Here is a 72,089-nt window from a genome sequence, read left to right as displayed (position 1 = left end):
TATAGCATATGTATCAGGTTCTGCACAAAAAGTACATCAAGTGTAGCATGAGTACATAAACATCGTGTACCCAGTAAGTATCAAGTTTAATCTCGAAGACGTAGAGACGAGAGGTCGACTTTGACACTCACTAAGGGTCAATAATAATTGAAATAAAATATGCAATTATTTAAATCAACATGATTCATAGAGCTAACAATAATCTTATTTAACCAATAGAAATAATTAAATTCCTTCAAATGCAACAATTTCCAATCTATTAATTAAATTCACAAGCTGCAATTAAAATATCAAAATATCGTGTAATTATTATTATTAGGCATGATTTCTGCCGAGGTCGTACGGTCCGATCCAGAGTGTCGTCTACACTACCGAGGGACGTGCGGCGCGATCCATAGATGCATCTATATTACCAAGGCGTTCGGCCCGCTCCACAAGAAAGGAGGACATTTTCTTATGTATCTCCGGAATTAGAGTATATTTATTATAAGATTAATTCGAGAGGATGAGCAATTTCTTTTAATAATTAATTAATTTAAATAGAAAATTAAGTATATATGAGATTTTCATCTTTTACTAACTTTCCCTAAAATTTCACAATATAGTTCAAATATTTTAATTAAATAAAGGATATAATTTACGCACATAATTCATGCTTTGAGTCATAACTACCCAGACTTTAGCATATATAGTAGCTACGTACGGACTCTCATCACCTCGGGCATACGTAGCCCTTACAATTAGCAACAATTATTAATTTAAGCACCTATGGGGTAATTTTTTCCTCACAAGATTAGACAAGAGACTTACCTTAACTTGCTCCAATTTAATCCACTAGTAGGCCTTTTCCTCGATTATCCAACTCTGTATGGCTCGAATCTAGCCAAGTAATTCGATACAATCACTAAAAATTATAGAAATCAATTTCATAAGAAAATACTACATTTTTCAATAAAAATCCAAAATTAACTCAAAAATCGTCAGTGGGGCCCATATCTCGGAATTCGGCGAAAATTAAGAAATATGAACGCTCACTCAACCACGAGTCTACCTATACTAAAATTACTAAATTCCGATAACAATTAGGCCCTCAAATTCTCAAATCTATCCAAGAGGGTTTTTCAAACTTTTCCAACTTAATTCACCAATTAAATGATAAAAAAAGTGATGGATTCGGGTAATTTAACCAATATTGAGTTAAGAACACTTACCCTATTATTTTGTCTGAAAATTTGCCAAAAATTGCCTTAATCCGAACTAAAAATCGGTAAAAGTGAAAAATGGGATGAAGTCCCATTTTTAGAACTTAAACTCTCTACCCACTGATTTCTTCTACGCGATCGCGAACTTCCTCACGCAATCGCGTAGCACAAATTTTTACTACCCAAAAATAACCTTACGCGATCACAAATATTGCCACGCGATCGCGATGCACAAGATTCCAACTCTACGCGATCGCATCCCTCTTCACGCGATCGCATAGAGCAAACGCGTGGCACATCTTCCTCTCAAGTTTCCCCTACGTGATCGCAAACAATGCCACGCGATCGCAATGCACAGACTGGCCCAACCTACACGATCGCGGTTGACCTCACGCGATCATGAAGAACCAAATCAATACTGCCTCAACTAAGCCTACGCGATCACGTCCCAATCTTCGCGATCGCGAAGAAAGTTTGAAACACCAACAAACAACAGCTACCAGTAGTGCCAAAATGAAGGAAAATAATTCGAAACACGCCCGAGCCCCTCGGGACCTCAATCAAATATACCAACAATTCCTAATACATCATACGAACTTAGGCGAGTCTTCAAATCACACCCAACAATACTAAAATCACAATTCACATCCCAATTCAAGCCTAATGAAACTTAAGAATTTCTAACTTCTACATTCGGTACCGAAACCTATCAAATCAAGTCCGATTGGCCTCAAATTTTTCACACGAGTCATAAATGACATAACGGAGCTATAAAAAATTTAGAAAATAGATTCTGACCCCAATATTAAAAAGTCAACTCCCGGTCAAACTTCCAAAGTTAAATTCCCGTTTTAGCCATTTCAAACCTAATTTAACTACGGATTTTCAAATAAAATTTCGAACACGCTCCTAAGTCCAAAATCACCATACCGAGTTATTGGAACCGTTAAAACCCGATTCCGGGGTCGTTTTCTCAAAATGTTGATCAAAGTCAAACTTGGCCTTTTAATGCCAAACTAAGGAACCAATTGTTCCGATTTCAACCCGATTACTTATAAATTCTGAACCAATCATCCCCGCAAGTCATAAATTTATAAAATCACATACGAGGAGTTTTATTTAGGAGAACGGAGTTCTAAAAGTCAAAATAACCGGTTGGGTCATTACACAGAATGCCAATGTGATCTCTACAACCAACAACTAAAGCAGTTTAGATAACAAAAATGAATTGATAATTAATCTCCACTATAATTAGAATTGACATCTGCAGTCTAAACTCACAGAATTATGCAGCACCAAGGAGTTCATGTAAGAGATAGATGTCGGTCTTCTTCTTTTTCTCTGTATTATAGAGGCATCAACAGCTTGTAACGAATTAGAATTGGCAACCATTGTCTGATTTTTCATTAACCCTTTATCATTAAATGGTGTGGACGTCTTGGCTACATCAGATGACATTGAATTACCAGTATCTGAAATCACACTCTCCTCACCAATTGGAGGAGCTGCAGGTGACTTAATAAGCTGCAAAAGGTGAGCCGACTGATTCCTTATTTCCCCTTGTATCGAATATATACTTATGTTACCTAAGGAAGCTGAAAGTGAAGTATATATAGGTTGTCTTTAGCTTAACTCAGACAAAAATACCACCCCAGCCCAGCTATGGAGATTTAAGTTACTGAAGTCGTCGTCTAGGCGTTCCCTGTTGCTCCGATCTCCCCTACGCCTAGGACGTTGTCTGGGCCAAGAGCCATAGTTAGTTGCTGTTTCCATTTGGTTATTTCTTCCTCGTTGTTGATACCGGCAAGACCCAGCCAGATGATGTCTGCTGGTTGGTAGTGAGATGACTCTTAGTACCTGCATATCCAAAAGAGGAAATATTTGAAACTTATTTATCAAAATTATATTAATTTTGTATATTACCCGCCCTAAACAAAGATCACTTACGAATTATATACAATTTATTATTAGTACCTTAAACTAAAGAATTTAGTTATATCTTTTTTCAATTGTTTCTTCACTCCTCTTTCAATAAGGATATTAGCGTCTGGGACAGTACTGAGTCAGCATTTTTCGTTCCAAATTTATTACTGGGACGGGAAGGATCTTTGTATAAAGGTTTTTGGTGAGGTGGCTGATAATCTGTGGAGTTAATATCTAGGTTTGCAGTATAAAATCAAAATTGCATCAATTGTAATGTAGTCTCTCGACTTTGTTGCAGTCTCACTAATAATGTCGGGAATTGATCGACACCCCCCCAATACTCTCCATTCTGTTAATTAACCTTACGAACTTGAGTACATTAGTACGTCCTAGTATAGACCCTTTTGATGTGTTATCGGAGATGTTTTGATTGTGTCACGATCCAATTTTACTTATAAATCGTGATTGCGTCCAACACTACAGTTAGGAAAGCCAACTAATAAATTAAGCATACATTGATAAAATTTAAAACAAAGAAAATATAATAAAACCCAAACTCTACCAATGTGTATGCCAAGACATGGTATCGCAAGTGTATGAGCATCTAGTAGAGTATACAAAACCTCAAATATTATCTGAAATAAAAATAGACAGAGTGAAAAATACAAAGAGAAACACTAGTAGCTGCAGAACGGATCAGAGAAACAGCTCACCACTATGCCCCTGTATAACGTGGGTGTAGGCCGATAGATCCTCCACTAGTACTTGACTCAGTTCCTCCACAAAAAGTGCAGCAAGTGTAATATGAGTACGTAAACAACGTGTACCCAGTAAGTATCAAGCCTAATCTCGAAGTGGTAGAGACGAGATGACCGACTTTGACACTCACTATGGGTCAATAATAATAATTGAAATACAACCAGGATATTTAAATCAACACGATTTACAGAATTTAAAATAATTTATTTAATCAGCGGAAATAATCAAATTTCTTCAAATGCAACAATTCTCTATATATTAATTAAATTCCTTTAATTCAAATAATTTCTAATTTATCAATTAAATATCATTTACAGAAATAACAATTAATTCTTTAACAAGCAAGAATAATAATTAATTAAATTCTAAGGATTTTCCAATTTATCAATTAGTTTCGCAAGCTGAAATAAGCTATTAAAGTATCGTGTAATTATTATTATTATTAAGCACACTTTCTGCCGAGGACGTACGGCCCGATCCAGAGTATCGTGTACACTGCCGAGGGACGTGCGACGCGATCCATAGATACATCTATCTTGCCGAGGCATTCGGCCCGCTCCGCAAGAAAGGAGGACATTTTTATATACCTCCGGAAGGAGAGTATATTTATTATAAAATAAATTCGGGAGGAGAATAATTTCTTTTAATAATTAATTGATTTAAACAGAAAATCAAGCATATGAGATTTCCATCCTTTAATATCTCTATCTAACAATTCACAATATATTCATATATATTAATTTAATATTAATTTAATATTGATTTAAAAAGAAAATCAAGCATATGAGATTTCCATCCTTTAATATCTCTATCTAACAATTCACAATATATTCATATATATCAATTTAATATTAATAAATCATGAAATACAATTTACACAAGTAATTCATGCTTTGAGTCCTAAACTACGCGGACTTTAGCATTTATAGTAGCTACGCCTGGACTCTCGTAACCTCGTGCGTATGTAGCCCCTGCAATTTGCAATAATTATTCAATTTAATCCCTATGGGGTAATTTCTCCCTCACAAGATTAGACAAGAGACTTACCTCGTCTCAAAGTCCACTTTCCGATTATCGCGTCACGTAAAATTCTCGATTCAATGCCGAAAAATCCGAAACTATCCAAAAGTTATATAAAATAATTAATATATGTTCAATAATTCAAAATTCATCTGTTAAATAAATTTTCCTATTCAAAATGGTAAAATTCCTAAAATTCACCCCCGGCCCACATGTCCGAATTTCGGATGAAAACGTTACCCATAATCTCAAGAACACAAATATATAATTTCTACCCAATTCCATAACTATTTTCATGGTTAAAATCTCATTTTTATAAAAATCTAGATTTTTCACCTTAACCTTTGATTTCTAAGATTTACTAGTTATAATTTACTTATAATCTATGTATTTAACTCAAGGGGTGTACAGTTCTTCGCATCTGCGATGGCCGGGTAGATCCTCCCCTTCGCACCTGCAGCTGGTGGCTCGCACCTGCGGCTGACCATGCGCAGGTGCGATCATACCAGAAGCGGAAGCTTCAGCTCTTTTTCAAAATTCCAAAATTGATCCGAGCCTTGTCCGGTTAACACTCTGGGGCCCCGGAGCCCCGCCTGAACATACCAACAGGTTTGAAATCATAAAACGGACTCGCTCGAACTCACGAAACGTGTAAAACAACATCAAATCTAAGAATCATACCCCAAACCAAATTGAATCAAACATAAGAACTTCAAGTTCTTCAATTTACTTCCAATAAGCCGAAACGTACTTAAACTACCCGGAATGACATTGCATTTTGTGTGAAAGTCTTAAATCACTATACGGAACTATTCTCAAACTCGGAATTCCAAACGGACTTCAATTTCTGAAAAACCTACTCCAAACCAAATTTAAAGAACTTTAAACCTTCAAATAGTTGATTTTCACTATTAAGCGCCAAAACACTCACGGGTTATTTAAAACCCGATTCGAATATACGCCCAAGTCCAAAATTATCATACAAACCTATTGCAACCGTCAAATCCCGATTCCGAGGTCGTTTTCTCAAAATGCTGACCGAAGTTAAACTTAGCCTTTTAAGGCTAACTTAAGGAACCAAGTGTTCCGATTTCAACCCAAACGCTTCCAAATCCCGAACCAACCATCCCTGCAAGTCAATAATCATTAAAAGCACATACGGGAAATTATATTTTAGGGAACGGGGTTCTAAAACTTAAAATGAACGGTTGGGTCATTACATTCTCCACCTCTTAAACAAACGTTCATCCTCGAACGAGTTTAGAATAATACCTGGAGTGCTAAATAAGTGTGGATATTTGCTCCACATGTCCTCCTCGGCCTCCCAAGTCACTTCCTCGACTGGTTGGCCCCTCCACTGGACCTTTACTGCCGAAATCCTCTAGGACCTCAACTGGCGAACTTGTTTATCAACAATGGCAAATGGCTCTTCTTCATAACCCAAACTCTAATCTAGCTGAACTTTGCTGAAGTCCAACACATGTGATAGGTCAGCATGATACTTCCGGAGCATAGATACATGGAAAACCGGATGAACTTTCGATAGTCTGGGAGGCAATGCAAGCTCATAAGCAATCTCCCCAACTCGTCTCAACACCTCAAATGGGCCTATAAACCTTGGGCTCAACTTGCCCTTCTTCCTGAATCTCATAATCCCCTTCATCGACGAAACCTTTAATAGAACTTTTTCCCCTACCATAAAGGATAAATCACGCGCTTTCTGATCCGCGTAACTCTTCTGTCTGGACTATGCTGTATGAATTCTCTCCTGAATCAACTTCACCTTTTCCAAGGCATCCCTTACAAAATCAGTACCATATAATTTAGCCTCATCGATCTCAAACCATCCGATAGGTGAACGGCATCGACGACCATATAAAGCCTCAAATGGAGCCATCTCGATGCTGGATTGGTAACTGTTATTATAAGCAAACTCGGCCAAAGGCAGGAAACGATCCCACTGACCTCCAAAGTCAATCACACATGCCCTGAGCATATCCTCCAAAATCTGAACTGTCTGCTCTGACTGCCCGTCGGTCTGCGGATGAAAGGCTGTGCTGAGCTCTACACGGGTCCCTAATTCATTCTGTATTGCTCTCCAGAAATATGAAGTAAACTGAGGGCCTCTATCTGATATGATGGAAATTGGCACACCGTGCAACCGAACTATCTCCTGAATATAGATCTGGGCCAACCTCTCTGAAGTATACGTAGTCACAACAGGAATAAAATGTGCCGACTTGCTCAACCTATCAACAATCACCCAAACTGCATCATACCTCCTCAAGGTTCGCGGCAACCCAACTACAAAGTCCATAGTGATGCGTTTCCATTTCCATTCCAGTATAGTCATCTGCTGAAGTAGGCCACCTGGCCTCTGGTGCTCATATTTAACTTGCTGGCAATTTAGACACCTAGCTACATACTCAACTATGTCCTTTTTCATTCGCCGCCACCAATAATGCTGCCTCAAGTCACGATACATTTTTGTAGCACCTGGATGAATAGAATACCGAGAACTGTGTGCCTCCTCCAGGATCTTTTTCCTCAGTTCATCCACATTAGGAACACACAGATGATCCTGGAGTCGCAGAACACCATCTACACCAATAGTGACTTCCTTGGCACCACCTCGTAGTACCGTTTCTCGAAGAACCATTAAGTGTGGGTCATCATACTGGCTAGCCTTGATATGATCAAATAGTGAAGACTAAGCTACGACACATGCAAGAACTCGGCTGGGCTCTGAAATATCTAGTCGCACAAGTCTGTTGGCCAAGGACTGGATATCCAAAGCTAATGGCCTCTCTTCTGCTGAAATGAAAGCCAAACTACCCATAATCTCCGCCTTTCTACTCAAGGCATCTGCAATTACATTTTCTTTACCTGGATGATATAGGATAGTAATATCATAATCTTTTAGTAATTCTAGCCATCTGCGCTGCCTTAAATTTAAGTCCCTCTGCTTGAACAAATGCTGCAAACTGTGATGATCAGTGTAAACTTCACAAGACACCCCATAAAGATAATGCCTCCAAATCTTAAGGGCGTGAACAATCACAGCTAACTTCAAATCATATACCGTATAATTCTGCTCGTGGGGCTTCAACTGACGTGAAGCATATGCAATAACTCTCCCTTCCTGCATTAATACACAACCCAAACCAACGAATGACGCGTCGTATTACACTGTATACATCCCCGAACTGGAAGGTAACACTAACACTGGTGCTGTAGTCAATGCTGTCTTGAGTTTCTGAAATCTTGACTCACAATCATCGGACCATCGGAACTGAACACCCTTCTGGGTTAATTTGGTCAAAGGTGCTGCAATAGATGAAAAACCCTCCACGAACCGACGATAATAACCTGCTAAACCCAGGAAACTCCTGATCTCAGTCGTCGAAGTAGGACGATGCCAATTCTGAACTGCCTCAATCTTTTTGGGATCAGCTTTAACACCTTCGCCCGATACAATATGTACCAAAAATGCTATAGACTCTAGCCAAAACTCACATTTAGAGAACTTAGCATATAGCTTTTGTTCCCGCAATGTCTGAAGCACTACTCTCATATTCTGCTCATGCTCCTCTTTGTTGCGCGAGTATATCAAAATGTCATCAATGAAGACAATGACAAATGAATCAATATATGTCCTGAATACCCTATTCATCAGATCCATAAACACTGTCGGGCCATTAGTTAAACTGAAAGACATTACCAGAAATTCATAATGACCATATCCAGTACGGAAAGCAGTTTTCGGAACATCTGAATCTCGAATCTTCAACTGATGATACCCCAACCTCAAGTCGATCTTAGAGAATACCCTAGCACCCTGCAACTGGTCAAATAGGTCATCAAGACGCGGCAACGGGTACTTGTTCTTAATAATGACTTTGTTCAATTGGCGATAATCAATACATATCCGCATTGTTCCATCCTTCCTTTTCACAAATAATACCGGTGCACCCCAAGGCGATACACTCGGTCTGAAGAACCCTTTGGCTAGTAACTCCTCAAGCTACTCTTTCAATTATTTCAATTCTTTCGGAGCCATGCGATACGGTGGAATAGATATAGGCTGGGTATCTGGAGCCAAGTCAATACAAAAATCAATATCACGATCAAGTGGCATACCTGGAAGATCTGAAGGAAATACATCAGAGAACTCCCGAACTACTAGCACTGAATCAAAAGCCGGAGTCTCTGCAGTAGTATCTCGAACATAGGCTAGATAAGCCAAACAACCCTTCTCAACCATGTGTTGAGCCTTTATAAAAGAAATAACCCGATTAAATGAACTAACCGACGAGCCCTTCCACTCCAGCCTAGGAAAAGATGGAATAGCCAAGGTAACAGTTTTGGCATGACAATCTAGAATAACATGTTATGGAGATAACCAGTCCATGCCCAGAATAATTTCAAAATCGATCATCTCGAGCAATAAGAGATTTGCTCTAGTTTCATAACCACAGAATGTAATAATACAGAACATGTAGATTTGGTTCACAATAACAGAATCGCCTGCAGGAGTGGACACATAAACAAGAGTACTCAAGGACTCACAAGAAACACCCAGGAATAGAGCAAACAGAGACGACACATATGAATACGTGGATCCTGGATCAAATAATACTGAGGCATCTTTACCGCAAACAGAAATAATACCTATAATCACAGCATCTGAGGCTTCTACATCTGGTCTAGCCGAAAAAGCATAGAACCGAGCAGGAGCGCCAACTGGCTGGCCTCCGCCTGGCTGACCTCCACCTCTAGGATGACCCCTACCCACATATCCTCCATCTCTTGGTGGTCGGACTACTAGTGGAGCAACTGGTCCGGTAAGCATAGGCTGTTGACCTAGCTGTACTGGTCTACCCCGAAACCTAGGGCAAAACCTCCGCATGTGACTGAGATCCCCGCACTCGTAACAACTCTTCGGTGCGATAGGTTGGTGACTAAGTGTCTGGCCCTGGGGACCTGAATACCCACTGGGAGGACCCTGAATAGCTGGTGGGCGATAAGAACTCTCTGATATAGCACTGAGATAAGGTCGCACTGGAGCACCTCGAGGAGGTGGTGGTGTTGGATATGGGGTTCTGCTGGACTACCCCCTCACGAACTGACCTCTGCCCCCAGACGGTGCACCTCTGAACTCTCCAGAGTACCTGAACCTCTTATCTCTCATAATCTGCTTTCGGCTCCGCTGACGTACACCCTCAATTCTCCGAGCTATATCCACAACTCGCTCATAAGAAGTACCCATCTCAACCTCTCGAGCCATAGTGGCATGAATACTAGTATGTAAACCGGGTACAAACCTCTGCACTCTCTCTGCCTCAATAGGGAGTATCATAAGTGCATGGCGAGATCATTCAGAAAACCTCGCCTCATAATCAGTCACTAACATCTGACCCTGCTGGAGCTACTCAAACTGAAACCACAACTCTTCCCTCTAGGAGGATGGACTATACTTGTACAGGAAGATACGGGTGAACCTGTCCCAAGTCATGGGAGGAGAATCTGTTGGTCTGCCAAGAACATAAGACTGCCACCATCTACGGGCTCTGCCCTCTAGCTGAATAGTAGCAAAGTCTACCCCATGAGACTTCAATATCCTCATGTTGTACAGTCTATCCTTACATCGATCAATGAAATCCTGGGGATCCTCATGTCGCTCACCCCCGAAGACAGGAGGATGTAGTCTAGTCCATCTGTCTAGTAGTTTCTGAGGATTGGCGGCTAATGCTGGCCTGGGCTCAAGTGTAGCTGCTGCTACTGGCTGGGCTCCACCTACGGGTAGTGTACCCTGGGTCTGATATACAGTAGTTGCATGTCCATGATCCTGCGCGATAGGGGTCTGTGCTACCCCGCCCGCCTGAGATGTGGCTGGGTCTGCCAGAAATAAACCGACATGAGTCATATTGTCCATGAACCGCAGCATACGACCCATGACATCCTGAAATCCTGGTGTAGATGTGAAATCCACCGGAGCTGGCTCTGCCACAGACACCTCACCCTGCTCCTCAATAATGGGATTCTCTGCTGGACACACTGGTGGCATAACTGGAATAGTCCTGGGACGTCCTCGCCCTCTACCACAGGCTGGAGCCCTGCCTCGGCCTCTAGCAACTAAGGGAGTAGCTCTTCCCTGGTTTGGAACTTCATTCGAACGCGTTCTCACCATATATGAGAGAATAAGAGAAGGATATTTAGTACTACATTAATTGCATGATGGAATATGAAGAAAGGTAATTTCCTAACACCATATAGCCGATACGCAAGACTCTATTAGGCGTGCTCATAACTTGTGAGACCTACGTGAACCTAGTACTCTGATACCATGTTGTCACGATCCAATTTCACCTATAAGTCGTGATGGCACCCAACACTATAGCTAGGCAAGCCAACTAATAAATTATGCATACATTGATAAAATTTAAAACCAAGAAAATATAATAAAACCCAAACTTTACCAATATTTGTGCCAAGACCTGGTGTCGCAAGTATATGAGCATCTAATATATTATACAAAACCTCAAATATTATCTGAAATAAAAATACACAGAATGAAAAATACAAAGAGAGACACTAGTAGCTGCAGAACGGATCAGAGAAATAGCTCACCACTATGCCCCTGTATAACGTGGGTGTAAGACGATAGGTCCCCCACTAGTACTTGCCTCAGTTCCAGCACAAAAAGTGCAGCAAGTGTAGTATGAGTACGTAAACAATGTGTACCCAGTAAGTATCAAGCCTAATCTCGAAGTGGTAGAGACGAGATGACCGACTTTGACATTCACTATGGGTCAATAATAATAATTGAAATACAACTAGGATATTTAAATCAGCATGATTTACACAATTTAAAGAAAATATTTAATTAGCGAAAATAATCAAATTTCTTCAAATGCAACAATTCTCAATATATTAATTAAATTCCTTCAATTCAAATAATTTTCAATTTATCAATTAAATATCATTTATAGGAATAACAATTAATTCTTTAACAAGCAAGAATAATAATTCATTAAATTCCAAGGATTTTCCATTTTATCAATAAGCTTCGCAAGATGAAATAAGCTATTAAAGTATCATGTAATTCTTATTATTATTAAGCACGATTTCTGTCGAGGACGTACGGTCCGATCCAGATTGTCGTGTACACTGCCTAGGGACGTGTGGCGTGATCCATAGATGCATCTATCCTGCCGAGGCGTTCGGCCCTCTCCATAAGAAAGGAGGACATTTTTATGTACATCCGGAAGGAGAGTATATTTATTATAAGATAAATTCGGGAGGAGAACAATTTTTTTTAATAATTAATTGATTTAAACAGAAAATCAAGCATATGCGATTTTCATCCTTTAATATCTCTATCTAACAATTCACAGTATATTCATATATATCAATTTAATATTAATAAATCAGGGAATACAATTTACACAAGTAATTCATGCTTTGAGTCTTAAGCTACCCGGACTTTAACATTTATAGTAGCTACGCACGGACTCTCGTCACCTCGTGCGTACGTAGCCCCCGCAATTAAAAACAATTATTCAATTTAATCACTATGGGGTAATTTTCCCCTCACAAGATTAGACAAGAGACTTACCTCGTCTCAAAGTCCACTTTCCGACTAACGCGTCGCATTAAATTCTCGATTCAATGCCGAAAAATCCGAATCTATCCAAAAGTTATATAAAATAATTAATATATGTTCAATAATTTAAAATTCATCTATTAAATAAATTGCCCTATCTAAAATGGTAAAATTCCTAAAATTCACCCCGGGCCCATGTGCCCGGATTTCGAAAATTTTTAGATGAAAACGTTACCCATAATCTCAAGAACACAAATATATAATTTCTACCCAATTTCATAACTATTTTCGTGGTTAAAATCTCATTTTTATAAAAATCTAGGTTTTTCACCTTAACCTTTGATTTCTAAGATTTACTAGTTATAATTTACTTATAATCTATGTATTTAACTCAAGGGGTATAGAATTAACTTACCTCCAAATTGCTAGTTGAAATCTCCTCTCAGAAAGCTCTGAAATCGCCCAAACATGGAAGAGAAACGAATAAAAATGGATTGAGCTTCATCCGTTTTAAGGTTCTGCCCAGACAGATTTTTCACACCTGCGGAAGGTGTTCGCACCTACGGCTTTCGTACCTGCGGAAAACCCTCGCAGGTGTGAGATTTTTCCTCTTGGACTGGCTCCGCACCTGCACCCAAAGGACCACACCTGCGCGTCCGCTTCTGCGCCCAATTCTTCGCATCTGCGATGGCCGGGCATATCCTCCCCATCGCACCTGCGGATCATGGCTCGCACCTGCGGCTAACCATGCGCAGGTGCGATCATACCAGAAGCTGGAAGCTTCAGCTCTTCTTCAAAATTCCAAAATTGATCTGAGCCTTGTCCGGTTAACACTCGGGGGGCCCGGAGCCCCGCCCGAACATACCAACAGGTTTGAAATCATAAAACGGACTCGCTCGAACTCACAAAACGTGTAAAACAATATCAAATCTAAGAATCATACCCCAAACCAAATTGAATCAAACTTAAGAACTTCAAGTTCTTCAATTTACTCCCAATACGCCGAATCGTACTTAAACTACTCGGAATGACACGAAATTTTGCGTGCAAGTCTTATATCACTATATGGAACTATTCCCAAACTCGGAATTCCAAACGAACTTCAATTTCTCAAAAACCTACTCCAAACCAAATTTAAAGAACTTTAAACTTTCAAATAGTTAATTTTCACTATTAAGCGCCAAAACGCTCCCGGGTTATCCAAAACCCGATTCGAACATACACCCAAGTCCGAAATCATCATACGAACCTATTGGAACCGTCAAATTCCGATTCCGGGGTCGTTTTCTCCAAATGTTGACCGAAGTCAAACTTGGCCTTTTAAGTCTAAATTAAGGAACCAAGTGTTCCGATTTCAACCCAAACGCTTCCAAATCCCGAACCAACCATCCCCGAAAGTCAATAATCATTAAAGCACATACAGTAAATTTTATTTTAGGAAACGGGGTTCTAAAAGTTAAAATGATCGGTTGGGTCATTACAGATTGCAGCTATGAAGATTTTTTAATTCTTATCTTTAACTGTTGTATAAACAACTGTTGTATTATATGACCAAAATTTTAAGAGATGAAGTTGCTTTTATTTTCTTATAGACTTTACTTTTCACAAAGAGTTTCAAGTTCGTGCAGATTTGAAGTCTATAGTCAATTAACTTTGAGGGATGAAACATGTACATCATGAATCAGTGCACACGAGTCAATTGAAATATTCCTGCTACAATATTCATGTTTTTCAGTTTAAACAAACATGAATGAGTGTACTTGAGTAAATTTGGAATTCATTCTCTACTTTTCTTTCTTTAACAAATCGAATAAGAAAAAAAATAATATATGGTATAACAACATACAAATTAAAAAATAAATTTCGTACAAATTTAATACAAATTTGATATATCTACAAAAATATATAAACTAAAAATAAATTTTGTACAACTAATTTTATAGTATACAACTTATTTATAACTTATCTACAATTTTCATACATCATTTTTACCCAGTTAAATACAATTACAACATCATACAATTTAAATACAAATTTCATATAAATTTTATACAATATGTCTTCTGTATTTATTTTGTAAAAGATTTGTATATATTTTGTATGTGGTGTGTTCTTATTCCTATCCGATACAATTTTGATACATATCAACAATTTTATGTAAAAGGATAGTATTTATAACTTAAATACAAATTTCATACATTGATCCATACATTATATAACTATTTTTCAACTTTCATACAACATTCAAATAAATAAATATATATAACTACAACAGAATACAATTTAAATATAATTTATATACAATTATAATACAACGTTAATACAATTTCGTAAGTATATTGTATGTCATGTCTTCTTCTTCTTCTTCTTCTTCTTCTTCTTCTTCTTCTTCTTCGAGTTCTTCTTCTTCGAGTTTCAATTTAAAATTCAGTCAAAATCAAGTCTAGTTTTCACTAAACACCCTCAAAATTAAGATATAAATTCCAAACAATATATCTAATTATTTGCAACAATACCCAATCCAAACAAATAATGGGTTTTGAAAACCCAAATTCAAAATCAAAGCTTCAAAGTTCAAAGCTTTTTAATGGCTGTCAATGGTAGAGAGTCAAACACCTTCAAAATTTATTGATTGGCAATTTCAATTTGAACACTAATTGTGCAACATGAAAGGAAATTGCTAAGTTAAAACTCTATAGTAAAACAATTGAAATCCATTAATGAATTCCATTAAAACTATATACAACATGAAAGGATAAAAAGTAGAAAACAACAAAAGAAGAAAAATTGAGGAAAGAATAAAGGAGAGATAGATATAGAGAGAGAGAACATGGATGGAAATAACTGATTCCTTATTCAATTCCTAATATAAAAAGATACTCATTTAAAATTAATTTGTATATAATTGATAAATTATATATGACCATGTAATTAAGCTAAAACTTGATTAGGGAGGATAATAAAGTTTCATATGTAGTATACAGGAAGGTAAAAATCCCCTAATTAAAGTTATATCCAATGTTTCCATTTTTTAATCCGTAGCCAGTATTACAATATTGCCTGATTCTTCGAAGAGTTCGAAAGCTGTGATTGGGTTTTGATTATGTTGAAGTTTGGGGTATTATATACAGAAAAAAAAAAAATTACTTTGGATTTTTGCAATTTCGGTCTTGTATGTCTGAAGTTGTTCTGAAGTGGCTACATTTATACAATTTTGCGTACTTAGAACATGTCTTAAACAACTGTCTCAAAATTGGCTATCTGTGCACTTTCCGTCCTATGCCTTTAAGCCCGTTAGACGGGGAAAATGTCAAATTTATCAGGTCCAATATGACATTGACTAAAATTTGTCTTTTATTGATTTTTTTGGTCAAATCTTATTAGTATGTCTAAAAACATTCATGTTTTGCCCTTAATTTCTTAATAAATGATAGTTTGTCAAATGTTAAAGGAGCAAAAATGGATATTTTTTTCTCAAAAAACTTAGACATGATTTTTTATTCTATCATGCTGGAGCTATGTTAGTGATAAATGTATAGGCAAAAACTTATCCTAATTATATGTGGGTCAAGTCAATATTAAGAGAGCCTTCGAATACCGCCACATGTCATCAATGCGTTCTCAACAAAGGATGAATGCGAGGTCGAAGTGATCTGACGAAGGACGAAGACGAGGTCGAGCTGACTCAACAGAGGAACGAGGACGAGCACTCCCTTTAGAAGGACAGTAACGACTAGTTTTAGTGATAAGATTTTAATGATAATATTCCGGTGAATATTTTTTCGATTTGTACTATTAAGGTTTTTGTGGCCAATATGCCCTTATAAAGAGAAAAAATATGTAGCTATAGAGGGGGATTGGACACTCATTGTAAATAATAATATATTGGCATTCTCTAAAGATTCTTGCTTTATTACTTACATACAAAACACACCTTTTCTTCAAATCTTTGTCTAATTTTTCTCCCACGATCCAAGGAGAATCCGAATATTCAAAAGCTCATCAATCATTTATCATTGTTAGGAGGAATATCACATAATCTCACCCCTTTTCGGTTACCTCACTTGTGTTTATTTACACAAATGCCCTTATATATCATTTATTACTATTTAATGTTATTCCTTTTGTTCTTGGGCCATTGAATATTGTACATTATTACACATTTACTGCTATTTAAACGGAACTTGTGACATTTTGCCACGAAATCAGTTGAACAGTCTTTTGGATATTAATATAAGTTAAGATTAACTTTATTCTATTAGAAAAATCTAATTGTTTAAATCTAGATCTATATTCTGGGTCAAACAATAAGGTGATAATGGAACAATAGTTTCAAATTTTATTGAGACAAATGTAGACCTTTTCGACATTAGCTATAAAAAGACATTTCTGAATCAATAAAAATACACCCACAACAATGAAAATGCACAATTCCGAAAAGTGTGCTTCTTTCATACCAAATACATCCATAAAATCAACTTATGTTTCCCCAAATAAGATGCCAAACTAATTAAGAAATTAGGGACTGTTAAGCAACTGTGGCAAAGCTTCATTTTATTTTTTCAATTAAAGATATGATGATCCATAACCATATGCTTGTTTAAGGATAGATTTCAATTAGAGACCTCATGCCAAAATTGGCTGTTATTTTATAGTCACTAAAACCAGCATCTAGGAAAAGCTTTTCCCATTCCGTCTTAGTTCTCTCTTTGGCACCGTAACTAATCCTCATGATAACGTCCATGAAATGCTGTACTTGAACAAGCTGCTCATTAATATTATTGCTCGAATAATCCTCCATTACTATGTCTATGACCATCACTTTCCCTCCCTTCTCTTTACTTGGAATTGACTCTCTGCATTTCTTCAGTAACTTCACACAGTCTTCGTCACTCCAGTTGTGCAAAATAAACTGTTTTACCCATGCAGTTACAACTATATATAAGTAATTATACAACAACTAACAACAACAACAATATAATGAATTCTCACAAGTGCGGTTTAAGGAGGTAGGTTGTACGCAGCCTTACCCTTATTTTAGGAGAGCAGAAAAGCCGTTTCCGATAAACAATCAGCTAAAAAAATATAAGTAATTATAGTATATGAATATTTTCGATTAAATTTTAAAGTAACATCTCAAGGGAATACTGTTACTAATTATATTCACAACGATTTCACTTATAGGGGTAAAGTTACTCTTTATAAAAACTAAGTCACATAAAGAGTTTTTTTTTATTTTTTATATTAAAGTAATTGAACAGTATCCTCTATGACAATAAAGTAACTAAACTTTAATTAACAGGGTAATGTTTACTGTGACTTGACTATTATAGTTGAGTATAAGTTCAATTACTTTAATGTAAAAGAAATTATTTTGCGACTTCATGTATTATAGCGCGTAAAGGTCAATAAAATTAATGTTGAAAAAATGATTTTTTTAATTTAAAATTTGGACCATTTCTTGATTTGTGCATGCCATCCTTGCGCAATAGTCATGCTAATCTTATCTGTATCGTTCCAATTTTATCGGATATCCCGAAGGGACCTTAAAAATGACCAATGACATGAGGGAGATCAAACACAATGCAATTCAATCTTGGAAAAGCATTAGCTATAGCCATACCCAAAGTTCCAGTGCCACCTCCAACATCTACCAACGACGTTAAGCCCTCAAAAACATGCTTACACTGCTCAGAATTAATGAACAAATGGGAAATCAATTTAGAATCACTAGCCATTACATCATTAAAAATACTACCAAATTTTGGCTCGTCAGCGCAATAATCCCACATGGATTTCCCGTACGTTGTGTCAAAAGCAGTGGGAAGATCATCTTGTAACCAATGGCTCAAGGAAGAAAATGGCTTTAACGTAATAACAGGATTTTGGCTAAAAAGGAAATGTGACCTCTTGCGAAAAGGTTCATTTTCTATGAGGAGAGAGCCAGCAGTTGTGAAGGAATAGCTATCTACCTCTTTTTGGTAATTGAGAAGGCCAGAATGAACTAAAATTCGCATTAAAACGGGGAGAAAGGAAATTTTAGAAGGGTTCAGATTAGGTAGAGACGCAACAAGGTCAGAAATTGTCATAATCCCATGTTTGCGAAGAATATCAGGAATTCGTAGTTCAACTGCACATCTTATACAAGAAGGACGCACGAAACTCAAAATGTAGTCCCATGTTTGAGCTTCAGCTTGTAGGAGCTGCTCAAGATCAGCGCGAATGTTCTCGTTCTTTGCCATTGGAGGACCTTAGCTTGTAGCCTAATTTTGTCAATTATTTAAGCTGCAATACCAATTTATATAGAAGTTTAAGTAATATACACCGTCAGTCAATGTATAAAGAATTTGCTTTAATCTATCTACAGATATATGACTTTAATTTAATTGGGCACGTCCCAAGAACGGCTTTGCTTATGCAGTTTGGGAAATAATGCTGGCGGCGGTAGGAGTCTAAGATTAGGTTGATTTGCATTTACATGGCGCTTACCGACCTTACATTACTAATACAATACTCCGTGAGGTTTATTGCAGTGTATATTTATTTTTGTACAAATTACTGTAATTTAACTTGTTTTAAAAAATTACTTATCTTATTCTTTTAGAAAATCAAATTCACATATTATGAATATTTACTTTTAATTACCTTTAAAGTTGCCTTATGGTATAAATTCTTTTTTACACTACTACGTCTATTTGTTTTTTGTGATCAAAATGCAAATCGAGTTTCCGTAGTCAACTACGAAAAATTTATATTGCTTCAATTTGTCATAAATATTTGGTTGCTGCATATTTCTGATTCAGACAATGGGCTTATCCCATTTTAATTAGCAGTTAATTATTGCTATCAGCAAAATTTGCTAGGCAGGGGGCGCCAAACCCACTTTAATTTATAGCAAGACGCTTCCACCGATTTAAAAAAAGACATTTTTACATTGTAGTCACTAATAAAAATGTACTTGTATTAATATTACTATTTTTGGTTTATATCTGTTAAGTGGAAGCCATGGAAGCTTCGAGATGCAGAGATCGTGAGAAATCAGAGAAGAGAAGAGAGATCTCATTACAAGAAATCTTTGTCTTTTAGTGGCGACCAAAGTCTCACAAAAATAATTAATCATCAGTGGCAACTCTAATAGTGCTACTGTACAGTAGAGTTACATTTAGTGGCGAGTTAGTTGCCACAAAAATGATTAGCCATCCGTGGTAATTCTAATATTGCTACTGAAGAGTCACATTTAGTGGCACCTTAGTTGCCACAAAAATGATTAGCCATTAGTGACAACTCTAATATTGCTTCTGAAGAAAGATATTTAGTAGCAACTGAAACTTATATATTAATATTAATATATAAGTTTAAGATCATCCAATAGTATTTAATAAACACCAAAAGAATTTCCTAAACCAAATACTAAACACTTCCATTACTAAAAATTCAGTTACATATATACTAGGCAATACTTCATTGTCATTGTACGCATATACATATAACCAAAAAGCAAAATATTTAGTGTCTTACCTTCAAGCTCCTCCGCATATATACTACATAATACTTCATTGTCATTGTACGCATATACATATAATCAAAAAGCAAAATATTGAGGGCCTTAGCTTCAAGATCCTCCTTCATTGTCACCATTATTTAAGAACCTTGTCCCTATTATTAAAGAAAAAAGTACAAGATCACATTGTTAGAGCTTGAAGATAACATCAAGGTGAAAAAAGATACAAATAAGAACATTAGGTCGAAGAAGCGACTTAAGCTCGAGAGTTTCATAATAAACAAAAAATTCTTGCGCAAAACATTGATAATTTATTTCTAAGACAAAACCCAGGCTTCATTTTACTTCACCATAAACCAGATTTACAACAATATGACACCAAGACTGAGAGATTCCACAGAAATACCACCAATCCAATAACTAAACATTTGCACAAGGGTACTACATCGAACTGCAAAAGCTATATGTAACTACTTTGGTGTAGAAAGAAATACCAACAATAACTAAACATTTACAAAAGAGTACTACATAAGGATTACAGAGATCGTCTTTTTGCAAATATAACATTTTTTAGTATGATTAAAAACAACTAAGTACTTAAATAAATACCTCTTACTATAAAAAAGTCAATTTATCTTTTACTTATCCAAACAAAGTTACTATGTTCAGATCCAAAAGGGCTTATAAGACAAATATATTATCCAGATCTCCAATTTTTATTGCCGAGCTCATATCCTCTTTTAAAAGTCTAGAATCAAAATTGGACTTTGCTATATATATCTTCCAAGATACTGCTCCCGATTCCCATTTTCAGAAATAACAAGAACGATTACTCACCTACACATCCATACTTCCTCCCCACGAAAAAAAAAAAAAAAAGAGAAGCAAAACCAGCTTTGCAAATTTTGATTCCCTGATCAAAATCTCCAACTAACAATGACAATAAATATCTAAAATTCAGAAAATTTCAGCTACAAAACTTAGCTAAAATATGAACTTCAGATCGTCCATTTGATCCCAAAAAAAGGACACCTCCAGAGACTAATCCTGGCAAGAACATGAGAAGCTATAAAGAGCAGTGTATGGAATTTTCCCTTCTTATTAATTGTCGGCATCCAAACTTATGAAATTCAGTAGGCTTGACAGTAATATCATAAAATAGGTTATCATTCTAAACAAACCCAAATTTCTCATAAAAACATTCGAAACAAACCCATAATATAGGCTAGCATTCTTATAGTTGCACCGGAATATACACTTCTGCAGAATAATATCAGAAACAAACCAAAATTTCTCATAAAATAGACACTTCTGCCCAATAATATCATAAAATAGGCTAGAATTTTTATAGTTGTATTAGAATATAAACCAAGATCCCTCCCAGGTATTTTATCAAACACATTATGTACCTCATACAACAATAATAATAACAACCCAGTATAATCGCACTAGTGGAGTTTGGGGAGGGTAGTGTGTATGCAGACCTTACCCCTACCCTGGGGTAGAAAGACTATTTCCGATAGACCCTCGGCTCCCTCACTCCAAGAACTCCCCACCTTGCTCTTGGGGTGACTCGAACTCACAACCTCTTGGTTGGAAGTGGAAGGTGTTCACCACTAGAGCAACCCACTCTTGTCCAAATATTATGTACCTCATAAAAAAAAGTATTTTATCAAACACATTATGTGCCTCACAAAAGATATGAAGAGAAGAATTGCCAAGAAGGAAGAAAATTCAAGAAAAAAGAAGAAGAAGAAGAATAGTCAAGAAGGAAGGAAGAGTACAGAAATAATAAGAGTAGATCACCTGTTGCATTCCAGTCATGATAGCAGCAAGTTGTTCTTGAATCCTCTTGGCTACTTCTACATTGATCCGGTTGTCTACTTCCACATTCACGTGCTCAAGCTTCTCTTCTAACTTCCTTTGCAACTCTTGTTCCATGTTACTTTTTAATTCGACACCCATTTGTTCACGTTCTTCTTGCAACTTTCGACTCATCTCAGCTTGTATTTCTGCTTGCATTTCTTGACGCACAGTTACCATCGCAGAAGACACACTAGCCTCTAAGTTTGCTGCTTGAATGTGACTCTTTTTTGGAGGCTTCTTTCCGTACCCTTTACCACGAATATAGCATGTTCTCTCACTGGAGGATAAAATCTCATCTCTAGTCATGGGATGCTCGTTCTCTTCAGATTGTTACTGAGCCACTAGTTCCTGTAGTTGGCCCTGCAATTACGTGTAGCCATTTACAGTAAAAAAAAATATATAAAAAGATAATAATGTAGTGATTTAAGAATATTACATGAATTTGTTGGGATTGTGGATCCACCCACACAATTTCTCCATTATCATTTTTACGTGTATGTTGGATCTCCTAGACTCGATCTGGTGTTTCTTTTTCTCCAGTGATGCGATTTTTCTACAATATAGTTCAATAGGAAAACATAAATAATCAAATAAATGAATATATAGATAACAAGAAATATATATGATAGCATGATAATAAATATATTTTCACCATCGATTCCTCTAATTCTGCAAAAGACCTTGTACCACAAGCATGCTTAGTTATTTGTTTTGCCCTATTCTTTCTATTTCTCTCGCTTACAACCTGCACTAAGTCAACAGATTATGAAATCATTATTCAAAGAGTAGTGAACCAAACATTATTATTAAGTTACCTTAAATTCAGAACTTCCAAAATACTCTACTAGGTATTTCTAGTCCTCGAGCTCAATATCTTCATGTCTGTCACGACCCAAAATTCTCACCTTCGGACCATGATGGCGCCTAACATTTTACTTGCTAGGCAAGGCAACGTTAGAATAATATTATCCATTTTTAAAATAATTTTTAAAATTTATTAGTAACAAAGAACAATTGCGGAAGTAAATTCTGAAATATAGTGAATAATCCATAAAAGACAACGGTGTCTAAATACCATCCCAGAATTGGGGTCACAAGTGCATGAGCTTCTAGAATAAATACAAATAAAGGTCTGAATAAAATAAAACTGTCTGAAAATAAATACATAGCTAAAGTAAAATAGTCAGGGACTTCAGAACTGCGGACGCCATGCAGTTATACCTCAAGTCTCCTCTGGTAGCTGAAATCCTTGCAAGTCTATGGTACGCCGCTGGGACCAACTCCAAAATCTGCACAAGAAGTGCAGAGTGTAGTATCAGTACAACCGACCACATGTACTGGTAAGTGCTGAGCCTAACCTCGACGAAGTAGTGACGAGGTTAAGGTGGGTCACTTACATTACCTGTACGCAATATTAATAAAAATAACAATAATAAAAATAAATCAGGTAACTCATTTATAATAATTGAAGTCAACTCAGCAGTCATAACCAATTATCATTTCCATCAATTCTGTTTCAGCGTGCAACCTGCTCTCACAATATATTCAAATTCAATTCTGTTGCAGCGTGCAACCCGCTCTCACAATATATTCACATTCGGTTCTGTTGCAGCGTGCAACCAGCTCCTCCAATATATTCATTTTAATCAAGTCTGTTGCGGCGTGCAACCCGATCCCCAAATATATATATATGTATGTCAACTTTTAAATAAGTCTGTTGCGGCGTACAACCCGATCCTCCAATATGGACTTTTAATAAGTCTATTGCGGCGTGCAACCCGATCCTCCAATATGGACTTTTAATAAGTTTGTTGCGGCGTGCAACCCGATCCTCCAATATATTCATTATAATTAATTATGTTGCGGCATGCAACCCGATCCTCCAATATATTCATTATAATCAATCCTGTTGCGGCGTGCAACCCGCTCCTCCAACATATTCATTTACCAATTCTTATATAAGAAATTTTTCCAATAAATGTAATAATTAATATAAAATTATAAGACAACATGCATACAATAATTATAATTTAATTATGAAACAAACAAAGGCAAATAGCAAATTATTATGGAAATCAGAGAGAAAATATGCAGTTTAATATTTAATATGCTAAATGTCAAATAACAATTAAGGAGCATAATTCAAATAGCATGTAATAATTAATGCAGTAATTCAAGAATTAATATTTGATAAAGAATAGGAGAGAAATAATTATTATAATAATTAATTCATGATTTAAAACAATTTATGATTTTTCAAGTAAGCAGGCAAACAATTAATTTGACGACGTATAGACACTCGTCACCTCGCCTATACATCGTTCATATGCAATTCACATAACAAATAATTTAAGGGTTCTATTTCCTCAAGTCAAGGTTAACCACGACACTCACCTCGCCTATCGGCATCGCCTTCCGTATAATGCCTCATATGGAGCCATTTGAATGCTCGACTGGTAGCTATTATTATAAGCAAACTCCGCAAGTGGCAAGAAATGATCCCAAGAACCTCCAAAGTCTATAACACAAGCACGGAGCATATCTTCCAACATCTGAATAGTGCGCTCTGACTGTCCGTCTGTATGTGGATGAAATGTTGTACTCAACTCCACCCGTGTGCCTAACTCACGCTGTAAACTGCGTACCTCGATCTGAAATAATAGACACGACACACCGTAAAGGCGGACAATCTCACGAATGTAAATTTCAGCTAACCTCTCCGAAGAAAAGGTAACTGCCACTAGAATGAAATGTGCTGACTTGGTCAACCTGTCCACAATGACCCAAACTGCGTCAAATTTTCTCTGAGTCCGTGGGAGACCAACAACAAAATCCATAGTGATACGCTCCCACTTCCACTCAAGAATTTCTAACTTCTGAAGCAAACCACCAGGTCTCTGATGCTCGTACTTAATTTGCTGACAATTCAGACACCGAGCTACATGTGCAACTATATCCTTTTTCATTCTCCTCTACCAATAATATTGCCGCAAATCTTGATACATTTCGGCGCTACCTGGATGAATAGAATACCTGGAACTGTGTGCTTCTTCAAGAATTAATTCATGAAGCCCATCCACATTAGGCACACAAATACGACCCTGCATTCGCAGAACCCCATCTTCCCCCACAGCAACATGTATGGCATCACCGTGCCGCACCGTCTCCTTAAGGACAAGTAAATGAGGATCATCATACTGCCTCTCTCTGATGCACTCATATAAAGAAGACCGAGCAACTGGGCAAGCTAGAACCCGACTGGGTTCTGAAACATCTAATCTTATGAACTGATTAGCCAAAGTCTGAACATCTGCAACTAATGGCCTCTCACCAATCGGAATATACGCAAGACTGCCCATACTCACATCCTTTCTACTCAAAGCATCGACCACCACATTGGCCTTTTCGGGTGATACAAAATGGTGATATCATAGTCTTTCAACAACTCCAACCATCTTCTCTTCCTCAAATTAAAATTCTTTTGTTAGAACAGATACCGAAGGCTACGATGATTAGTAAATACCTCACACGAGACACCGTAGAGGTAATGCCTCCAAATCTTCAACGCATGAACAATGGCTGCCAATTCTAAGTCATGAACAGGATAATTCTTCTCGTGAACTTTCAACTACCGCGACGCATATGCAATTACCTTGCCATCTTGCATTAATACTGCACCAAGCCCAATGTGAGATGCGTCATAATATACCGTATACGATCCTGAACCTGTGGGTAATACCAACACTGGCGCCGTAGTCAAAGCGGTCTTGAGCTTCCGAAAGCTCAACTCACACTCGTCTGACCATCCGAATGGGACATCTTTCTGGGTTAATCTGGTCAATGGGCTTGCTATACATGAAAACCCTTCCACGAACCGAAGATAATAACCTGCTAAACCCAGGAAACTCCGGATCTCTGTAACTGAAGTAGGTCTAGGCCAATTCTGAACAACCTCAATCTTCTTAGGATCCACCTTTATGCCTTCTGCCGATACAACATGCCCCAAAAAGGCAACCGAGTCTAACCAAAACTCACATTTTGAAAACTTGGCATATAACTGATTATTTTTCAAGGTGTGAAGCACACTTCGAAGATGCTACTCATGTTCCTCTCGACTGCTGGAGTAAATCAAGATGTCATCAATGAATACAACTACAAAAGAATCCAAATAAGGCTTGAACACCCGATTCATCAAATCCATAAATGCTGCTGGGGCATTTGTCAACCCAAATGACATCACTAGGAATTCATAATGCCCATACTGAGTTCGAAAAGCTATTCTAGGTACATTAGATGCCCTAATCTTCAACTGATGGTAACCAGACCTCAAATCGATTTTCGAAAATACCTTGGCACCCTAAAGCTGATCAAATCAATCATCAATTCCTGGCAGCGGATATTTGTTTTTGATAGTGGCCTTGTTCAACTGCCGATAGTCTATACACATCCGCATAGAGCCATCTTTCTTCTTTACAAATAATACTGGTGCACCCCAGGGCTAGACACTGGGTCTAATGAATACCTGATCAAGCAAGTCCTGCAACTTCTCTTTTAATTCTTTCAACTCTGGCGGGGCCATACAGTATGGTGGAATAGAAATGGGCCGAGTGACCCGAGCCAAATTAATACAGAAGTCAATATCTTTGTCGGGTGGCAACCCCGGCAGATCTGCAGGAAATACTTCTGCAAATTCACGAACAACTGGTACTGAGTTCATAGAAGGGACATCCGCACTGGGATCGCGAATATAAGCCAAATAGGCTAGACACCCTTTCTCTACCATACGCCGAGCTTTCATATAAGAAATAACCCTGCTGGCAGAATGATCAGGAGTTCCTTTCCACTCTACCCAAGGTAACCCCGGTATAGCTAGGGTCACTGTCTTGGCATGACAATCCAATATAGCATGATAAGAGGACAGCCAATCCATACCTAAGATGATATCAAAATCTACCATATCAAGAATTAGAAGATCCACACTAGTCTCAAGATTACCAATAGTAACCACACACGAATGATAGACATGATCTACTATAACAGAGTCTCCCACCGGTGTAGATACACACACAAAAGCACTCAGAGAATCACAAGGCACAACCAAATATGAAGCAAAATTGGAGGACACATAGGAATAAGTAGATCCTGGATCAAATAGAACTGAAACATCTCTATGGAAAACTGGAATAATACTTGTGATCACAACATCAGATGACTCGGCCTCAGGCCTAGCTAGAAAAGCATAAAATCGGGGCTGGGCCCCATCACTCTAAACTGCGTCCCTGGGACGGCCTCTGACTGGCTGGCCTCCACCTCTAACGGTCTAACCTCCACCTCTAATGGCCTGACCTCCACCTCTAATAGCCTGACCTCCACCTCTAGCTACCTGACCCCTACCTCTAGCTGGCTGAGCAGGCGGTGAAGCAATCGGTGCCGGTATGATGGCACGAGAATCTTGCCGAGATCTGTTACTCGCCAATCTAGGGAAATACCTCCTAATGTGACCAATGTTCCCACACTCATAGCACCCATCCTGATGCCGTGGTTGCTGAAGATGGTTCTTGCATAGGAGAGAGGGCAGGGGGCCGGATAACCATTATAGTAACTCTGGAGTGGTGGTGCACTGATAGGAGCTGAATGTGCACTGAATGCTGGCTGCCCAAAGTAAGGCATAATAGGATCGTGACTCCCTGAAGCACCGGGAGATGCATGAAGTGCTGAATGAAATGGTTTGGGAGGCTGACCCCTACCAAAATTACCTCTACCTCCAGACGAGGCACCACTGAAACTACCGAACTGACGAGGCTTCTTATCGGACCTCTGCCCTCTCTCCTATGCAAGAACCATCTCGAACCTCCTTGCGACATTAGTAGCTGCCTGAAAAGAAATCTCACTTTTGGTCTCCTTGGCCATCTAAAGTCTGATAGGGTGAGTGGGTCCCTCAATAAACCTCCTCACTCTCTCTCCCTCTGTAGGTAGTAAAAGGAGAACATGACGGGCAAAATCCACAAAACGGGACTCATACTGAGTAACAGTCATACTGCCCTGTTGTAGACACTCAAATTGCTTACGGAATTCCTCTCTCAGTGTGATAGGGAGGAACTTTTCCAGAAATAGCCGAGAAAACTGCTCCCATGTAAGTGCAGGCGATCCGACTGGTCGGGTCAATGTGTAATCTCTCTACCACCTCTTGGCGGAACTCGTCATCTAAAATACAGCAAAATCAACCCCATTGGTCTCAACTATATCCATGTTCCACAGCACCTCATGGCAGCGTTCAAGATAATCCTGTGCATCCTCAGAAGGTGTACCACTAAAGTGAACTGGAAAGAGCTTAGTAAACTTATCCAGTCTCAATAAGGCCTCAAAAGACATGGAGGGCCTATCACCGATCTGTGCCGCAACAACTGGCTGAACTACCCCAACTGGCGGGGCTACTGGAGCCTGATTCTGGGGAGCCATCTGCTCCGGAGCGGGAGTAGTGGGAGTTTGTGCTCCTCCCCCAGCCTGTGAGACGGCTGGTGTCACTGGAAATGTACCATTCTGGGACACGCCCTAAATAAGACTCACCAAACAAACTAGAGCGTCTTGAAGCACTGGAGTAGCTATGAATCCTTCCGGGACCTGAACTGGTTCAGCTGGTACATTCTGAACTGGAACCTCCTTCTGAAGGTCTACCTGAGGTTCTTCAACAGGTGCAGCTGCTCGAGCTTTGGACTGAGCTCTACCTCGGCCTCTAGCACGACCTCGACCTCTACCTCTACCCCTGGTCATAGTTGCCACCGGGGGTTCTGGTCCCTGTCCATCGGTAGAGGTATTACGTGTTCTCACCACCTGCGAGAGAATAAGAGTAGAATGGTTCAATCATCGATGATAGAATAAATTCGCACGACAGAAGAAGAAAGAAGTGATGTTGTTCCTAAACTTCATAGCCTCTGAGAGATAAGTACAGACATCCTCATACCGATCCTTCAGACTCTACTAAGCTTGCTCGTGACTCGTGAGACCTATGTAACCTAGTGCTTTGATACCAACTGTCACGACCCGAAATTTCTACCTTCGGACCGTGATGGCGCCTAACATTTCACTTGCTAGGCAAGCCAACGTTAGAATAATATTATCCATTTTTAAAATAATTTTTAAAATTTATTAATAACAAAGAACATTTGTGGAAGTAAATTCTGTAATATAGTGAATAATCCATAAAAGACAATGGTATCTAAATACCATCCCAGAATTGGTGTCACATGTGCACGAGCTTCTAAAATAAATATAAATAAAGGTCTGAATAAAATAAAGTTGTCTGGAAATAAATACACAACTGAAGTAAAATAGAAGGGGACTTCAGAACTGCAGACGCCATACAGTTATACCTCAAGTCTCCTCTGGTAGCTGAAATCCGAGCAAGTCTATGGTACGCCACTGGGACCAACTCCAAAATCTGCACAAGAAGTGCAGAGTGTAGTATCAATATAACCGACCCCATGTACTGGTAAGTGTTGAGCCTAACCTCGACGAAGTAGTGACGAGGCTAAGGTGGGTCACTTACATTACCTGTATACAATATTAATAATAGTAACAATAATAGAAATAAATCAGGTAACTCATTTATAATAATTGAAGCCAACTCAGCAGTCATAACCAATTATCATTTCCATCAATTCTGTTGCAGCGTGCAACCTGCTCTCATAATATATTCACATTCAATTCTGTTGCAACGTGCAACCCGCTCTCACAATATATTCATATTCGGTTCCGTTGCGGCATGCAACCCGCTCCTCCAATATATTCATTTTAATCAAGTCTGTTGCGGCGTGTAACCCGATCCCCCAATATATATATATGTATGTCGACTTTTAAATAAGTCTGTTGCGGCGTGCAACCCAATCCTCCAATATGGACTTTTAATAACCCGATCCTCTAATATGGACTTTTAATAAGTATGTTGCGGCGTGCAACCCGATCCTCCAATATATTCATTATAATTAATTCTGTTGCGGCGTGCAACCCGATCCTCCAATATATTCATTATAATCAATCCTGTTGCGGCGTGCAACCCGCTCCTCCAACATATTCATTTACCAATTCTTATATAAAAAATTTTCCCAATAAATATAATAATTAATATAAAATTATAAGACAATAAGCATATAATAATTATAATTTAATTATGAAACAAACAAAGGCAAATAGCAAATTATTATGGAAATCAGAGAGAAAATATGCAGTTTAATATTTAATATGCTAAATGTCAAATCACAATTAAGGCACATAATTCAAATAGCATGTAATAATTAATGCAGGAATTCAAAAATTAATATTTGACAAAGAATAAAAGAGAAATAATTATTATAATAATTAATTCATGATTTAAAACAATTTATATTTTTTCAAGTAAGTAGGCAAACAATTAATTTCATGACGTATAGACACTCATCACCTCGCCTATACGTCGTTCATATGCAATTCACATAACAAATAATTTAAGGGTTCTATTTCCTCAAGTCAAGGTTAACCACGACACTTACCTCGCTTTGCAAATTTCAATCAATTACTCAACCACAGCTTTTTCTTTTAAATTTGTCTCCAAAAACTTCAAATCTATTCACAAACAATTCGATATATTTAATACGAATAATAGGAATTAATTCCATATGAATTTACTAATTTTTTGAATAAAAATCCGAAATTCATTAAAATATTCGACAGTGGGACCCACGTCTCAAATCGTGGAAAAACTTACGAAATTCGAAAACACGTTCCGATACGAGTCCAACCATATAAAATTTATCAAATTTCGATGTCAAATGGACTTTCAAATCTTAAATTTTTATTTTTGGAAGATTTTATAAAAATTTCAATTTCTTCCATCTAAATCCGAAATAAATGATGAATATAGACTTAGATTTATGAAATACAATCACTATATGATATAAAGAACACTTACCTAGTTCGAAATCGTAAAAAACTCCTTTGCAATCGCCCCTAAGCCGAGTTCTAATTGAGGGTTTGTGAAAAATGGAAAAAATTCCGTTTTGGTTCTGTTTTAAGTCACAGGCGTCAGTCCTTCTTCGCGTTCGCGAAGGGCCTGTCGCATTCGCGATGAGTAGCAGTCTATGGCTTTTGCATTCGTGAGTACTCCTTCACGTTCACGAAGGATTTTTCCCCGTGGCCTTCGTGTTCGCGAGGAATTGCTCTTGTTCGCAATGAAGGAATGATCAACCCTCCCCCAGGTGTGCCTAACACTACGCGTTCGCGAGGAGCTGGTCGCATTCGCGAAGGGTAACGCCCCCATCGCTTCGTGTTCGCGACAAAGCCTTCGTGTTCGCGAAGAAGAAAACTTAAGCTGCCCAATTCACTCTTCGCGTTCGCGAGAGTACCTTCGCGAACGCGAAGAAGGACATGCCAGAACACCTACTGCAGCAAAATACCAGATTTTCAAAGTCCAAAACATCACGTGGCCTATTCGAAACTCACCCGAGCCCTCGGGGCTCCAAACCAAATATGCACACAAGTCTAAAAACATCATACAAACTTGCTCGCGCGATCAAATTGCCAAAATAATACCTAGAACTACGAATCGGGCTCCAAATCAAAGGAAATTTTCAAGAAAACTTTAAATCTTATATTTTTACAACCGGACGTCCGAATCACGTCAAATCAACTCCAAATCTCACGAAATTCGGCAGACAAGTCATAAATATTATAGTGGACCTATACCGGGATCCGAAACCAAAATACGGACTCGAGGTCAATAAATCCAACATCAGTAATTTCTTAAAGATCATTAAGCTTTCAAGCTTTTAATTTTTCATCAAAATTCCATATCTTGGGCTAGGGACCTCGGAATTCGATTTCGGGCATACGCTCAAGTCCTAAATCATGATACAGACCTATCGAAATTATCAAAATACTAATTCGGGTCCGTTTGCTTAAAATATTGACCAAAGTCAACTCAGTTGGGTTTTAAAGCTCTATTTCATATTTTAATCTATTTTTCATATAAAAACTTTCTGAAAAATTATACGGACTACGCATGCAAGTCGAGGAATGATACATGGTACTTTTAGAGGTCTTAGAATACAGAATTATTTATTAAATTTAAAGATGACATTTTAGGTCATCACAATATCGATGAGATAATATATTTCTATTAGCAACGTAGCGAGAGTAGTGAATGCTCAATCAAGCTTTCCATGCTCTAAAAAGCCTTTGCATAGTACTCACCACAAAGGCTTGTAACACATGCTCTCGCACACCGCCAAGAACTCAAACTTATCATGAAAATATATAAAACTAGCATTATATTATTTTTAACTATAACAATAAAAAGTCTTTGAAAAGGGTAAGAGCTTTCAAGAGTTTCTTACACAATGGTCCTAGATTAACACTTGGGTAACAAGTTGCCTTAGTCCAGCCCTATAGAAGTGAAGATGTGAAAAAGGCTATATTCAGCATTGACAAGAACAAGAGTCCAGGTCCCGATGGGTATGGAAGTGACTTTTTCAAAGCAGCCTGAGGCATTATAGGTAATGATATAACTCAAGCAGTGCTGGAATTTTTTAGCAATGTGAACCTGTTGAGGCAACTGAATGCAACAATTATTTCATTAATTCCTAAAGTTTCAGTACCTCAAAATGCAAGGCAGTTCCGACCTATATCATGTTGTAATGTCTTGTATAAGGTTATATCAAAGATGATATGTGGGAGACTTGGAGAGGAAGTTAGATGTATAGTTGCAGAGAATCAAGCAGCCTTTGTCAGGAGAAGTACCTTAGTGCATAATGTGTTGATATGCCATGACATCCTTAGGCACTACAACAGGAAAACATCGCCTAGATGTATGATGAAGATAGATCTAAGGAAGGCATATGACATAGTTAGTTGGGAATTTCTTAAGGAGGCATTGATTGGGTATGGCTTTCCAAAAGCATTTACTAATCTAGTCATGGTATGTGTTACTACCACAAAATTTTCAATCAAGGTTAATGGAGAAGGATATGGATACTTTGAAGGGAAAAGAGGTTTGAGGCAAGGAGATCCAATATCACCAATGTTATTTATGATAGTCATGGAGTATTTGTCAAGGATTTTGAAAATGATGGGGGAACTGCCTGACTTTAAGTTCCATCCAATGTGTAAGAATACTAAGCTGACTCACTTAGTATTTGCTGATGATTTAATGTTATTCTGTAAGGGAGAGCTAAAGTCTATTGCGAGGATGATGGAGGCATTAAATCATTTTAGTGATATAACATGATTGGAAGCTAACATGGATAAATCTAGTATCTTTATAGCAGGGGTTGAGGATAACCTAAGAGATCAAATGGTACATATGACTAGGTTCTCACTTGGTACTTTGCCAATTAGATACCTGGGTTTGCCTCTCTCTTCAAAAAAGTGGAGCAAAGTGGAGTGCTATTAGCTGGTAGAAAGAATAACTTCTAGAATAACAAGTGCATATTCTAAAAACTTGTCCTACGCAGGCATGCTGCAGATTATCAATGCAGTCCTATTCTCAGTGTACAATTTCTAGGGGGCTGCTTTTATATTACCACAAAGCATTTTGAAAGAAGTGGATAGGAAATGTCAGGATTACTTATGGGGAAGCATAGATAAGAAGAGACAAGTTGCACTAGTCTCCTGGGAAAAGATATATAAGCCAAAGAAGAATGGGGGGTTGAATATCAATAGTTGTAAATTGTGGAATATTGCTTCTGTTGGAAATCTGATTTGGCAATTGGCAACCAAAGCAGATTCACTATGGATTAGATGGGTACATGGAGTGTATATGAGAGGGAACCACGATATCTGGATTCACACTCCACATGTTGACAGCAGCTGGTACTGGAGGAAGCTTAATTCCATTAAAGTAGCTATGACAAATTGGTACAATAATGGCACTACTGTTTAACAACAAATTGTGCATGTTTTGTCAGTAAAAGATATATTAGCTTACTGGGAAGCATGGAGAAAATGTTAGAAACTGCTTTAGTATGGAACAACATTATGCTACCTAGACATAGGTTTATAGTATGGTTGGCTAATCAAGAGAAGTTGTTAACAAAAGAGAGGTTTATCCGACTCCATATACCAGTAGATGATGGAATGTGATGCTTATGTGATGAAAACAAGGCTGAAAGCCAGTTACACCTCTTTACTGAGCGTAGTTGGACAGTGAAATTACAAGATGAATTGGAAATGTGGTCGGGTATCAGAATGCAGAGGAAAGGGACAACTCAATGCATGAAATGGATCAAAACCAGACATTGGAAGCATTTCAAGAAGGAATTAGCAGTAGCAATATGGGGTGCAAAGCTCTACCACACATGGAAGGCTCGAAATTGGAAACTTTTTAGAGGGATAAATGTAAATACTGAGGTTGTGTTTATGCAGATAAAGAAAGAGATTGTATAGAGGGTAGAGCACTTGAAATACTCTAGGAAAGCAAGTAGATCTAGTTATTTGAGGCAGCAGCTATGTAATTAGTTGAGTGATGTTTTTCCTTGTTCGAGGATGTGGAGATCTCTCTGAAGTGCTCATTAGGTGTAAGCATTTGGTTGTCAATGGTAATACTTCACTGTTTTATCAAAAAATAACTATAATAATAAATCATGTAATTTGAAGTCAACACAATATTGAAAATAACTTGTTACCTTAACCTTTCACCACATTATTTCTCCATATTTTGAAACAATCTTTTGCCAATTCCCATCCCGGAATGAGATACTGCTCCTAATGATAAAACCACAGCAATTAACAATATCTCTTGCCCCATCACCTACTACTCTATCAATGTCATCTGGAATGGTAATTGTGATTTTTTCGCCGTACTTAGTTTTAATATCTACAGTTTTAGATTTATATTTTCCTCTTCCTCTCTTTTTGTTCCTGGAAGAAACTACAAAGGAAAAAAAGATATACTAAGAAAGCATAGTACTGATACTTGTACTAGTCAATTTAAGAAATAATAGATGCGACCAAATATATATATATATATATGTGTAGTTATATTAAAGGAAAAAATAAAAAAACTAACTAGCACTACCAATTTCAGCTTCTGGAGAAGGATATGCACTTCTGTCCATATTTCTTGATGAACATGTCTCTACAGAACAACGGCCAAAAGAAAAAAGAATAAGTCCAAAGTCTACATATGATCTATCATTCAGTTTTGTTAATTTTAGTTGCAACTTCACTTTATTGTCTTAGAAGTAAGCAATTTAATATGATAGTACAAACCTTAAAAATAAAAACAAAAAGAACAAAATGAAAAATAAATTCAATTGCAATGAACGCAATGAAGACTCTTGTCGATTACTATATCAACACAAGCTCAAATAACCTTCACTTGCACTACACAAAATATTATTGGGCAAATACTTACGAAACTTTCGGGTTCCATAGAAAAATATCAAGAAAAATGAAGGCCCATAACACCTAATATCACATTTCACGATTTTGAGTGGAATACCAAACATGCAATCATCAAAAGGTCTAAAATTTCAAAAAGAAGTTTTCAACTTGCCCAGCGAAAGAGAGCAGTCGACACAGAGAAAGGGCTTTAGGCGATGGCTGTTCAAGAAAAATTACTTCTGATTCCTGTATATTTTCAAATGGGTTAGAGAAATTAAAGGTAAAATTATAGAAATAATCATTCTCGCTAGCTGCATGTACCACCCAAAAAAACTTAGGATTCAAACACATACCTAATTTGAGAATATAATTGCTGATTGGGTCTTTGGGTATCAGTTTACATTTGCGATTGAAGGATAGATTCAAGAGATTTGAGGGAATTGGATGGTTAATTTTTAATAAGAGTGGGAGAAAATCCCTTTTGTTGAGAGAGAGTGAGAGGATGAAGTTGCAGAAGTACGTATGCTTCTCTTCTCTGTAAACTAGTTTTTTTATTTGCTTTCTTGCTTCTTTTTATTTATTTAATTTTAAGTGAATTTTTTTTAATTATAGTAGCTACCTAGTTACTCCAAAAGACCTACAGGGGCGATATTTTTCAAGTCGCTCCTAAAATATTGGAGCCAAATTTTTGTTAACAGCGAAAACTAAAACTTCAAGATTTAGTGGTACATATTAGAGGCGACCTAAGAAAGTCGCTACTAATAATTTATCTTCTGTAGCGACTTTTAGAGTCGCCACAATAAATGTGATTTTGTGGCAATAAATAAAGTCGCCACTAAAAGACAGATTTCTTGTAGTGGGAATTGGAAAATTTCCCTTTTTCTATTATATCTGAAAATGAATTGTCAATGCTCGGTTATATACCGTACAAGTACTACTTGTATAATTAACCTCATAACCACTATATACAAATATCTAATTACACTAACCACTCGCCACGTCATCAATACTCTCAACACTCCCCCTCAAGATGTGTAGTGAAAAGAAATTGAGTACTCCCATCTTGGGCAACAAAAAATCATGTTGTGCCTTCCCCAATCCTTTGGTGAGAATGTCTACCAATTGCATATATGTGGATACTGACTTGTTCGAATCAAACCTTCTTGTATCTTTTACCTAATAAAATGATAATCTATCTCTATGTATTTGGTACTCTTATGGTATATGGGGTTTGGTGCAATTTGTATTGCAGCTTTACTATCACAAAACAACTTCACTGGTAGCTCCAGTTTGATCTTCAGTTCATTGAATAATACAACTAGCAATACAACTTCTACAACAGCATTCGCCATACTCTTGTACTCTGCCTATGTTGAGCTTCTTGAAATTGTGTTCTGCTTCTTGGACTTCCAGGAGATCAAGGAGTCTCCTAGTTTTATCACAAAGCCGCTTACAGACTTCCTTGTCATTGGACAAGTTGCCCAATCGACATCACAACACTACTGGAAAATGAAAGAATTTCGACCGCCAAAACGGTTGAAAATCGATCGAAAATCACAAATTTCTAACTACTTTCTGACCAAAATTAGTCGGTCGGAAAACAGTTGGTCGAAAAATAATTTCTGACCGAATCCGTCGGTGATTTCCGACCAAAGTAGTCAGAATGTTCAAAAAGTACAGACGACCAAATATTTTCAAACTTCTGACCACAGTGGTCGGAATTTTACTGACCAAATCAGTTGTAATAATATAAATAAAAATAAATATTTATTTAAAATTAAATAATAAAAATATAAAATTTCTCACCGAATCAGTCGAAAATTAATAATTAAAAAATAAAATTTATTTAATTTCCGAGGAAATCCGTCGAAAACTATTATATATATATTTATTTATTATTATTATTATTATTATTTTTATTTTATTTTATTTTATTTCTGACCGATTCGATCGGAAATCTGGGTGTTTTTGGTCAAATCTGGGCAGTTGTCCAACTGTTTTCGTCGAAAATTAGTCGGAATTTTCGGTAAAACTGGGCAGAATTCTGCTCAATTTTGAGCTACACCACCTATCAAACTATTACAATACAATAACGCTAACAACCAATCAACAAATATAACATCTAAACCAAAAATACCAACCATTAACATAATCTAAACCAACAATACCAACCACTAACACAATCTAAACAAATAATACCAACCAATAATACAATCTAAACCAATAAATCCATCAAATCTAACAATTTTGGGCATAAAAACATCTAAATAGTAGCCCACATTCAAGTTTAAAAACAAAACATAAAGTTGTCTCTCACAATCAAGTTTACCAATCAACCAAAATACCACACCTAAACCACTACACATTAGATTCAGTTTGTTCATCCTCATCATCAGATAGATCATGCCCATGTTTTCTTATGAATTTCTGCATCTTAATAATATGAGTAAAAACTTACTCGTTTTTACTGAACCTACACTTCTGCTTTTCGTCTGTAAACTAAGTTGCTACAACGCTACATCTCGATTCACACTTATGAGTTTATGAAATTTTAAATTCTATAACTCACACCGAATCATGTCAATTCAATCCGGAATAATCTCAAATTTTGCAGGTAAGTCCCAAATGACATAACGGAGCTATTCCAACTCTTGAAATCTCAATCCAAGTTTGATATCGATATAGACAAATTCACGGTCAAACTTTGGAAATCTTTAGCCTTTAGATTTTTAGTTTCCGTTAAATGGCGGTAATTTGAGCTAGGGACTTCTGAATTCGATTCAGGGCATACGCCCAAGTCCCAAATTATGATACGGACCTACTGAAACTGTCAAAATACTGATCCGGGCATGTTTGTTCAAAACATTGACCGAAGTCAACTCAGTTGAGTTTTAAAACTCTATTTTACATTTTAATTATTTTTCACATAAAAACTTTTCGAAAAAATTTGCAGAATGCGCACGCAAGTCGAGTAATACTGAAAGGTACTATTTAAGGTTTTAGAACACAGAAATAATTATTAAATTTAAAGATGACCTATCGGGTCATCACATCAACATATTCCTCTCTTTTTTTATTTTATATTATGTATCATTAAAAAAATAAAATCCCTAAAATTTCTACCATACCTACTTCAACTAGCTAGGATATTCATATATAGAAAATTACTACAAATTTAATAATGAAAATACGATATATATGTCAACGAAGTACTTACCTCGACGGAAAAAATATCGGAGAAGTCGACTGAGCTGCTACCGCCACCGCAAATACCGCGCCACTGTTGCAAAACGAAAAAAAAGTTAATAAGTTAAGGCGAAAAAGGAGGGGGAAGGAGAGGGAGAAGGGAGGAGGAAATGAGAGGGAGAGAGCGAAAATACATTTAAATTGGAGGAGAAGTACAAGAGAGAGGAGGAGGAGGAGAGAAGAAGGAGGAAGAATATAGAGGTTCTGTTTTTGGGGATGGGGTCGGGTAGGGTTTTTTAAAAATAATTCGAACCGATTTGTTCAGAATTGTCATTTTAATTTTTTTTTTAAAAATACCGACCGAATCGATCGGAATTGAAGTCAAACAAGTCAAAACTAAATTTTCAGCCAAAAGTTGCGACCGATTTGGTCGGAAATGTGGTCAAAAGAATTTTAAAAATATATAGGTGATATTGTTTTTACAATTCCGACGGATTCCGTCGGAAATTTCCTGTCGGAAATTTATGATTTTCTAGTAGTGCAATACACTGAGAGTTGTCTTGACTACTTGTTTGACTTGAATATCCCCAAGCCTGGTGCATTCTTCAAGTTCCTCACCATTCGCAAGGCTCTTTCCATGTGAGATCTCTTGGTCTTATGCATAAATTGGCTTAGGTTTTCTACTGCATATGCTATATCTGGTCTTGTCATGGTTAAGTAAAGTAACTTCCCAACTAATTTCTGATAACAAGTAGGATCAAGTAGCAGATCATCAGCATGTGTCTTTCCTGTGTTTTTCTGATCAAATTCCACACTGGTAAACCTTTGATTTGGCTCCAAAGGTGTACTAGCCGGTTTAGAACCAGAAAGGCTAAGCTTTGCAATCAAATCTAAGGCAAACTTTCTCTGACAAACCACAATTCCATGTTTTCTCCTAGCAATTTCAAGACCAATGAAATATTTCATCTCCCCCAAGTCCTTGATCTTGAATTGTTGTTGCAACATGGATTTTGCCTCAAGAATTAGAGAGTGCGAGGACCCTGTGATGAGTAGGTCATCCACATAGATCAATATGAGCACCTAATCCGAACTAGACTGCTTGGTAAAAAGAGAATAGTAATGGGTGACTCTGTTGAAATCCTGCGGCCACAAGAGCTTCACTTAGCTTCAAGCTCCACTATCGGGAGGCCTGTTTCAGACCACACAGGGACTTGTGCAACTTACAAACCTTGTGAGACTCCCCCTGGATCAAGAACTCCGGAGGTGGAAATATGCATACATCCTCTTCCAAGTCACCTTGAAGGAACGCATTGAAGACATTCATTTAATGTAGCTTCCAACCATGCATTGCAGCCAAAGAAAGAATGGCCCTAGCAGTTACCATCTTGACTACAAGAGAGGATATCTCTTGGTAGTCAAGACCTTCTTGTTGTGTATAACCTTTAGCCACTAATCGATCCTTATACCTATCTACCTCCGATATTGGATTATACTTGACCTTAAAGACCCATTTGCACCCAGTGGCCCTTTTATCATCTGGTAGGTCAACTAGAGTCTAAGTATGATTATTTTTCAAGGCATTCAATTCCTGGTCTATGGCATCACCCCATTTGGAATGTTGTAGGGCCTCATCAAAGAAGAGATTGTAGCATAAGACATATAGTCAGTAAAAGGATATCTATAGACTGCATTGGCTTCTGAAGATTCACCAGGAGGCTGAAAACCATTTAGCCAACCAGGTGTCTTACTGGGTCGAAAGGACCTTCTCACAGTACTACCATCCACAGGTATACAAGGAAGCTCCCTGTGTGGAGTAGTAGCACAGGGATCAGGAGAAGCTGATGCAGCAGGTGTTGGTGATACATCTCCAGTAGTAGATGAAGTCCCAGAAGCTATATCTGGAAGCACTGTTGGTGCCTCATGAACATCTGAAGAAGATATTTCTGGACCATTTAATGGATGGCTTGCAGTAGCTTCTGAAGAAACAGTTATGTCCACAGTCATATGAATAAAAATGTCCCCTTCATATATGACTTCAGGGGTGATGTTCATGGTAGATGCACTGATAGGAAAGCTATCTTCTTGGAATGATACATCCCTACTCACAAAAAGGGAATGATTAGTTAGACTATAATTTCTATATCCCTTCTATGTGGTGGAATATCCCAAGTGAACTATTGTATATGCCTTTGCACCAAATTTGTCTCTCTTAGTTGTGGGATTGGTAGCAAAACAAAGGCAACCAAGTACCCTCAGATACTGAAGATTTGGTTTTTTGCCAAAGAACACCTCAAAAGGTGATTTGCATGTCAATGCAGTGGAAGGGATTCTGTTAAAAACATAAATAACATTATGGATACAAAGACCCCAAAACCTTAAAAGTATGGACCCTTGAAACCTGATACCTCTGGCTACTTTAAGAATTTGTCGATGCTTCCTTTTCGCAAATCCATTTTTCTGTGGTGTGTGTACGCATGATCTTTGACTAATGATTCCTGCATTACTAAACATATATACGCAATGGGAATTAAAGAACTCTGCACCATTGTTAGTTCTGAAAATCTTAATAGTACTATTGAATTGTGTCTTCACAAGCAATAAGAATTCCTTTATTATAACTGAAACATCACTTTTCAACTTGAGCAGAAACACCCAAACCATCCTACTACAGTTATCAACTAGAGTAAGAAAATATATTTTTCCATCAAAAGTGGGTACCCTATAAGGTCCCCAAACATCTCCATGAATCATATCAAACACAGCCTTAGCTCTACTAGTACTTTGTAGAAAAGGAAATCTAGTTTGTTTTGCCAGTGGGTAAATAGAACAAGACTTAACAGAGTGAGATCTACTACTAAGTTTATTGTGATGCTAGAGTAAGTGCATCTGTTGTAGAACTTTGTGAGGAACATAACCCAACTTCCTATGCCAAAGATCTTCATCACTTATGACACTTAAAGCTACTGATGTAGACACTTTATTCTTGAGTAACTGATGCCAATAATAGAGTCCATCCAGCATTTCACCAGTCCCCTTCACCTTCCCATTGTGAAGGTCCTGCAACAACAACAACAACAACAACCCAGTATAATCTCACTAGTGGGGTTTGGGGAGGGTAGTGTGTACGCAAACCTTACCCCTACCCTGGGGTCGAGAGGCTGTTTCTGATAGACCCTCGACTCCCTCCCTCCAAGAACTCCCACCTTGATCTTGGGGTGACTCAAACTCACAACCTCTTAGTTGGAAGTGGAGGGTGCTTACCATTGTGAAGGTCCTGCATAAGGTAAAAATCAGGAAAGAATGCCATGCAACAGTTTAGCTCCTTAGTCAATTTTGACACTGAGAGAAGGTTGTATCTAAAATCTGGCACACACAACACATTAGAGATATTCCCCTGCATCAGCCTACAATTACAAATATGAGTTATAGGTATCTTGTCCCCATTTGGTAAGTGAACCTTCCTGGATTCATAGTTGGGAAATTTACAAATTTCTGATAACATATCAGATTTAGAAACCATATGGTTTGTCACACCTGACAAGAGGGGGTTGCTCTAGTGGTAAGCACCCTCGACTTCCAACCAAGAGGTTGTGAGTTCGAGTCACCCCAAGAGCAAGGTGGGGAATTTTTGGAGGGAGGGAGCCGAGGGTCTATCGGAAACAGTCTCTATACCCTAGGGTAGGGGTAGGTTCAGCGTACACACTATCCTCCCCAGACCCCATTAGTGGAATTATACTAGGTTGTTGTTGTTGTTGTTGTATGGTTTGTCGCACCTATGTCAACTATCCAATCATGTTCATTACTAGTTGTCCTACAAGAACAACAGAGAATATTTGTCACGACCCAAAATCCAACTAGTCGTGATGGTACCTTACCCCAACCCGCTAGGTAAGCTAATTAACAACAATCCGATTTAATGCGATTTATTGATAAATGTAATGATAATATGATTGAACTTCTATACGAAGAATTTTCAAGGACTGGTAGTACAAATCATGATATTCTAAGATTTAGAGTTTACAAAGCTGGTATGAAATAAATATATCATCTGTTTGAAATATACATGAGCTGATTAATAATTCTAAAGCTACCAAGAATAAGAGGCAGCTATGACCGGAACACAAGTACATCTTCAATGCCAGCTTCTGCCATACACAACAACATCAACATCTAAGTGTAGTATGAGTACAACCGATACCACGTACTCAATAAGTAATAAGCCTAATCTTATGTTGAAAGTAGTGACGAGCTAGGCCAAATGTCTGAGTCTAACACCAACAGCCAGTAACAACTCATAACAATATAACTAAAGAAGTACAAGTAATAACTCAAAAATATAATGCTCAACTCGTTCACAGTTTCGGAATATAGGCATGCTTTTCAAGTATAACAGTAAAACCCAAATATTTTATCGAAATCACTAAAATATGAGTAAGTTTGAAAAACTATGATTTTTCCCAAATCATTCAACAGCTAAATGTTTAATTATCAGATGACATGAGGAAAGTACATATCTATGCCTACATGTCAGTGTGTATATGAAGTCATGAATGACGTAATGCCGTACAATATGAGGAAAATGCATCTCTATGCATGTATGTCAGGTGTGCATGTCAAATGCAATGCAACACAATGATAAAACCATATGCATACTCTCAGAGTATCAATTCACTCAGTCCTTCCAGTCACTCAGTCCTCACGGTCACTCAGTCCTCACAGTTACTCAGTCCTCCCAATCACTTAGCACTTGCTCTCGGCACTCGCGCTCAGCACACACTCGCACTCGCACTCGGCACTCGGCACTCGCACTCAATAGGTACCTGCGCTCACTGTGGGTGTGCAGACTCCGGAGGAGTGGATCCTGCCCAAGAGCTAATGTAAGTTAATCATGGCATGAATCAATAAAGCATGATGCGACGTGCAACCCGATCCCATAAATATCTTCACAATCAGGCCCTCGGCCTCACTCAGTCATCAATCTCTCCAGTCTCTCGACCTCACAAATCTCATGCCAATCGACCCAAACAATGATAATATGCTGTGAGAAATGATATTAGAGACTGAGATATGATATGCAGTGAATGAGTATGTCTGAGTATGTAATTGTAATTTTAGCAAAATAACTCAATAACAGAAATGACCTTAGTGGGTCCCAACATGATAAGCATATAGCCTAAACATGATTTCTAGCATGAGTCACAACTCAGTTTCTTTAACACATAAAAGTACATGGATAATGACAAGATTATTTGACAATACAGTTCCACAGAATCAATTGAGTCACAATTTCTACGGTGCACGCCAACACGCCCGTCACCTAGCATGTGCATCACCTCATCACCAAACATATAACACGTATATTCAGGGGTTTATACCCTCAGCATCAAGTTTAGAAGTGTTACTTACCTCGAACCAGCCAAATCCAATACCGAGCAAGTCAAACAATGATCCAAAAATGCCATCCCACACGTACCGACCTCCGAACGGCTCAAAACTAGCCAAAAGCAACTCAAGAACATCAAATCATGCCAAAGGAAACAAACCCAATCGATAAATGTCGAATCTTTAATCAAAAGCCCAAAGTTAATCAAAAAGTCAAACCCGGTCCTGCACCTTGGAATCCGATAAAACTCACAAAATCCGACAACCGATTCAATTACGAGTCCAACCATACTAGTTTCACTCAAATCCGACTCTGAATCGATGCTCAAAAATCAAAAATTCACTTTATAAATTTTTAGAGAAAACCTCCCCAATTTCTCTTTTGAAATCATCAACCAAATGGCAAAAACGAGGATAGATTCATGAAATAAAATCAAAACCGAGTAGAGAACACTTACCCCAATGCATAGTGTGAAAATCCTCTCAAAAATAGCCCAAATCTGAGTTCCCTAGATCCAAAAATGTTGAAATGAGCTTATAAAAAAAACTTCCCAATAAAAATACTAATGTGGTCACTAAAAGTCCAAATCCCGTCACTAAAGGTACCAAATCTGATCGCTAAAGGTGCGCACCAGACTTACTTGCATAAGCAATTTATTTTTCACTAAAAAGACTCTAACTCCCTCATACGAAATCGAAATTCGACGATTCTTGCTCCTATGAGTCACAAATAATAATACGAACCTAATCGTTCAGCTGAAACTCAATTAAGAGCTCATTTGCTTAATGCAATATCAACTTCGCTCGTTAAATAATTACCTAATGCTTCGTAGTAAAAACCCAATCGTGACTTAATGAAATTAGACCAAACATTCTAGATCATTCCTATAAATCATTATCAAACTCCCGAAAATCTTAAAATCGAATTCCGATCTCTAGAACTAAAAATGGATATTTGGATCATTATATGCTTATGCTCAAAACAATGCCAAAACACCAAACATGTTTAAAACCCATCTGAAACTCACTCGAGCCCCACGAGATCCCAATAAAATATACCAACAAGTCCTAAAATATGATACAAACTTGCTCGGGCGATCAAAACACAAATATAATATCAAAACTATGAATCGCAATGAATTCAAGCTTTATAAAATCAAAATTATTAATTTTTTAAAAACTAATGGAAAATGTGCCTACGCACCTCGGAATAACTTCAAATTTTGCACACCAGTCATAAATATTGTTACAAAACTAGTCGAACTCTCGGAATCCAAATTGGGGCAAAGTATCAACAAAAATCCAATTATGGCCAAATTTTGGAATTCAAAGCTTTTTAAAGTTAACAATTTTTCTGAAAATTATGCCAACTCTATTTGGGACCTCCAATTTAAAATTTGGGCATACGCCCAAGTCCGAAATTACCATATGAAGCTAACGGAACCTTCAAAAATCTATTTCGGGGTCAAATACTCAAAAATCAAACTTGGTCAATTCTTCCAACTTAAAGTTTCCTAGTTGAGAATCATTCTTCCAAATAAATTCTGAATCACCTAAAAAACCAAAATCGACGCTTCACACATGTCATAATACATTATACGAAGCTACTCAAGACTTCAAATAGCTGAACGGAGTGCAAATACTAAAACAAACAGGTCGGATCGTTACAATACCTACCACATTTGCAGAGACTTCTGGTACTTGGTCCTTGTTAAGCAACCAAAGAATTTGATTATACCGATCTGAAGTGAAGGTAAAAGGAATAGGTAAGTTTCCAGTGGTTCCCTTGTCAATGTGAGTATCCCTTTTATGCACCTAACCATGACTTGGAGTCTGATGTCCATATGTCTGCTCAAAAGATCTCCCTCCATGAAATCTAGTGTTTCCATGAGGAACATTTTGTGTACCACTACCAGCATAATGCACATTATTGGCACTTTACTTCTTTTGCCCTTATAATCAGCTGGATATCCAATGAGTTGATAACAGTTTTCCTTGCTATGGCCTTTCATTTTTCAATGCTCACAGTAAAAATTATAATTTTTCTTGAACTTCTGTTGAGAACCTTTGGCACTCCATAGAGTAGTAATGTCATTTTCTTCTACAATAGAGTTTAGTCTTGCAGTGGAACTATTTAATGTTACCTTCTGACTTTCATCTTCGATAATCATTGCATACGCCTGATTCAGTGTTGATTCAATTGATTTCATCAGAATTTGCCTTCTCGCTTGTGCATAGGAATCATTCTGTCACGATCCAAAATATCACCTGTCGTGATGGCGCCTATCTCAATACTAGGCAAGCGGACAATCTCAATAAACCACCATATATTCTAAATTTGAAAACATAATATTTAAATTTAGCGGAAGAAATCTCATAAATAATAAAATAAACACTCCCAAAACCCGGTGTCATTGAGTACACGAGCATCTAGGTGGAGGTAAAAGGAATAGGTAAGTTTCCAGTGGTTCCCTTGTCAATGTGAGTATCCCTTTTATGCACCTGACCATGACTTGGAGTCTGATGTCCATATGTCTGCTCAAAAGATCTCCCTCCATGAACTTTTTCATGAGGTCCAATTCCAACATTTTGTGTACCACTACCAGCATAATGTACATTATTGGCACTTTACATCTTTTTGCCCTTATAATCAGCTGGATATCCAATGAGTTGATAACAGTTTTCCTTGCTATGGCCTTTCATTTTTCAATGCTCACAGTAAAAATTATAATTTTTCTTGAACTTCTGTTGAGAACCTTTGGCACTCCATAGAGTAGTAATGTCATTTTCTTCTACAATAGAGTTTAGTTTTGCAGTGGAACCATTTAATGTTACCTTTTGACTTTCATCTTCGATAATCATTGCATACGCCTGATTCAGTGTTCGCTCAATTGATTTCATCAGAATTTGCCTTCTCGCTTGTGCATAGGAATCATTCTGTCACGACCCAAAATATCACATGTCGTGATGGCGCCTATCTCAATATTAGGCAAGCAGACAATCTCAATAAATCACCATATATTCTAAATTTGAAAACATAATATTTAAATTTAGCGGAAGAAATCTCATAAATAATAAAATAAATACTCCCAAAATCCGGTGTCATTAAGTACACGAGCATCTAAGTAGAGGTAAAAGGAACAGATAAGTTTCCAATGGTTCCCTTGTCAATGTGAGTATCCCTTTTATGCACCTGACTATGACTTGGAGTCTGATGTGCATATGTCTGCTCAAAAGATCTCCCTCCATGAAATTTTCCATGACGTCCAATTCCAACATTTTGTGTACCACTACCAGCATAATGCACATTATTGGCACTTTACTTCTTTTTGCCCTTATAATCAACTGGATATCCAATGAGTTGATAATAGTTTTCCTTGCTATGGCCTTTCATTTTTCAATGCTCACAGTAAAAATTATAATTTTTCTTGAACTTCTATTGAGAACCTTTGGCACTCCATAGAGTAGTAATGTCATTTTCTTCTACAATAGAGTTTAGTCCTACGGTGGAACCATTTAATGTTACCTTCTGACTTTCATCTTCGATAATCATTGGATACGCCTAATTCAGAGTTGGTTCAATTGATTTCATCAGATGTTTCCTTCTCACTTGTGCATAGGAATCATTCTGTCACGACCCAAAATCTCACATGTCATGATGGTGCCTATCTCAATACTAGGCAAGCCGACAATCTCAATAAACTACCATATCTTCTAAATTTGAAAACATAATATTTAAATTGAGCGAAAGAAATCTCATAAATAATAAAATAAACACTCCCAAAATCCGGTGTCACTGAGTACATGAGCATCTAATATGAATACAAAGTCTGACTGATAAAAACACTGTCTGACAGTATAGAACAATACAATAACTGATAGAAAGAGAGAGTCAAGTTCAGTGGATGACAGATAGCTACCTTGATAGTCTCCAATGGATAGCACTCTGAGATCTAACAGTCGCTGTATCCGAAAGCACCTGGATCTGCACACGAGGTGTATAGTGTAGTATGAGTACAACCAACTTAATAAGTAACAAGACTAACCTCTGAGCTGAAAGTAGTGATGAGCTCCGCAGGTTTAGTCCAATACATAAATAAAGGTACATAAGTGTAGGCATGCTTTCAAGTTCAACAGTTAAACTCAGTACAAGCAAAATAGATCAATACTACATGATATGAGTAATATGACATCTCAATGGGAAGACCTCGGGTACTACTGGTCACTAATAATTCGGTCACTCGGTACTGTTTATGGCCAATCCATCCCAGGATATTCCATCCCGTATATATATATATATATATATATACACACACACACACACACACATACACACACACACACACACACACACACACACACACATCGACTGACAGTCACTCACTCAGTACCGTATAAGGCCAATCCAGCCTTGGGGTAATTCATCCCTAAATGTAAATGATACGGACAAGATCCATGTCTAGGAAAATTCATCACAATTTAAATAAGTAAGGCAGGTCCATTCCCTGGGAAGTCCATCCCGAATATATAATCATCTACGCTCACTAGGGGTGTGTACAGACTCCGGAGGGGTTCCTTCAGCCCAAGTGTAATATAAAGCCGATAAGGCCTACTGCAGGCGGGCAGTCCCGATCCGTATAATAATAACGCCTATAAGGCCTGCTGCAGGCGGGCAGCCCCGATCCAGAACAATAAATCCTATAAGGCCTGTTGCGGCATACAGCCCGATCCCATAATAATAAAGTCTATAAGGCCTGCTGCAGGCGGGCAACCCCGATTCATATAATAATAAAATATATAAAGCCAATATGGCCTGCTGCGGCGCGCAACTTGATCCCATAAATATCCTCACAATGGATGAATATGACTGAGTGTGAAATGTACATTTTTAAAACAATTAATTCAACAGCAACACGACCCCATGGGTCTCAAAATATCAGCATGTGGCCTAAACATGATCTTTAATAAGAGCCTCATCACAATTTCTCTAACATGTGGAGGATACACGGATAATAACATGGTTCTTTAATTTTTTTCAACTCCACATAATTTATTTAAGTCACAATTTCTATGGTGCACGCCCACACACTCGTCACCTAGCACGTGCGCCACCTTCAACAACTGATATAACACAACATTTAGGGATTCATACCTTCCGAACCAAGTTTAGAAATGTTACTTACCTCGAACTATGTAATTCTTTATTAGACCAATTGCGACTTGATGAAATTAGACCAAACTTTCCAGATCACTCATATAAGTTATTATCAAAATCCAGGAAGTCTCGAAATCGAATGTCGATCTCTAGAACTAAAAATGGACCTTTGGATCATTACATGCTTATGCTGAAAACATTAAACTCTTCCAAAACCCTTCCCCGATAGTTTATAGTGTATCAACCATAACTTCTTGTACCCAACTCCAACTACCAAACGGTTTATATTTCTGAAAACTAGATACAAAGGGTTACAACTTTCATTTTTGGATCATCACCAAATTCCTTATAGATAATGAGATATAAGCTTCCAAAGTTAGTCTTGTGCAGCAGAAATTACTGCGATGCACACTGCTGTAGCAAAAAAAACAATAGTTAAAAATGGCCTAGAAATAATCCTAAACCACTTTGAAACTCACCCGAGCCCCTCAGGACCCCGTCCGCACATGCAAACAAGTCTCAAAATATATTACGAACTTAGTCGAGGCCTCAAATCACATCAAACAACACTAAAATCACGAATCGTACCCCAATTCTAGCCTAATGAAACTAAGAAATTCCAACTTCTACATTTGATGTCGAAACCTATCAAATCAAGTCCGATTGATCTCAAATTTGGCACACAAGTCATAAATGATATAACGGACCTAAAAAAATTTCTAGAACTAGATTCCGATACCGATATCAAAAGGTCAACTCCCCGGTCAAACTTTCAAACTTAAATTTCCTATTTTCGCCATTTCAAGCCTAATTTAGCTACGGACCTCAAAATAAATATCCGGACACACTCCCAAGTCCGAAATCCCCATACGGAGCTATTGGAACCATCAGAATTCCATTCTAGGATCGTTTACACATAATTCATCATCCGAACAATTATTTCAACTTAAGCTTCCAAAACAAGAATTGTTCTTTCAATTAAATCCTGAATCATCTGAAAACCAAACTTGACCACCCTCGCAAGTCATAATACACATTTCAAAGGTGCTCGAGACCTTAAGCCACCGAACGGAACGCTAATTCTCCAAATGAGAGGTCGGGTTATTACATTCTCCCCCACTAAAACATACGTTGTCCTCGAATGTGCCAAGGGTTGTTTCCAAGCCATCAAATCACGCACGTACTCGAGGGTGATCCCTCGCCACCCTATTCCATATTGGTGTGACAATACAACATAAATAAAGATCATTAATTTAACATTGGCCCGTAAACCTTGGAATTCAATTTCCAACATTCAAAATTTATTTTCAAGACCCGAATCTCACATCTACACACTATATAAGTCCAAACAAATTGTATCAAGCCATAGCCATAACTCAAGATGTAATCACAAGATATATCACACAACTCGCATACTCGCAATACCATTTCCGATCTCGGTATCTACTCCAAACCAACCAAGTACTGTATTAAACCCCACATTCCATATAACATCGTTCCAAAACATTCGTACACTACTTATAATAAAAGAAACACGCGGAATCTCATAACCCCTTATCAGATCAACAAGTCATGGAGCTCTCTCGCCCTAACCAGAACCATAATCACTTTCTAAGCCGACTTTCAGTGTCATCCTCCCAAATATACCATAATCAAACCTGATAGTACCCATTCTAGATCCAATGACCATATATTATTAATCATAACTATCCCGCAGATATGCCACACCAATCTATTATAAGCCGCAAACTGCGCAATTCGTGTACCCAAAAATGGAAAATATTTCAAAGAAGAGAACCATTTCACAAGTTCAACAAGCACTACTACAACTGAAATGCCATGAGCTCATCATACATGGTAAAACCAAGACACGTGAATCTAATAACTGTAACCAGCTCTCCTAGAGATCACATTAAGATCAACCCGCATGGACAACTCACGTGCTAGCGTATCAATATCTGGACCCGCACGGATAACTCACGTGCCAATAATATCAGTATATGAATCTGTACAGACAACTCACGTGCCAATAACATAATCCGCCTGGCATGGTCACAGGCCTCCAGTCCAAGTATATCATACATGAGCAATCAAATAAGTAAACATGTATATGATAAATGAAATAAAATTCACATGCTCCTGAACCGGTATAAATAACACGCCATAGAGTAGGCATGTGCAAAGTGCTCTATCATAACTCAAATTGGCAAGTGAACGCAGAAATAGTAACTACCCAGTTTATTCAGGGAATTAACCTCTTTTTAACCTCAAGTATATCCCAGATAGTTCTCAACAAAGGTACGAATATGAGACACGTCATAACTTTATGCTTAACCGTTAACTCTAGGCATATCATAGCCTAAACATTTTCCCGAGTCTGAATACTTTCCCCGATGCCCGCACATGGGCTCAAACCTCACATATATATACGCACTCGTAGCGCGTAGTCATCACAAATAATTAACGCAACTAGCGCCTCCACTGAGTTTAAATAAAATACTCATCTGAAACATGCCACAACCCTGAAACAATATGCTTCTGAGAACCCCCAGTCTCCATATTCATAGAACACAGAAATCACCGTGACTGGTACTAACTCCAGCACTCGAATGACTAACACATCTTTCACGCACGATCATCCCATGAGGAATACTTGCACATTTCCTTCCGTTCCACATAACAATAATTGGAATATCAACAGTCTATTAACCAGGTGAGTATCACAATACCAATGACATCCGAAAGTCAAAACACAATGCGCCTTTTCAAATGCACACCCTTCACAGGGATTACCGAGCAGTTATAATATCCGTCTAAACATCTGAAATTGACCATTATATCCATAATTCGTGGTCTTGCTTTCCAGAATGAATTGTCACATTGTACATATAAATATTAATCCCGCACAATACACCACATCTATCATGCCATAATGTGACAAGCACGAGAATCTCATTATCAACTCTGAGTCACCAGCATATTACATACCCGGTCAATTAGAAACCTTTAATTTTATCTCATCCATGAGGAATTCACAATACACAACATGTCTCCCACACCGGTAGAAAATATCCGACTCAAACCATGGTTGAAACCATCAAGAATACTTTGAAATCCATTTGCACATAAACAAGCTGTCAGAACTGAATTCCTCTAACTTAACCAAGACATGCAGGTCATCAACCCAAGAATATTTCCACAAAAATATCTGTACAGTCTCACCACATCATAATTACCCAAAAGAACCGAGTATACTTTTACCATACTGGTCTAGCCTATTACCCAGTTATCCTATTTACTTTGAGTTTCTTCGGAATTACCCTCAAGTTGACACTTTTCCTTGTCATAACACTACGATCCTTACCCACAGCTCATTACAAGACATCCTAACATAAAATAATACCGCCCTAAGGTCCATAAGCCACTGTATTCTTCTTAAGCACCTCCATAAATAGCACAACCGAGACACCCACTCTTAAGGACCTTATGTGAATTTAAAATTGTTCCTCTTTCCTTTCTTATACTGAAATGTAAAATCCATAGTCAAACAAAATTATTGCATGTCCCGATACCATCCAATATAAGTAATCAATTCTAGTGATATACAAATTTGAAAAAAAAATTCAATTGACACATATACATTTTGAATCCATTAGTATCCTCTCGAGAGTCATCCACTCTGCTCAAATATAATTTTCTCCGCCCAAACGGGCCGAAAGATACGTGCTCCTTTAGAACAATCAACAGTCAAAGAAGTAACCTTGCATTAACACGACCAATCAAATTCATACTTCGTGCGTACTACATCCTTCAAAATAACAACTTAATAATTCCATAATTTTCATATTTTCATAAAGTTCAATGTAACCCGTATCCAGGAATTTCCTTACTCGAGTCATCCTCAATCTCCACTTCTGCAAGTCATAACTAATCCACCAGTATGCCTCAGACCAAAACTAAAATTTAACATATATCTATGAAATTGAACTATCAATAGCAGGCTCTTGAGTGACAAGTAAACTTTATTCGTCTCATTCAAACCCCCTGAACACATCCCGCATTCACATCATACTCATCATATAGTCATTCAGCTGCCCATCGAGCCATAAATTCCACTCAAAGGGATACTACCGACGTATAAGTCCAAACGCACAAGTTCTCACATACGAAACTACCAAGCATAAGTTGCGATCTAACCCTGGCCTCAAGTCATCCAGACTGGCCCATCACCAAAATACAGAATACTCATTTCGAACCTCGTTCATGGAATCACAATGGGCATAAAGGGTGCCTGAGCTGGCCCTGCCGGCTCCACTATATCTGGAGTTTTCTCCTGAGCTAGAGAAACTGGTGGTTCTATAGGTGTTACTCGACCTGCTGTACGAGCTACACCTCGACCTCTACCACGGTCCCGACCTATACCGCAGCTTCGGCATCTCGCGGCCCTAACTGGTGGCACTGGTGGCCGACCGTCTGATCCGGTAGTACGTGTCCTCACCATCTTAAGAGAATAGAATTGCAAAAATTGTCACGACCTAAAATCTCACCCGTCGTGATGGCGCCTATATCGATACTAGGCAAGCCGACAATATCAATAACCCACAATTTCTTTAAATACTGAAAACATAATAATTAAGTTTAAGAGTAAATCCCACAAACATTAGAAATAAACATACTTCCAAAACCCAGTGTCGCTGAGTACATGAGCATCTATACATTATAAGTCTGGGAAACCCGGTCTAAAATAGTCCGAGATAAAATACAATAAACAAAAGGATAGGGAAGGAGATACAAGGTCTGAAAAACATAGTAGCTACCTCTGAATCTCCGAAAAATCAACTGTGTGAAAGAATCAACACCCACTGTGTCCGGGATCACCTGGATCTGCACACGAAGTGCAGGGTGTAGTATGAGTACAACCAACTCAGTAAGTAAAAATAATAAATAAAGAACTAAAAGTAGTGACGAGCTTTTTAGCTAAGTCCAAATATAGTACTTTCCAACATAAAAGGGTAGGCATGCTCTCAAGTTCAACATGTAAAATTTCACAAAAAATTCATATCCAATTTGACTGAAACATTACATAATATTTTTCCAAAATTTCCAAATATGATAGCTGAAATGCAGTAAATAATGAAATCAATGCATCCTATCAAAGTAACAGTCACTCAGTTCTCCCATAAACTCCAACCTCACAGTCACTCTTTCCTCACAGTCACTCATCACTCGACACTCGACACTCATACTCAATAGGTACCTGCGCTCACTGGGGGTATGCAGCGTGCATCCCGATCCCATAAATATCCTCACAATTAGGCCATCGGTCTCACTCAGTCATCAACCTCTCCAATCTCTCGGGCTCTCAGAAATCATGATAAGCAGCCCAACAACAATGATATGATGCATAAATAATGAATAAGAGAGACTGAGGTAAAAATGTGCAAATACAACTGTGACTGAGTGCAAAACAGCAATTTAGCAGATAATTCCAAAAGTGCGCGACCTCTGTGGGTCCCAACAGTGTAAACATATGATTTAAACATGATTCATAGATCAATTTCTCTAATACGGGGAAAAATGTAAGGATATCAACAGGTTTTTCAACTACACAGTTCAATGGAATTGACCAAATCATAATTCCTACGGCGCACGCCCACACGCCCGTCACCTAGCATGTGCGTCACCTTAAAACCAATCACATAATACATAATTTGGGGTTTCAAACCCTCAGGACCTAATTTAGAACTGTTACTTACCTCAAACCATGTAATTCTTTATTCTGCAATGCCTTTGCCTCGCGAATCGGTCTCCAAACGCCTCCAATCTAGCCACAAATAATCCGATTTAGTTAATAAAAATTATAGGAATTAATTCCATAAGAAAATACAAATTTTCCATTAAAATCCGAAATTGCACCAAAGAATCGCCCATGATCCCACGTGTCGGAACCCGAAAAAATTATAAAATCCGAAAGCCCATTAAACCACGAGTCTAACCATACCAATTTTACCAAAATGACCTCAACTCGACCCTCAAATCTTCAAATTAAATCAAGAGGATTTTCCAATATTTTTAACTTAATTCACCCATTAAATGATGGATTCAAAGGAATAATCTTGGAAACTAATCAAAACTGGATAAGAATCATTACCCAAACACCCACGCAAGAATCTCTCCAAATATCGTCTTCTACTGAGCTCCCAATTCAATTTTGTGTTATGAACTCAAAACCCCCATTTTGAGACTTTTAATTCTGCCCAGATATGCCTTCATCGCGAACGCGGAAAGAGCCTCGCATTCGCGAAGCACAAACTCGACTGCCCAGAATTAACCCTTTGCGAATGCGACACAAGCCTCACGAACGTGAAGCTTTGCTGTCCCCTCACTTCGCGAACGCGACAACCTCCCACGCGAATGTGAAGGCCAAATGCACTGGATCCCCAGCTTCCTTCTCTCTTCTTCGCGAACGCGAGCCCATCTTCGCGAACGCGAAGCTTTGACACCAGCTCCTTTTCGTGAACGCGTGACCCCCTCGCGAACGTGAAGAGCAAATCTTGCCTGCCTCAAATTCCCCTTCATGAACGCGAGGACCCACTCGCGAACGCGAGGACCCACTCGTGAACGCGAAGAAGGAAACCAGAAAAATACTCCAACATTCTTCTACCAACATGCCATGTCCCAAAATGACCTGTTAACCTCCAAAAACTCACCCGAGCCCCGTGAGACCTCAACCAAACATACCCTCAAGTCCCAAAATATCATACAAACTTAGTTGAACCCTCAAATCACCTCAAACAACACTAAAACCACGAATCATACCCCGATTCAAGCCTAATGAACTTTGAAATTTTAAATTTCCACAAATGACGTCGGAACCTATCAAATCAAGTCCGATTGACCTCAAATTTTGCACACAAGTTATAAATGATATAATGAACCTATTAAAATTTTCAGAATCGGATTCCAACCCCGATATCAAAAAAGTCAACCACCCGGTCAAACTTCTAAAAAATTTGACTTTCGCCATTTTAATCCTAATTCCACTACGGACCTCCAAATTATTTTCCATGCACGCTCCCAAGTCCAAAATCACCATACGGGGCTATTGGAATCATTAAAATTCAATTCTGAGGTCGTTTACACATAAGTATCCGGTCAACTTTTCTAACTTATATTTTCAATTATGAGACTAATTGTCTCATTTCACTCCGAACTCCTTCGGACCCGAACAAACTAACCCGATAAGTCATAAAACAATTGTAAAGCTTAACTTGAGCAGTAAATGGGGGAGCGAGGTTATAATACTCAAAACGACCGGCTGGGTCGTTACATTCTCCCCCTCTTAAACAAACGTTCGTCCTCGAACGGGTTTAGAATCATACCTGGAGTCTCAAATAGGTGTGGATATTTGCTCCGCATCTCCTGCTCAATCTCCCAAGTAGCTTCTCCGAATGGCTAGCCTATCCAATGTACCTTCACTGAAGCTATGTTCTTTGACCTCAGCTTTCGAACCTGCTGGTCTAAAATAGCCATCGGCTCCACATCATAAGTCAAATTACCGTCCAGCTACACTGTACTGAAATCCAAAATATGAGAAGGATCCCCGACATACTTTCGGAGCATGGACACATGGAACACCGGATGAACACCTGATAGACTATGTGGCAAAGAAAGTTCAAAAGCCACCTATCCAATCTTCTTAAGTATCTCAAAAGGACTAATATATTGAGGGCTCAACTTGCCCTTCTTTCCGAACCTCAACACACCCTTCATGGGTGAAATCTTGAGCAGAACCTTTTCCCCAACCATGTAAGCAACATCACGAACCTTCCAGTTGGCATAACTCTTCTGTCTAGACTGCGTCGTGTGAAGCCGCTCTTGAATCAATTCTTCTTTCTCCAAAGCATCCTGAACCAAATTAGTACCCAATAGCCTAGCCTCACCCAGCTCAAACCAACCCACCGGTGACCGACACCGTCTCCCATATAAAGCCTCAAACAGAGCCATCTGAATGCTTGACTGGTAGTTATTATTGTAAGCAAACTCCGCGGGTGGCAGAAACTTATCCGAAGAACCTCAAAAATCAATGACACAAGCGCGTAGCATATCCTCCAATATCTGAATATCGCACTTGGGCTGTCCATCCGTCTGAGGGTGAAATGTTGTACTCAACTGAACATGTGTGCCCAATTCTCGCTGCACTGCTCTCCAAAACTGTGATGTAAACTACGTGCCCAGATTTGAAATGATGGACACCGGCACACCGTGTAGGCGAACAATCTCGCGGATATAAATCTCAGCAAACCGCTCCGAAGAATAAGTAGTACCAACTAGAATAAAATGCACAGATTTGGTCAACCGATCCACAATCACCCAAACAACATCAAACTTCCTTAAAGTCTGTGGGAGCCCAACTACGAAGTCCATGGTAATACGCTCCCATTTCCACTCCGGAATTTCAAGTCTCTGAAGTAATCCGCCTAGTTTCTGATATTCATGCTTCACCTGTTGACAATTTAAACATCGAGCTACAAACCCAACTATATTTTTCTTCATTCGCCTCCACCAATAGTTCTGCCTCAAATCCTGATACATCTTCGCGACACCTGGATGAATGGAGTACCGCGAACTGTGAGCTTCTTGGAGAATCAACTCACGCAAACAATCTACATTAGGAACACATAGCCTGCCCTGCATCCGTAATACACTGTCATCTCCAATAGTGACTTCCTTGGCATCACCGTGTTGCACCGTGTCCTTAAGGACAAGCAGATGGGGATCATCATATTGGCGCTCTCTGATGCGATCATGTAAAGAAGACCGAGAAACCACACAAGCCAAAACTCGATTCGGCTCGAAAACATCCAATCTTACAAACTGGTTGGCCAAGTCTTGAACATCCAAGGCTAAAGGCCTCTTTGCTACCTGTAAGTATGCTAAGCTGCCCAAACTCTCTGCCTTACGACTCAAGGCATCGGCCACCACATTGGCCTTTCCGGGATGATAAAGAATGATTATATCATAATCCTTAAGCAACTCCAACCACCTATGCTACCACAAATTAAGATCCTTCTATTTAAACAGATGTTGTAGACTTCGGTGATCAGTATAAACCTCATAATGGACACCGTACAAATAATGCCGCCAAATCTTCAAGGCATGAACAATAGCTACTAACTCAAGGTCGGGGACCGGATAATTCTTCTCATATACCTTTAACTATCTGGATGCATAGGCAATCACTTTACCATCTTGTATCAGCACTGCGCCGAGACCAATATGCGACGCGTCACAATACACAGTATAAGACCCTGAACCTGTAGGCAACACCAATACTGGGGCTGTATTCAAAGCCATCTTGAACTTCTGAAAGCTCTCTTCAAACCCATCCGACCACCTGAACGAAGTACTTTTCTGGATCAATTTGGTCATAGGCGATGCAGTAGACGATAAACCCTCTACGAAGTGATGATAATAACCGGCCAAGCCGAGAAAACTCCGAATATCAGTAACTAAATATGGTATGGGCCAACTCTGAACTGCCTCTATTTTCTTTGGATCCACTTTAATCCCTTCACTAGACACTATGTGTCCCAAGAATTCCACTGAACTAAGCCTCACACTTAGAGAATTTGGCATACAATCTATCCCCTCTCAGCCTCTGTAATACAATATCCAAGTGTTGTGCATGCTCCTCCTAGCTACGTGAGTACACCAGGATATCATCAATAAATATCACGATAAATGAGTCAAGATACGATTGGAATACGCTATTCATCAGGTGCATAAATATTGTTGGGGCATTGGTTAGCCCAAATGACATCACAAGAAATTCATAGTGACCATAACGAGTTCTGAATACTGTTTTTAGAATATCCGAATCCCGATTTTTCTACTAATGATACCCCGATCTCAAATCAATTTTGGAGAATACCCTTGCTCCCTGAAGTTGGTCAAATAAATCATCAACACGCGGCAAAAGATACTTATTCTTGATTGTGACTTTGTTCAACTACCTGTAATTGATACACATTCACATAGTACCATCTTTCTTTTTCACAAACAGAATCGGTGCACCCCCAAGGTGACATACTAAGCCTAATAAACCCCTTATCAAGAAGTTCCTAAAAATGCTCTTTCAATTCTTTTAACGCAGGTGGTTCCATATGATACGGAGGAATAGAAATGGGCTGAATGCCCTGCACCAAGTCAATACCGAAATCAATATCCCTGTCAGGCGGCATACCTAGCAGGTCTGCAGGAAATAAATCCGGAAAATTTCTCACTACCGGTACTGAATCAATAGTAGGAGTATTTGCATCAACATCTCTCACAAAAGCCAAATATGACAAATACCCCTTCCCAACTATACGTTGGGATTTCAAATAAGAAATTACCCTACTGGGAACATGATCCAGAGAACCCCTCCATTCGACCTTCGGCAACCTCGGCATCGCCAACATCACGATTTTTGCGTGAAAGTCCAGAATAGAATGACATGGAGACAACCAATCCATACCCAAGATTACATCGAAATCAACCATACGGAGCAATAAGAGATCAACTCTAGTCTCCAGTCCCCCAATGGTTACCACACAAGACTGATATACATGGTCCACAATAATAGTATCGCCCACCGGCGAAGATACACAAACAGGTGAAACTAAGGACTCATGGGGAATATCCAGATAATGAGTAATTTACGATAATATATACGAATAAGTAGAACCAGTGTCAAATAATATAGAAGCTTCCCTGTGGCACACTGAGACAATATCTGTGATTACTGCATATGAGTCAACGACATCTGGCCTGGCAAGAAAAGCATAGAATCAGGCCTGACCGCCACTTGATTGGCCTCCCCCTTTTGGGCGACCCCTAGCTGACTGAGCCCCACCATGTGCTGGCTGGACGAGTGGTGAAATAACTGGTGCTTAAGTCATAGTCTGACTCCTCTGCTGCACTGGACCTCCCAAGCGATGAGGACACTACCTCCACATATGCCCAAATTCCCTGCACTCAAAGCAACTCCTCGGTACTGGCGGTGGTGCGGACTGAATCGGGCCCCGAGAACTAGAATAACTGCTAGAAGCACCCGATGAAAATAAACCCTGAACTGAAGGGGCAAGGGACGAACTCTGGGCTGGGAGGGCACTGGGAGATGACTGGCCCTGATGAGAACAATATGAACCCTGGATGGATGATGCACCATAGTTAACTGAACGACCCGTCTGAGCGTGTCTGTAAGGACGACCCCTACCGCGATAAAACTGACCCCCTGAAGAAACACCGTTGAAATCACCTGGTCCACGAGGACTCTTGGCCTCCCTCTCTCCATGTTCCTGATTACGGACCATCTCTATCTGCCGAGCAATGTCAACTACGTCATCAAAAGTAGCACCAGATACTCTCTCCCAAGTCATAAGTAACCGTAGCTGATATGTGAGGCCATCAATGAACCTCATAATCCTCTCCCTATCAGTGGGAACCAACCAAACTGTGTGACGAGCCAACTCAAAAAATATCATCTCATATTGCATCACAGATATGCCATCCTGATGTAACTGCTCCAACTATCTGCGCAGCGACTCTCTGCGAGACTGTGGCACAAACTTCTCCAAAAAGAGAACGGTGAATTCCTGCCATGTAAGTGGTACTGCACCGACCGACCTACACCTCTCATAAGCCTCCCACCATCTGAAGGCAGCCCCAAAAAACTGAAAGGTAGTGAATGCGACCCCACTGGTCTCCAGAATACCCGTTGTCCGAACCCGCTATCCGAAGCATCCGCTGGCACTTATGTAGAAAACCCTGAGCGTCCTAAGCATCCACTGGCACTTATGCAGAAAACCCTGAGCGTCCTCTAACTCAGCACTGCTAAATAAAGGAGGTCGAAGCCTCCCAAATCTCTCAAGTCTTCTCTGCTCAGCATCTGCCATAACAGGGACTATCGGGGCCTGAGTAGCTGTAACTGGCTGGGCTGGTAGTGCCCCCGGTATCTGAAGTCCCTGTACTACCTGATCTGGAGTACGGGCAACAAGGGTATGAGTACCTACCTCGTCCTGAGAAGTGGCACGTGCGGCCTGAGCCGAAACCACCTGAGCAAGGCCAGTGCGAAGTCTCCTAAAGGCCTGGAATCTCAAAGGGCACAGCTGGTGCCTGAGCTGGTCCTGTCGGCTCAGCTATATTTGGAATCTAATCCTGAGCTGGAGCAACTGGTGGTACTACAGGTGCTGGTCCAACTATGGTACCAGCTACACCTCGACCTCTACCTCGGCCCCGACCTCTCACGGCCATAGCTGGTGGCACTGGTGGTTGACCGTCCGATCTGGTAGTATGTGTTATCACCATCTGTGAGAGAATAGAGTAAAAGAATTTTAATTTTCCGGAATCAACAAGTTTGCATGATAGAATACAAGAAAATGAAATTTTCCTAAGGATTCGGCAACCTCTCGAAGATAAGTACAGATGTGTCCGTACCGATCAGCAAGACTCTACTAAACCTGCTCATGACTCGTGAGACCTATATAAGCTAGGCTGTGATACCAACTTGTCACGACCCAAAATCTCACCCGTCGTGATGGCGCTTATCTCGATACTAGGCAAGCCGGCAACATCAATAACCCACAATTTCATTTAAATACTGAAAACATTATAATTATGTTTAAGAGTAAATCCCACAACCATTAGAAATAAACACACTCTCAAACTCCGGTGTCACTGAGTACATGAGCATCTATACATTACAAGTTTGGGAAACCCGGTCTATAATAATCCGAGACCAAATACAATAAACAAAAGGATAGGGAAGGAGAGACAAGGTCTGCGAAACATAACAACTACCTCTGAATCTCCGGAAAATAAACTATGTGAAAGAATCAACACCCACTGTGTCCGGGATCACCTGGATCTACACACGAAGTACAGGGTGTAGTATGAGTACAACCAACTCAGTAAGTAATAATAATAAATAGAGAACTGAAAGTAGTGACGAGCTTCTTAGCTAAGTCCAAATACAGTACTTTCCAACATAAAAGGGTAGGCATGCTCTCAAGTTCAACATGTAAAATTTCACAGAAATTTCATATCACAATTATGCACTCGGCCTTACTCAGTCATCAACTTCTCCAGTCTCTCGGGCTCTCAGAAATCATGATAAGCAACCCAACAATAATGATATGATGCATCAATAATGAATAAGAGAGTATGGGGGAAAAATGTGCAAACAAAACTGTGACTGAATGCAAAACAGTAATTTAGCATATAATTCCACAAGTACGCGACCTCTGTGGGTCCCAACAGTGTGAACACATGATTTAAACATGATTCATAGATCAATTTCTCTAATACGGGGAAAAATATATGGATATCAACAAAATTTTCAACTACACAGTTCCATGGAATTGACCAAGTCATAATTCCTTCGGTGCACGCCCACACACCCGTCACCTAGCATGTGCGTCACCTCAAAACCAATCACATAATACATAATCCGGGGTTTCAAACCCTCAGGATTAAATTTAGAACTGTTACTTACCTCAAACCGTGTAATTCTTTATTCTGCAATGCCTTTGCCTCGTGAATCGGCCACCAAAATGCCTCGAATCTAGCCACATGTAATTTGATTCAGTCAATAAAAATTATAGTAATTAATTCCATAAGAAAATAAAAATTTTCCATCAAAATCCTAAATTTCATCCAAAAATTGCCCGCGGGGCCCACATGTCGGAACCCAACAAAAATTACAATATCCGAAAGCCCATTCAACCACGAGTCTAACCATATCAATTTTACCAAAATCCGACCTCATCTCGACCCTCAAATCTTCAAATTAAACCAAGAGGGTTTTTAAAATATTTCCACTTAATTCACCCATTAAATGATGGATTCAAAGGCATAATTATGAAAATTAATCAAAACTGGATAAGAATAATTACCCCAAACACCCACGCAAGAATCTCTCCAGAAATCACCTTCTACCGAGCTCCCAATTCAATTTTGTGTTATGAACTCAAAACCCCCCTTTTCGGACTTTTAATTCTGCCCAGATATTCCTTCATCGCGAACGCGGAAGGAGCCTCACGTTCGCGAAGCACAAACTCGACTACCCAGAATTAACCCTTTGCGAACGCGATACAAGCCTCACGAACGTGAAGCTTTTCTGTCCCCTCACTTCGCGAATGCGACAAACCCCCACGCGAATGTGAAGGGCAAATGCATGGGATCCTCAGCTGCCTTCTCTCTTCTTCATGAACGCGAGCCCATCTTCGCGAACGTGAGACCCTCTCGCGAATGCGAAGAGAAAAACATGCCTGCCTCAAATTCCCCTTCGCGAATGCAAGGACCCACTCACGAAAGCGAAGAAGGAAACTAGAAAAATACAACAGCAGTCTTCTGCCAACATGCGAAGTCTGAAAATGACCCGTTAACCTCCCGAAACTCACTCGAGCCCCCCGAGACCTCAACCAAACATACCATCAAGTCCCAAAACATCATACGAACTTAGTCGAACCCTCAAATCACCTCAAATAATGCTAAAACCACAAATCATACCCCGATTCAAGCCTAACTTTAAAATTTCAAATTTCTACAAACGACGTCGGAACCTATCAAATCAAGTCTGATTGACCTCAAACTTTTCACACAAGTCATAAATGACATAAAGGACCTAATAAAATTTTTAGAATCGGATTCCGACCCCGATATCAAAAAGTCACCCCTCCCCCCTCCCCCGATCAAACTTCCCAAAAATTCGACTTTCGCCATTTCAAGCCTAATTCCACTACGGACTTCCAAATTATTTTCCAGACATGCTCCTAAGTCCAAAATAACCATACGGAGCTATTGGAATCATTAGAATTCAATTCCGAGGTCGTTTACACATAAGTCAATATCCTGTCAACTTTTCTAACTTAAGTTTTCAATTATGAGACTAAGTGTCTCATTTCACTCCGAACTCCTTCCGGACCCAAACCAACTAACCTGGTATGTCATGAAACAACCGTAAAGAGTAACTTGAGCAGTAAATAGGGAAACGGGATTATAATACTCAAAACGACACTGGGTCGTTACAGAAATTTAGTTTCCAGAACCAACAAATTTGCACGACAAAAGACAAGTGAAATTTTCCTAAGGGTTCGGTAGCCTCTCGAAGATAAGTACAGACGTTTCCGTACCGTTCTGCAAGACTATACTAAACCTGCTCATAACTCATGAAACCTATGTAACCTAGGCTCTGATACCAACTTGTCATGACCCAAAATCTTACCTGTCGTGATGGTGCCTATCTCAATACTAGGCAAGCTGATAATCTCATTAAACCACCATATCTTCTAAATTTGAAAACATAATATTTAAATTCATCGGAAGCAATCTCACAAATACAAAAATAAACACTCCTAAAACTCGGTGTCATTGAGTACCTGAGCTTCTAATATGAATTCAATGTTTGACTGATAAAAACACTTTCTGACAGTATAGAGTAGTATAATAACTGAGAGAAAAAGAGAGTCAAGGTCATCGGATGTCATGTAGCTACCTTGATAGTCTCCAACATATAGCACTCTGAGATCTAACAGTCACCGTGTCCGGAAGCACCTGGATCTACACATGAGGTGCAGAGTGTAGTATGATTACAACCAACTCAATAAGTATCAAGACTAACCTCTGGACTGAAAGTAGTGACGAGCTCCGCAGGTATAGTCCAGTACATAAATAAAGGTACAGAAGTGTAGGCATGCTTTCAAGCTCAACAGTTAAACTCAGTAAAAGCAAAATAGATCAATACTGCATGATATGAGGAATATGACATCTCAGTGGGAAGACCTCATGTACTACTGGTCACTAATCATTCGGTCACTCGGTACTATTTATGGAAAATCTAGCCTAGGGATATTCCATCCTGTATATATATATATATATATACACACACACACACACACACACACACACACACACTGACTAATAGCCAGTCACTCATTACCGTATAGGGCCAATCCAGCTCTAGGGTAATTTATCCCCAAATGTAAATGATATGGACAAGATCCATGTCCAGGAAAATTCGTCACAATATAAATAAGTAAGGCAAGTCTATGCCCTGGGAAGTCCATCCCGAATATATAATCATCTATGCTCACTAGGGTGTGTATAGACTCCGGAGGGGCTCCTTCACCCCAAGCATGATATAAAGCGGATATGGCCTACTGCAGGCGGGCAGTACCGATCTGTATAATAATAAAGCCTATTAGGCCTGCTGTAGGCAGGAAGCCCCGATCCATATAATAGTGAAGCTTATAAGGCCTGCTGCAGGCGGGCACCCCCGATACAGAACAATAAATCCTATAAGGCCTGCTGCGGTGTGCAGCCCGATCCTATAATAATAAAGCCTATAAGGCCTGCTGCAGGCGGGCAACCCCGATCCATATAATAATAAAATATATAAAGCCAATATGGCCTGCTTCGGCACATAGCTCGATCCCATAAATATCCTCACAATGGATGAATATGACTGAGTGTGAAATATACATTTTTAAAACAATTAATTCATTAGCAACACGACCCCATGGGTCCCAAAATTTCAGCACGTAGCCTAAACATGATCTTTAATAAGAGCCGCATCTCAATTTCTCTAACACGTGGAGGATACACGAATAATAACATGGTTCTTTAATTTTTTTCAACTCCACATAATTTATTTAAATCATAATTTCTATGGCGCACGCCCACACACTCGTCACCTAGCATGTGTGCCACCTTCAACAATTGATATAACACAACATTTAGGGATTCATACCTTCCAAAGCAAGTTTAGAAATGTTACTTACCCCGAACTGTGTAATTCTTTATTCTGCTTGTAACGACCCGGCCGGTCGTTCCGAGAGTTATAGCCCCGTTCCCCCAATTTCTACTTCTTTTTAAGTTCTTCAACTATATTATGATATGTCGGTTAGTTGGTTCGGGTTCGGAGTGGTTTCGGAGTGAATTGAGACACTTAGTCTCTTTATTAGAAGCTTAAGTTGGAAAGGTCAACCGGATGTTGACTTACGTGTAAACGATCTCGGATTTGAATTTTGATGGTTCTTTTAGCTATGTTAGGTGATTTTGGACTTAGAAGTGCATTCGGAATGTGATTCGGAGGTCCGTGGTAGAATTAGGCTTGAATTGGCAAAAGTTAGAATTTCGGCTATTTTGGCCGGCAATGGAAATTTTGATATCGGGATCGGATTAGATTTTCAAAAGTTGGAGTAGGTTCGTGGTGTCATTTCAGACTTGTGTGCAAAAGTTTAGGTCATTCGGACGTGGTTTGGTAGGTTTCGGCGTCGTTTGTGGAATTCAGAAATTTCTAAGTTCATTAGGCTTGAATCCGCGTGTAATTCGTATTTTTGGTGTTGTTGAAGGTGATTTGAAGGTTCAACTAAGTTTGTATGATGTTATGGGACGCGTTGGTATGTTTGATTAAGGTCCCGAGGACCTCGGGTGAGTTTCGGGTGGTTAACGGATCATTTTTGGCCTTGGTGAGATAGTTGATCTGTTGCTGTATTTTGGTTCTGGTTTCCTCTTATGCATTCACGAGAGGGGGCTCGCATTCGCGAAGAGTGTTTCTTGATATGGAATTTTGGGGTTTTGAAGGGGATTTTTTTGTCGAATTTTGATAAATTTGGTATGACTAGACTCGTGAGTGAATGGGCTTTCGGGTTTTGGGACTTTTGTCGGATTTCGAAACGTGGGCCAGGGGGGCGGGTTTGAGCCGATTTTGGAATTTTTCTATAATTTGGTATTTTTCTTGTGGAAGTGATTCCTTTAGCCTATATTGATCGTATTGTATTGCTTGTGGCTAGATTCAGGACGTTTAGAGGCTGAATTGAGAGGCAAAGGCATTGCAGAGTAGGATTTTGCTCGGATTGAGGTAAGTAATAGTCTTAAATTTGATTTTTAGGGTATGAAATCCCAAGAATTTTTATAATATGAATATTTGGAGGTGACGCACATGCTAGGTGACGGGCGTGTGAGCGTGCACCATGAGGGATTGTGACTTGGTCTGTCCCGTGAGACTGTAAAGTCGAATAGCCATTGTTATTACTTGTTTTTCCTTGTCTTTGAGCAATTGACTGCCTTTAATGTTAGAAACCATGCTTAGGCCATATGATATCACTATTGGGACCCGCATCGGTCGTATACTTATTGAATTGACTGCAAATTATTGTCTTGTACTCAGTCACAGTCTTATTGTGTGTTATATCTCTGTTTCCTCTCATTTCTTGTTGATACTTGTAGTATTCTCTATTTGGGCTGGTTATTATGATATTCTGTGAGCCTGAGGGGCTGGAGAGGTTAGTGACTGAGATAAGGCCTGAGTGCCGGGTTGAGAGCTATGTGAGATATATTGGATCGGGCTACACGCCGCAGCAATATTGGATCGGGTTGCATGCCGCAACAAGCCTTTGGGCCATATATTGGATCGGGTTGCACGCCGCAACAAGCCTTCGGGCCATATATCGGATCGGGTTACACGCCGCAGCAATATATGGATCGGGCTGCACGCCATAGCAATATACATCGCTTGGGCTGTAAGAGCCTCTCCGGAGTCTGTACACCCCCAGTGAGCGCAGGTATCTTTGATTGTGAGTATTGAGGATGAGAGCCGAGGGATTGAGCTGTTGAGAGAGATGAGTTACAGTAGCCCTGTGAGGCTGTACTTGCTCTTAATTGTTGTTGCACTTCGTTGCTAATTGTTGTTATTGTGAAATGTTCTGGAGGTCTTATATTGTTGTACCTGAGCTCGAAATGTTGATTTAAAACACCGGATTGAAAGCATGCCTATTTTTTCTTGCTGAAATTACTGAAATGAAATGCATTTGTGTAGCTTGTCACTTCTTCTCAGTTCCTTATTTAATTTTGTTACTTACTGAGTTGGAAGTACCCAGGTTACTCCCTGCATCTTGTGTGTAGATTCAGGTGTGACTGGACATGGAGATCATTGAGTTCGTGCGCAGTTGATCTTCCGGAGATTTACGAGGTAGCTGCTGGTGTTCGCAGACCTTGTGCTCCTTCCTTATTATCTTTCTTTCTCTGTATTGATATCTAGACGCAGACTATTGTAGACATTGTCTTTTAGATTGAGAGTCTAGTTGCTCATGACTTAGTGACACCCCGATGTCGGGCTATTTTTCCGCACTTATATTTTATTAGGGTTTTACCCCATATTTATGAGAGACTCCGGTTATTTTAAATGTCTTAATTCATTTCTATTAAATTTTGAAAGTGTTTTGGAAAGGTCGGCTTGCCTAGTACCACGATAGGTGCCATCACGACGGGTTAGGTTTTGGGTCGTGACACTGCTATGCCTTTGCCTCATGAATCGGCCTCTGAACGCCTCAAATCTAACCATAGTTAATTCAATTCAGTCAATACTAATTATAGGAATTAATTCCATATGAAAATACTAATTTTTCAACAAAATCCAAAATTTAACTCAAATATCGCCCGCGGGGCCCACGTCTCGGAATCCGACGAAACTCACAAAATCCGATAACCCATTCAATTACGAGTCCAACCATACTAATTTTATCAAATTCTGATAACAACTCAACCTCCAAATCTAAAATTTTGTTCTTGAAAAGTTTTACAAAATCTTGATTTCTTCCATTTAAATCTGAAATAAATAATGAATATAATCACGGATTTATGAAATATAATCACTTTTGGATATAGGACACTTACTCAAGTTGAAGTCGTGAAGAAATCCTCAAAATCGCCCAAGAACCGTGCTCCAAAAATCCAAAACGAAATGAAGGAAATAACCATTTTTGGTCCTTAAGTTTCTGCCCATCTGTCACTAAAAGTCCATTTTCCATCACTAAAAGTTACACCAGAACTTGTCTGCACCAACAGTTATTATTTTTACTAAAAAGGCTCTAACTCAATCATACGAACTTGGAATTCGACGATTCTTATTCCTATGAATCACAAATAATAATACGAACCTAGTCGTTCAATTGAAACTCAATTCGGAGCTCATTTTCTCAATATGATACCAATTTCGCTGGTTAAATAATTAACTCATGTTTCACACTAAAAACCCAATCGCGACTTGATGAAATTAGATCAAATTTTTTAGACCACTCCTATAATTCATTTCCAAAATCCTGGAAGTCTCGAAATCGAATTTTGAACTCTAGAACTAAAAATGGACCTTTGGATCATTACATGCTTATGTTGAAAACATCAAACTCTTCCAAAACTCTTCCCCGACAGCTTGTAGTGTATCAACCATAACTTCTTATACCCAACTCTAACTATCAAACGGTTTACATTTCTGAAAACTAGATACAAAGAGCTACAATTTTTATTTTTGGATCATTGCCAAATTCCTAATAGATAATGAGATATAAGCTTCCAAAGTTAGTCTTGTGCAGCAGAAATTACTGCGATGCACACTGCTGTAGCAAAAAAATAATAGTTAAAAATGGCCTAGAAATAGTCCGAAACCACTCTGAAACTCACCCGAGCCCCTTGGGACCCCGTCCGCACATGCAAACAAGTATCAAAATATATTACGAACTTAGTCGAGGCCTCAAATCACATCAAACAACACTAAAACCACGAATCACACCCCAATTCAAGCCTAGTGAAACTAAGAAATTCTAACTTCTACATTTAATGTCGAAACCTATCACATCAAGTCTGATTGATCTCAAATTTGGCACATAACTCATAAATGATATAACGGACCTTAGAAAATTTCCAGAACTGGATTCCGACCCCGATATCAAAAAGTCAACTCCCCGGTCAAACTTCCAAACTTAAATTTCCTATTTTTGCCATTTCAAGCCTAATTTAGATACAGACCTCAAAATAAATATCCGGACACACTCCCAAATCTGAAATCATCATACGGAGCTATTGGAACCATCAGAATTCTATTCCGGGTTCGTTTACATATAATTCACCATCCAGACAATTATTTCAACTTAAGCTTCCAAAACAAGAATTGTTCCTTCAATTAAATCGTGAATTATCCGAAAACCAAACTTGACCACCCTCGCAAGTCATAAAACACATTTCAAAGGTGCTCGAGACCTTAAGCCACCGAACGGAGTGCTAATTCTCAAAATGACAAGTCGGGTCATTACACATTTAATCCACTCATAAATTGAAGTAACCTCTGTATGTGCAGGTGATCCACATAATCCTTCAATTTTACATAGCCACAATTTGGCGAAGGTATCATGGCATCATACTCTGCCCAAAGTTCTTTCAATTTCATGAAATACATGGAAACATAATCTGTTCCTTGCAAAAGTATTGTAATTTCGCGATGCAATTGAAAAATCCTCATTCGATTTACTTTATCAAACCTTTTCCTAAGTTCTTCCCATTCGATTTATCCTCATTCGATTTACTTTCGCGGTGCACATTAGAGGCGTAGACGATTCCACTTAGAAGATTTGGTGAAATTGTATTCATAATCCATGAAAGGAAAATCGCTTTACAGGTCTCCCAATCCTCGTGCAGCTCTGATTTGAATTGGTCTTTAGTATATGTTTCCACGACAAACCTTAATTTCCGCTTGGCTTGCAGTGTGATCCTCGTCGATCTCCGCCATAGGCCAAAATTCTCGAAACCTCTAAGTTGAACCAGAATTAGCACTGATCTTGGAGTATCAGACGGGTGCACAAATAGCGGATGGGTATGATCGATCTTCTCGGCCTTTTGATCTCCCATGGATGCAACAATGAACAGCCTTCAATTGATGTAAATGAGACTACGAAATAGCGTAAACAATCGCGAATTGTACGATTAATCAGCCACAAAGCTCTGATACCATGTTAAGCGAATGCCATGGAAGCTTCAAGGTGCAGAGATCGTGAGAAATCAGAGAAAGAGAAGAGAAGAGAGAATTGGGAAATTTTTCTTTTTCTGTTATCTACTACTTGTATAATTATCCTCCTAACCACTATATACAAATATCTAATTACACTAACCACTCGTCGTGTCATCAATACTCTCAACAATATCAATAACAACAAAATCTTATAACAAATGTAGCAATTCAAACAAAATATCATTTTCCTTTAATAGTATGTAACTCGTGTAACACTACCACAAGATTAGAGATTACATGTATTATCTTATTCCTCTTTCTCTCATATTTATCATGCACTATATCACATCTCTTTACCATTCAAAACCTTAGCAGCCACCCTTGCTCTACAATCACCTTTACATCGTGAACCTTTCCACCGTGGCTAAAAAGGCTTGAAGCACGTTCAAGAGAAACTAATATGATAAAATATAAAATTAACATACTAGAATTTCAGTGTAATTTATACATTATTAAATATCGTTGTTATACTGTTATATAACATACTAGAATATCGTTACAATTTATATACTATTAAATACCATCAAAATAATATATATATATATATATATATATATATATATATATATATATATATAAAATTAATTAACAACATTAACATTAATATACAATCTATAATTCTATATATACAATGGCTGAAGAATTTGTGAATGACCATAATATATTATAACTATATTATGTTGTGTATGCCATAAATACGTCGTGTATGGTAGTAGTATTGTCACGGCCCAAAAATTACTAGTCGTGATGGCACCTAAATCGACCCGCTAGGTAAGCCAACTAATAGACAATACAATCCAAATGAAATTTGTAAGAAAATAATGAAGAATTATCTGAACTTTTTCAAATTAACCCAAGAACTGGTAGTATAAATCATGAGCTTTTAAGACTTAGAATTTACAAAGCTGATATAAATAATTACACGATCTGTTTGAAAGTTACATAACATATTAACAAAATCTAAAGCCACCAAGGACAAGTGGCAGACATATCCGGAATGCACGAACATCTTCAGAGTCAGCTCCCGACATCACTAGCAGCTCCACTCCAAAATTCTGCACGCAAGGTGCGGAAGTATAGTATGAGTACAACCGACCCCATTACCCATTAAATATTTTGTCTAACCTTGTCGAAGTAGTAACGAGGCTTTTTAGTTAAAAGATGCTCACTGATAAAATTTTCAATGCGACTAACAAAAGAACTATACTACAGTATAACAGAATAGAGCACACGAACGAATATACAAAGCAATA

The 72,089-nt window shown here is 38.6% G+C and overlaps 2 protein-coding genes and 1 non-coding gene across 15 annotated transcripts; all 3 read right to left on the bottom strand.

The window, feature by feature from the left end:
- Positions 1 to 16,941: 16,941 nt before the first annotated feature.
- On the bottom strand, positions 16,942 to 18,808 carry LOC104108618 (myricetin 7/4'-O-methyltransferase 2-like). The gene is made up of 2 exons (XM_070177774.1): positions 18,134 to 18,808; positions 16,942 to 17,422 (listed from the first exon to the last, which is right to left on the bottom strand). The coding sequence occupies exons 1-2, from the start codon at positions 18,750 to 18,752 to the stop codon at positions 17,400 to 17,402; spliced, it is 642 nt and encodes a 213-aa protein (XP_070033875.1). The 5' UTR covers positions 18,753 to 18,808; the 3' UTR covers positions 16,942 to 17,399.
- On the bottom strand, positions 17,954 to 18,055 carry LOC117279728 (U6 spliceosomal RNA). The gene has a single exon (XR_004510146.1). It is a non-coding gene; the product is annotated as a U6 spliceosomal RNA (small nuclear RNA).
- Positions 18,809 to 19,904: 1,096 nt separating the features above from the next.
- On the bottom strand, positions 19,905 to 35,784 carry LOC104108624 (uncharacterized). Of its 13 annotated transcripts, none has more exons than XR_011408834.1 (10): positions 35,584 to 35,784; positions 34,914 to 34,982; positions 34,531 to 34,775; positions 29,248 to 29,315; positions 24,272 to 28,708; positions 23,099 to 23,166; positions 22,530 to 22,816; positions 22,314 to 22,430; positions 21,818 to 22,237; positions 19,905 to 20,166 (listed from the first exon to the last, which is right to left on the bottom strand). XR_011408834.1 is itself a non-coding variant. In XM_070177772.1 (5 exons), exons 4-5 carry the CDS (start codon positions 22,181 to 22,183, stop codon positions 20,152 to 20,154), a joined length of 381 nt encoding a protein of 126 aa, XP_070033873.1. In that variant the 5' UTR covers positions 22,184 to 22,237; positions 22,693 to 22,816; positions 23,099 to 23,166; positions 29,248 to 29,321; the 3' UTR covers positions 19,905 to 20,151. The 13 variants fall into 13 exon arrangements, 4 of the variants coding, with proteins under 4 accessions (XP_070033873.1, XP_070033872.1, XP_009616002.1 ...); XR_011408835.1 differs by having other exon boundaries at positions 22,530 to 22,801; XR_011408841.1 differs by having other exon boundaries at positions 22,530 to 22,627.
- Between the last annotated feature and the right edge of the window lie 36,305 nt (positions 35,785 to 72,089).

The sequence above is a fragment of the Nicotiana tomentosiformis genome, chromosome 6 (genome assembly GCF_000390325.3).
Source record: "Nicotiana tomentosiformis chromosome 6, ASM39032v3, whole genome shotgun sequence".
NCBI classification, from domain to species: Eukaryota; Viridiplantae; Streptophyta; class Magnoliopsida; order Solanales; family Solanaceae; genus Nicotiana; species Nicotiana tomentosiformis.
This window is presented reverse-complemented; position numbering and strand designations above follow the sequence as displayed.

Bases quoted from the DNA above. Each gene is read 5' to 3' on its own strand.
- LOC104108618 (XM_070177774.1), bottom strand. From the start codon at position 18,752: ATGGCAAAGAACGAGAACATTCGCGCTGATCTTGAGCAGCTCCTACAA. The intron at 17,423-18,133 runs GTATGGCTATAG...TGGGTAAAACAG, and splicing joins AGGTGGCACTGGAACTTTGG to TTTATTTTGCACAACTGGAG.
- LOC104108624 (XM_070177772.1), bottom strand. From the start codon at position 22,183: ATGACTAGAGATGAGATTTTATCCTCCAGTGAGAGAACATGCTATATT.